This window comes from Pistacia vera, unplaced genomic scaffold, assembly GCF_008641045.1.
Source record: "Pistacia vera cultivar Batoury unplaced genomic scaffold, PisVer_v2 Contig578, whole genome shotgun sequence".
In the NCBI taxonomy this organism is placed as follows: Eukaryota; Viridiplantae; Streptophyta; class Magnoliopsida; order Sapindales; family Anacardiaceae; genus Pistacia; species Pistacia vera.
This window is the reverse complement of record NW_022196421.1, coordinates 263,114-334,768: the sequence shown is the minus strand read 5'-3', so window position 1 is coordinate 334,768 and position 71,655 is coordinate 263,114. Positions and strand designations below refer to the sequence as shown.

The 71,655-nt window shown below is 35.6% G+C and overlaps 2 protein-coding genes and 1 non-coding gene across 3 annotated transcripts; all 3 read right to left on the bottom strand.

Annotated features, from left to right (window-relative positions):
• Positions 1 to 24,970: 24,970 nt before the first annotated feature.
• LOC116109306 (glucan endo-1,3-beta-glucosidase 13-like) lies at positions 24,971 to 27,974 on the bottom strand. The gene is made up of 4 exons (XM_031395544.1): positions 27,686 to 27,974; positions 25,716 to 26,039; positions 25,258 to 25,288; positions 24,971 to 25,146 (listed from the first exon to the last, which is right to left on the bottom strand). The coding sequence occupies exons 1-4, from the start codon at positions 27,735 to 27,737 to the stop codon at positions 25,047 to 25,049; spliced, it is 507 nt and encodes a 168-aa protein (XP_031251404.1). The 5' UTR covers positions 27,738 to 27,974; the 3' UTR covers positions 24,971 to 25,046.
• Positions 27,975 to 31,198: 3,224 nt separating this feature from the next.
• On the bottom strand, positions 31,199 to 32,714 carry LOC116109356 (small nuclear ribonucleoprotein-associated protein B-like). The gene is made up of 2 exons (XM_031395580.1): positions 31,702 to 32,714; positions 31,199 to 31,484 (listed from the first exon to the last, which is right to left on the bottom strand). The coding sequence occupies exon 1, from the start codon at positions 32,556 to 32,558 to the stop codon at positions 31,719 to 31,721; it is 840 nt and encodes a 279-aa protein (XP_031251440.1). The 5' UTR covers positions 32,559 to 32,714; the 3' UTR covers positions 31,199 to 31,484; positions 31,702 to 31,718.
• Positions 32,715 to 47,989: 15,275 nt separating this feature from the next.
• LOC116109375 lies at positions 47,990 to 48,095 on the bottom strand. The gene has a single exon (XR_004124759.1). It is a non-coding gene; the product is annotated as a small nucleolar RNA R71 (small nucleolar RNA).
• Positions 48,096 to 71,655: the final 23,560 nt, after the last annotated feature.

Here is a 71,655-nt window from a genome sequence, read left to right as displayed (position 1 = left end):
AACTGAATACATAATATCGAGTGTAACCGAAGGTTGAAACTATTTCTATGCCTTCGTCTCGTCGAGATAACGTATGATGAAAGGATCAAATTGTACGGTAACTATATCGTTGACAGTTAGCTACATTGCTGAATCCGAATCTATCGGGTGGCCATGATGCCTTGCTAGGGGCCAATCTTGGTCTGTGCATTAGTGAGACGATTAATTGGTGTTAATCGCGATACTATACACTACCGGTATGATGAGGAGCCTATGGGTCACACACATAGAAGAAACGGAATGGTGAAGATTTCGTTGACTGGTATAGAAGTATAAACAATTTACTTCAGTCAAGTGATATATTATACACCATTGAGCAAGCTCTATCACCAGAGCCTGCTGATAGTTCTATCATGAGACTGGGTATGTATATATAAAGCATACACATGATGCAAAAGTAAAAATGACTAGATACATTGTGCTTGCATCAATGGCACCATTACTGCGATAGTAGTGCCAAAAAATGGATTTAGCTTCTATTCTTCATTTTCTTCATAGAAATGAGAAGCATGTGGTTTCTCAGTCGTTATTCAGATGTAGGATGGAAGAGGGTGCCAAAATTGGTGATCATATACTTAAGTTGACCGAGTATATGAACAAGCTTGAGATTTTAGGATGTGGACTTAATGAAGGTTTAGTGATAAACCTGATATTACAGTCTTTGCTAGATTTTTATTCTCAATTTGTCTATGACTTCATTGAGGAAAATAAGAAGAATACCCTTTTCGAGCTTCTGGATTTGTTACTGAGTCAGGTAAGAAAATGTCAGAAACATTGACATTGGTTAAAGCCAACTCAAGTGAAAAGGAAAGGGCTCAAAAGACACTGGAAAGAACTGTTGTAGAAAGAAAAAGCGTTTGTCCTCACTATGGGAATCCCAGCCAATGGAGGAAACATTGCAAGGCCTTACTAGCAAAAGGGAAGAAGAATGTTACTTCTTCGTTAGGTACATTTTTTAGATTAACTTCTCCCATAAACATCTAGTTGGCACAAGATGTGGTTCTCACATTTGATTGATGTACAGGAACTACGGTAGAGTAGATTGCTCGCCGAGGGAGAGGTGGACCTACTAGTTGGAAATGAAGCATGTGCTACTGCATTTGCTGTAGGATCTTATCGTCTGATTTAGCCGATGGGCTTGTTTCTTAGAACTCGTGGATTATTATGATTTTTCTTCAGTTTCTAGAAATTATATTTCTGTGTCCACTTAGGAAAAATGAGAGTATTAGTTTACTAATGGATTATTGTCCTTGAGTGTAAATAATATTCTTTATGGAACTATTTCATAATAATATGTTCTTAAGAAAGACAATAAGGATAGTCTCAAAATGACAACTATGCCAACTTTGGCAAGTTGAGTTAAACATACCTGAAGAAATGTGGGATAGTATCACAACTCACCCCTCCTTAGACACCCCAACACAATGGAGTATTAGAAAGGAGGAATAGGACCTTACTTGACATGGTTAGGTCCATGATGAGTTTTAGTGATTTACTTGCATCGTTTTGGGGTTATGCCCTAGAGACTACGACTCACGTTTTGAACCGTGTGTCATCAAAGTCTGTAGATAAGACTCCATATGAGCTATGGAGTGGGCAAAAGCCCAACTTGTCTTATCTAAGGATTTGGGGTTGCGAAGCTTATGTTAAGAAATTGACTTCGAACAAGTTGTGCCCAAAATCCTATAAATGTATATTTGTGGGGTATCCAAAGGAGACCAAAGGATACTATTTCTACCACCCAGAAGAGCGCAAAATTTTTGTTGCTTGTTCTGGTGTCTTCGTAGAAAATGAATATTTTCTAAGAAGTACTAGTGGGAGAAAAGTAACACTCGATGAAGTTCTAGAACCACAAAGTATACTAGATGAAGGACAAGATGATGTGCCATAGGAAAGTGGTTGAACATCATGAGGAGGTTACACCACAACTTGCGGATCAAAGTGAACCACCTCAGGTAGCACAGGAGCTACATAGATCTGGGAGAGTATGCCATGAGCCCGAGAGATACGGTTATCTTGTGACTCAACATGGTGACGTACTAGTCTACCAAGACGATGAACCCAGATCGGATCCAGATTCCATTAAATGGCTTGAAGCCATGAAATCTGAGATGGACTCTATGTACCAGAACCAATTGTGGTCTCTGGTGGAACCACCTGAAAGGGTAAAACCCATAGGGTGTAAATGGGTCTTCAAGAAGAAGACTGACATGGATGGCAATGTGCATACTTATAAAGCGTGACTGGTTGCCAAAGGTTTCAAACAAATTCATGGCATTGACTATGAAAAAACCTTTTCGCCAATTGCCATGATTAAATCCATCCGGATTATGCTTGCGATTGCTACATATCATGACTATGAGATTTGGCAAATGGATGTCAAAACTGCTTTCCTGAACGGAAACCTTGAGCAGGATGTTTATATGACACAATCTAATGGTTTCATTCTTGATTGTCAAGCTAATAAGGTATACAAGTTACAGAGATCCATTTATGGACTCAAGCAAGCTTCAAGGAGCTGGAACATTCATTTTGATGAGGCTGTAAAAGAATTCGGTTTTATCAAGAATAAAGATGAGCCCTGTGTTTACAAGAAAGTGAGTGGGAGCGCAGTAGTATTCCTAGTGTTGTATGTCGATGACATACTTCTGATTGGGAATGATATACCGAACTTGCAGTCGGTAAAGACTTGGTTATCCAAGTGCTTCTCCATGAAGGACTTAGGGGAAGCAGCCTACATCCTTGGTATAAAGATCTATCGTGATAGATCGCGTAGGTTGCTTGGCCTAAGTCAGAGTGCATATATTGACAAAGTACTGAAACGATTCAGTATGGAAGAATCCAAGAAAGGATTTCTTCCGATGTCACATGGTGTTTATCTCTCTAAGGAATTGTGTCCTAAAACACAAGATGAGAGAGATAGGATGAAGAGGATCCCATATGCATCAGCAATTGGATCCATCATGTATGCCATGCTATGTACTCGGATTGATGTCTCATGTGCTTTGAGCACTTGTAGTAGATATCAATCGGATCCAGGTGAGCGTCACTGGATGGCTGTCAAGAATATTCTTAAGTACTTGAAGAGGACTAAGGATATGTTCTTGGTTTATGGAGGGGAAGATGAGCTCACTGTAAGAGGATACAGTGATGCTAGTTTCCAAACGGACAAAGACGATTATCGATCGCAATCAGGGTTTGTATTTTGTCTCAATGGCGGTGCAGTGAGCTGGAAGAGCTCCAAGCAAAGCACTGTAGCGGACTCTACAATGGAGGCTGAGTATATTGCATTGTCAGATGCGGCCAAGGAGGCAGTCTGGATTAAGAAGTTCGTCATTGAACTTGGTGTGGTTTCTACGATTGTTGATCCTATAGACATCTATTGTGACAACAATGGAGCAATTGCTCAAGCTAGGGAACCACGGTCTCATCAGAAGTCCAGACACATACTCAGACGATTCCATCTCATCAGAGAGATAGTTGAGAGGAAAGACGTGCAGATTAGTAAAGTGCATACTGACGACAATCTCGCAGATCCACTTACAAAGCCTCTGTCGCAGCAGAAGCATGAAAGGCACTTGAAATCATTTGGTATTAAATACATGAATGATTGGCTATAGTGCAAGTGGGAGATTGTTAGAGTAGATGCCCTAGAGCCAATCAATTATTGTGGAATTGACTCTTTGTAATAATGTTCATTAATCAATAATAAAAGGCATTTTATTCTATATCGCGTAAATCATTATTATTGCAATATGTATTGATATATGTCCTTAGAATGGTAGAACCGTGACGAGGGTATCAAGTGTTTCAAATCTTGATAGTGAGAACCCTATGAGCACATATGGTGGCCATTCTAGAAACGTCCGTAGCCCCAGTATTATTCTGAAGTAAGGGCACAGATAATACGGTAAGGCTATCATAGTGTTGAACGACCCTGTCGAAAGGCAGTGACTGATCTCACTTGTCAAGGTTGTTTGGTGACAACCTGGTGCAACACATGGGTGCTTGTTGTAGGCGGATATACCGCAGCAAGTTCACTGGACTGACCCACCAGAGGATTCCATATGGATGGTAACCCCAGTGTCTATGGAACAAATCCTCTAACGAATGGTGGTGCATGTGATCCTTAGACTTGAGATCACCGGAGCACCTTGTGCACCGATTGGTGCAGTTTGACACTAGCCTAACGGAGTTCTATTCAGAGCTGTCAATACGGTGGTGATTGGCTACATCAATAAGTGTATCAAGACTATGGTGGATAGACAGAGGATTCATCACTCCCGGGTACAGGAGAAGTTATCTTATGGCACAATTCAGTATATGGCAATGACACTAAAACTGTGGCCACAGTGGGATTGGGTTGTTGCTCTATCCAGTTTATAATACAGGTCATTGGTCTAAAAACTGAATACATAATATCGAGAGTAACCGAAGGTTGACACTATTTCTACGCTTTCGTCTCGTCGAGATAACGTATGATGAAAGGATCGAATTGTACGGTAACCATATCATTGACAGGTAGCTACATTGCTGAATCCGAATCTATCGGGTGGCCAATCTTGGTCTATGTATTAGTGAGACGATTAATTGGTGTTAATCACGATACTATACACTATCGGTATGATGAGGAGCCTATAGATCATACACATAGAAGATAATTTAAGACTAAAGAAGAAAGAATGGCGTTTTCGTCTTTTTAGGCAAAAAGGTATTTTGGTAATTTCACAGTGCAATTAAATTTGCTGAGGTCGTAGCCTTTATTTAATTTGTTAGAAAAAATTAAACAAGTGAGATTACGTTTAAATATGTGTTCGCATATATTTAAATAAATTATCATTATTGTTAAATGTTAATATATATATTAAATATATATTAATTGATTTTTATTAAAGATAATGATGAAATAAAATAAATATCTAATTGGGAGTGTTTGGTAACATGGGGTGTTTGGGTTGGAGCCCAAGCCTATTCCCTATGGGAACAAGGCAATTGAAATTTGACTATAAAAGAAAAGGTTTTAATTGGAAAATGTGAGAGACTTTTCATTCATTCTTTCTTTCATTGAAAAAGAGAATACACAGCCCCAAAACACTCTCACTCCCACGCCAGTTTTGCTTTTGCAAAGAATCAAAGCTTTCTTTGATTTTCTTCTTTGTTCTTAAGGCTAAGGAGGATCTAGCAAATCCCTCCTTAGTTCTTTGCGATTGTCTTCGTGTGGACTATGTCGGTTCGATCCTACACTTGGGTCAGTAGCAAAACACGTTTACAGACAAAGTTGGAGGAGCCTCCAAACATGCGTATGGTTCCTGAACTTTTAACAGATTTTTCTGCAGATTTGATTATTGTGTATAAATTGTAATTTATGTGCCCTGATCTTGGTTCTAAGGAACGATCCATGTTGATAAAAAATTTTGTTTTCCGCTGCGTAAATGGGTCATTCACTAACAATCAATACATAGGAACAAGAGGTCTAGTCATCTTGCATTAAAACCAAAGATTTAGTTAGTTGTTTTCTTTTCAGTTTTTTTATTTAATTTCAATTGTTTACTTTAATTTAGATTTTTCTTGATAAAAATTGTGATTAATCAACTAGTAATTAGATAGTAAATTTTGGTCATTGATAGTAATAATTCCCTTGGGTTCGACATCCATATGCGCACACTTTATTACTTGCACGATTTCGTACACTTGCGAAAATCACAACATGAACTACCAAAATATCTTGCCTATGCTTTTTTGTAAACAAGGTAGTATCCACCTTTCCTTTTGAAAAACCATTTTGAACAAGAAAACTAATCAATCTATCATACCAAGCTCTAGGAGCTTGTTTTAAACCATAAAGAGCTTTCGAGAGTTTAAAAACATTTATTTGAAAACGTTTGAAATCTAAATGGCATGCATAAGGAAGTAACACTTTAATAGCTTCTAATCTAGCAAAGGAGGTATAGGTTTCATTGAAATCAATACCTTCCTTTTCAGAGTAGCCTTGGGCAGCTAACCTTGCCTTGTTTCTTACCACAATACCTTGCTCATCCATCTTTTTCCATAATACCTATTTGGTATCAGTGATTGGATGATCTTTAGTCTCAATGCAAGCTGTCACACTTTGATTCTCTCAAATTGATTTAGCTCCTCTTGCATTACATGAACCCAACTTTCATCATTAAGTGTTTCATCGACTTTCTTAGGTTCCACTTGAGACAAAAATTCTATGTAATGGCAAGTATTCCTCATTGATGCTCTTGTTCTTGTTGGATTCTTATTGAAATATATGCAATGGAATTTAAAATTTTTATTTGATTATTAAACCCTAAACCCATTGATTCTTATACTGATTGCATTATTGTCATGTTAAATTAATAGAATAAATCAAAGTTAATTTATTATACCTGCGTTGGGTGGCTCCTTCTCTAAATTGTTCAATTTCGCTTCACTCCAAGTGTAGGAATGAAATTACGGTATCCACACGAAGACAAAAATTCACACAATTGATTTGCTAGAACAAATTGGGAAATTCAAGGAACATTTGGGGCTAAAATTTTTTGAAGAAAAATCACTCGCACTTAATAAGGGGGACGACTAGGGTTTTGGAATTCACTTATAATAAAACTAATTTTAGATGCCTTTTTACAGTGCAACTAAAACCCCATTCCTTTTAGGAATAGTTTTATTCCTATTCCGTAAATGCAATAGATATTTCCTTATTCCCAAATGAGTAATAAAAGTATTTAATAATAATTATTGTTTATTAATTATATATATAATTAATTCTAATAATAATTTATTTATAAATATATTTACACCAAAAAAGATATAAATAAATATGCAATCTTACAAATTAAATTCCAATATAAAATTGGACATGGGCAACAACATTTCAGCAAATTTAATTGCACTATAAGATTACCAAAATACCTTTTCATAATAAAATGATGAAACTGCCCTTTTACTTAATCATCCTTAAATTATCTTTTAAGTGTGTGACCCGTAGGCTCCTTATCATATTGACAGTGGGTAGTATTGTGATTAACACCCTATTAATCATGTCATTGCACACAAACTAAGATTAGCCTCTGGCAAGGCATCATGGCCACCCAATAGATTCAGATTCAGCGAAATAACTACCTATCAACAGTATGGTTATTGTGTTTCAATCTCTTCATCATCTATTATCTCATCAAGGTTTGAAGCATGGTAATAGTGTCAACTTCAAATATAAATTACCTTGACATATTCATATTCAGTTATTGAACCAATGACTAAACGAAATTGGATTCGAGCAACAACTCAATTCCACCATGGCCATAGTTTAAGGTTGTTGCCTTTTACCGAATAACTAAATGAGATGATTTCTCCTATACCCAAGAGTGACGAATCCTTTGTCGACCAACCATAGCCATAATGTACTTTTCAATGCAGCAAATCATTACCATATTGATAACTCTAAATAAGATTACGTTAGGTTAGTGTCAAACTACACCAATATTTACACACAACACTCTAGTGATCTCAAGTTTAAGTATCATGTGCACCACCATCCATTAGAGAATGTAATCCTCTATGGGCCAGTCTAGTGAACTTGTAAATAACAAGCACCCATGTGCCATACCAAGTTGTCACCAAACAACTTTGACATGCAAGATTTATCACTGCCTTTCGATAGAGTTGTTCAACGCTATGATAGTCTTACCGTATCACATGTATCCTTGGTTAGGATAATACTAAGGCTACAAATAATTCTAGAATGACCACTATGTGTGTTCATAGGGTCCCCACAATCAAGATTTATAACACTGGATACCTTCATCATAGTTCTATCATTCTAAGGACATATATCAATACATATATAATGATTTACATGATACAATAAAATGACTTTTATTAATGGAATAACATGATACATAGAGTGAATTTAAAAAAATGTGATTAGCTCTAGGGCACTTACTTTAACAGTTCTCACTCCTTGTGTTAGATTACTGATGATTTGAGCATCTTTCACTTCATCTCTTACTCTTGGAAAGAGATCTCCCTTGATGGCTCTTGAGGTTCCATAAATGTGTCATCTTCATCATTGATCTCTTCTTGATGTTCTTATTCCTTATTGTTGGTTAATGGTGAGGCTTCATCTTTCATTTCAAATTTTTTCATCAACTTCTTCTTCATTGTCATTTTCTACTATATACACTTTCGAATGAGAAGAATAACAAAGGAAAATTTCTTCATCCAATTTGGCATCGAATATTCCAAGGTTGTCCTTACCATTGTTAAGCACAAAGCATTTGCAATCAACTGGATGAAAATATGCAATATTTGGCTTTTTCCCTTTGAATAACTCATAGGGAGTTTTCTTGAGGATTGGCCTAATCATAGCTCTATTAATGATATAGCATGAAGTATTGACCGCTTCGGCCCAAAATTATTTAGGCTTGTTATGGTCACACAACATGGTCCTACCCATTTCTACTAAAACTCTATTTCTCCTCTCAACAACTTCATTTTGTTAAGGAGTCCTAGGTGTAGAAAAAGTATGCTTAATGTCATGCTCATTGCAATATGATTCAAAGAACGTGTTTTCAAATTCTTTTCCATGATCCCTCCTAATGCATGCAATTGCATAACCTACCTGGTTTTGCAATTCCCTAATCAAACGCAAGAATGATTCAAATGCATCATTTTTATGCACAAGAAATAACACCCATGTAAAATGTGAATAATCATCAACAATCATAAAACAATAATGCTTAGCTCCTAGACTAGTTGTCCTTGTAGGACCACACAAATCCATATGCAACAATTGTAAAGTTCTAGAGGTTGATACAACATTCTTTTGTTTAAAACAAACAGGAGTTTGTTTGCCTTTTGCACGTGCCTCACAAACATGATCCTTTTTTAAAACAAGCTTAGGCAAACCATGCACTAAATCTCTTTTTGAAAGTTTTGCAATAACATCCATGCTTTCATGACTTAGTCTTCTATGCCAAAGCCAACTATCTTCATCTTTTGTGGACAAAAGACAAATATCTTTAGATGCAATGTCACACAAATCAACAATATAAACATTTGAATGTCTATACCTATAAATGCAATCTTATTAGTCCTAGACTCAATTACTTCACAACACACGGATTGAAAAACAACTTCAAAGCCCTGTCACTTAATTGACTATTGCTTAACAACTTATGCTTCAATCCCTTATAAAGTAACATATCACGAATGTTTAGAGACTTGTTACTGATAGAGCCAATGCCAATGACTCTTCCTTTTGAGTTGTCACCAAAGTGGACATTTCCTTCATTCTTTGGCTTCAATAAGGTGAACAAGCTCTTCTCTCCTGTCATATGTCTTGAGCATCCACTATCAAGATACCACTTGTTTGCTCATAGCTTCTTTGCTTCAAGACACACCCACACAGTGAAAACATTTATGTAATTTTAGTACCCAAATGGTCTTGGGTCCAAGGGAATTGGTTTCAACCATTCCCTTAGGAATCCAAACCCTTTTTATCACAAAAGGCTTGCCTTTCCTAATAGGACAATTGTGTGTGCTATGACCAACATATTTGGAAAAACCACATTTTCTATAAGATGTTTTTGGTTTAATGGATGGTTTATGCATTTTGTTAAAACGTTTTTCATTTGAAAACATGTCATAGCCCAAACTTTCTTTATTAAAAACACATCTTTGTGAAGCAAGCATTTCATCAAGTCGCTTGCTCCCTAAAGTGAATTGACTCAAAATTTCTTTGGTATTTTCAAGCTCATTTTTTTAAACTAATGTTTTCATTTTGGAAATCCTCACAAGATAGTTTCAAAACATCAATTTCTTTACTCAAAAGAATTTTATCAAATGCAACACAATCAAAATCATCCTTGAGTTGCACATGTTCACTTAAAAGCTATTCATGATCACTCAAAAGTTTCTCATGCTCATTTTTCAAATTACTTTCTTGTTTCTTTAAAACATGGTTCCTTAAAGAAAATTTTTTATATTCTTTCATTAATGACTCAAATGCACATTGTTATTCATTGAAAGAATAGTGCTCGGAGTCATTTACCCCAAATTCAAAGTCTCTTTTTGGATTACACTCGTTGGCCATGAAGCAAAGGTTGGCTTGCTCTTCATTTGATTCATCTTCATCACTTGAGTCATCACTTCCATTCCATTTGGTTGCAAGAACCTTTTTGTTGTAGAATTTTTCCTTCTTCTTGCATTTGGCTTGAGGACAATCTTGACGAATATGGCCTGGATTCTTACACTCATGGCAAATGATGTTCGGTTTGCCCTTTTCATCTTCATTTCTTGGTTTGAACCTTTGGAAGTTTCTTCATTTGAATCTTTTGTTCCTTCCAAGAAATTTGTGAATCTTCTTGCCAAGAAGTTGATCTCATCTGCTTCCATAGAGGAATCACCTTCCTTTTCTTCATTTATCTTTTTAAGGGCAATCTCCCTCCTTGGTTTGCTTTCTTCTTCTTTTAACTTTCTCTTCATTTCAAAATTCAATAAGCTACCAATGAGCTCATCCATTTTCATTTTGGTGAGATCCTTGGTTTTTTTCAATAGCAGTGACTTTCATTGTCTAACTTTCTAGCAATGAAAGATGGATTTTCTTTACAAGCTCAAGAGTTTCAAACTATTTCCAAGACCCTTGAGGACATTTATCAAGTTTGAAAATCTTTTGTACATGTCGGTGATGCTTTCTCCAATTTTCATCTCAAACAGATCATAGTCACGGAATAGCATCTCGATCTTTGATTCTTTCACTTGACTTGTTCCTTCATGAGTTGTTTGAAGAATCTCTCATGCATCTTTAACCATTTCACATGTCAAAACTCTCCCGAAATCTATAGCATCCAGAGAACAAAATAAAATGTTAAAAGCTTTGTCATTTAAGCTTAATTTCTTTTCATCATCTACGATGTAGTCATCTTCCCTTTCTGGAAGACTTGTATTAGGGTCCACGGGAACGAAGTTCCCTTGTTCTACTGTTTTCCATAAATTGTAATCTATAGATCTAATATGAAGTCTCATTCTAATTCTCCATTGTGTGAAGTTTACACCACAAAACAATGGGGGTCTCGTAGTACAGTAACCTTCATTAAAGAGAGGTGTTGATGTACTAGTCATATCTAGATCGATTAACTCTTGAAACCGTTAGGTTTTCTACACAAGAGCCCAAGGTGTTATACCAATTGTAAAACCCTATATGGAAAATATTCCTATAGGGGGTAAATAAGAATTAATGAAAATAATCGCGGAATAAAAACTTTCACCAACCACACAAGTTAAGAACTTAAATCAACAACAATGATAAGCAACAAATGAGAACGATACTAATCAATAAAAATGAACAATGGTGAGCAATAAATGAGAAAGCAATAAATATGAGCTAGTGATAATGATGAGCTAGTGATAAATATCAACAATGAGGAGTTATAATGATGACTAACAATGGTGAGAAAGCAATAAATATGCAAGAAATAATAAATGAGTTGAGGGAAGAGAAATGCTCAGAGATTTATAGTTGTTCGGAACTTTAATCAAGAGCCTCCTACATCCACTTCTTCAAGGCAACCTCTTTGTAAGTCCCACTAGACTCGGATTTCGCCAATACAATATTTTGATAGGATTTCACCTCTAGTTCTATAGGATTTCGCCTCTCTCTCTCTTTCTAGTTTTATAGGATTTTGCCAATCTCTCTAGATTTACAAGATTGCACCTAGTTTTACAAGATTTTTCCTATAGAAAGGTTGATACAAAGGTTTGTGAAAGATTACTTCTAAGCTAGACTGATACTCTCAATTTTTTACAAGGTTTCTCTCTCTAAAGTTAGAAGATTGAGTACAAAAAGAGTGAAGGAAGATCAATGTTGAACCATGAGTATTGCAGTAGATTTTTCTTGTTCTTCTCCCATACTTCTTGCAATAACTCTCTCTATTTATATCTTCAATTGTCCTTGATTTAAAATAGAGTCGTTGCTTCATTAAATGCACCTCTACAACTTTCTGAAAAGCTGCAGTACTTAGAGGAACAGTTATTCCACCATCGCAAATGGTCATTCCTAACACCAAAGATCGTTTTTCTCAGCTCTAGGGTATATGGAACAGTCGTTCCACCATCGCGAATGGTCATTCCATCATTACGCACAATTGGTCCATTGGCTCCTTAAAAATCCATAAAATTCCAGAAGCATGCACAGTTTCCTAGAACTATGACATTTTGCAAAGAACAATCTTTGAGTGTGAAAGGTCGTGCGACATGCTTGTTCCACTTGAAATACTTGAACTTCAACTTGATCTTCTTGGCTTGTCCTTCAAAATTTGTCATAGGCGTAGAATCGTTTGAATTTTGAGTACTTTAACTTTTGACTTGATTGGAACGGGCATGCAGCTTGGTCGTGCTAATGCGAGTAACTTGAATTCATTTTGGGCAAAAGTGTGCACGATCATATAGTTAGTGGTCATGCTATGAGGAACGTGCATCTGGGCAACTCTATGAAACTAGGAACGGTCGTTCCTTCGTCCTTCACGGTCATACCAACTAGGAAAACTACATTTTGTATTTGGTTATGAATTCTTGCCATACCTTTGCATGTTTGTTAAATACCAATAAACTTTTTGATTAATTTTGGCACATCAAAATACATGAGGGCTCAACAGGTTTGCTGGGACAGCCAGATTCATTGGCAGTGGAGTTTGCACCTCCTTATTGATGGTTCCCAGATTGTCAACACCTGATAATCCTACTTTATACTATTATTTTATACTAAGTTTCATTATAATTCATATTAATCTCCCTTTTCTTTGGCTGTGAGATGCATGTAATTGGAAGTTTTGTTCTCTGTAGGGTGAAACGTTAGCTTTGATTAAAATTGGCATAACTTGATTTCTACAACTCGAAATGACCTGATTCTAGAAGATATGAAAAGCTACAAAGCAGATCTACAACTTTCACTTTTTTCTCTTGGCCTAATTCTGAACAGCCGTCGTGGAAAAACTTTTGTTCACCGCGGCGTGTGTGAATTTTATGATTGGTAATTTTTTTGCCAGAACATGCTTCACTAAAATGGGCATAGCATGAGTGAAAAAACTTTGATTGTTCTGATTCTTATGTCGTTTGAAATATAAGAGACAAGGCTACAACTTTCATGTTTTGGTCATGATCCATTTCAACTTGGAAAATGGTTAAAAGTGAGGCAAAAATTACGTCAGTGCATGTAACGACTCCATTCTCATAAAAATATGCATAGTAAAAGTACATGTAAAATAACATAAAAAGTTGGGCCCAAAATTTTCTTTTATTAAACATATGTATTCTTTATACAAATATATACAAGATTTGTATCATATGCAAAACTATCAAAATAGGGTGGACAGTGTAGCCATTTCTCTTTGTGTGCCGATGTCCATCCGACCGTGTCCTCATCTAGAACCTGTAAAAACATAGGGAACAACGGGATGAGCACAAAACAATGCTCAGTAAGTAAACCCTCTACTCAATTATCCTCGTAACTCTCTCTCTAATTCTTTCCCTATAATTTTTATTGACTCTTTCTCTTATACAACTCTCTATTTTCTCTTTCTCATAACTCTTTTCTACTAGCTCTCTTTCTAGTAAGTCACGGCCCCATCTGACCGGAGGCACGGCTGGGACTCGCTCCCACTCCCTATGACTTCTACTCATTCTAACCGGTCGGACTTGGTTATGCATGGATTCGGAACCTTTGGCCATGTGAGTGCATAGAATCTCTCGGGTAAACTTGGGTATAGCCCTCATCCGCATGTACTCTACGGGCTACACCACTTCTCTCTCTGATACTCATGTCGCTCTCTCTATGCGGCGTACATGCGGGAATACTCTACCCGTACTCACAGGTTCCCCATCGCACAACCTACTCTATTCTCTTGTTTAGCACTACTCTAGCTTTTACTCTAAAGTGCTTATTCTCTCTTTCTCTTTACTCTTAGAGTAGCTTAAACTCAAAAGTCTCTACTCTTTCTCTACTCTCTTCTCTAGTGCATAAATAATGCATAGTTAATGCACATAAATGACTCATACTCATTAATGCATTTATGAAATGCAATTATGCCATGTAGCAAAAATTAAGGCTTTCTACTCTTACTTATGCTTCTCTTGAGCATTTCATCATACAACTCATGTGCATATAAAACTCTACTCTAACTCTAACTTTTCTCTTTTCTTTAATCATCCAAATGGGAGGAAACTCCCTCATAAACTCTAAATTTCCTGTCAAAAGAAAAGACACTTCCATAAGCTTGCTCAAAACTTCCTCCAACTTCAATCAAACTCAACCCAACATCAAGCAAATAAAACACTTCTCATAACTCAATTTATGTGTATTACTCATTCATAACTACTAATCTCATTCATCTCATTTCAACAAACCTAATGAATACACATATATATATATAACTCTACTCAAAAGAGTTCTTAAATCTCAACTTAGGTTGAATTTACTTACCTTATGAGGAAATAGCTTCTTTAACACTTCTCCTTTCCTTTGGGAGCTAGCCTTCTCTCTACAAATTTAACCAACAACAACATGAGACTCTAATCAAAACATAATAAAACTCTCATCTAAAGCAAGAATCCTTACCTTAGGATGCTTTAGATTAAAACCCTACTAAAAGTTACTCAAAAAGCTCTTGGAAATCCTTGGAAGATTGAAGGAATTTGAGAGAACTTTGGAGAATGGAGGAGGCGGTGGAATGGGAAAATGAAAAGTTCTCAAAGACTAAACCCCTTAAATATCTCCTAACAAACTCATTCTTCCCATTTTGCCCTTGCTCTTTCTTAGAAATTCCATCCATATCCTTTAGTTCCTTACAAACACACCCCCATACTAACATATTCTCTATGAAATTTCTTTATATTTTACTCCCACTTTTCTTGCTAATTAGGGGTAAAATGGTCAAATAGTCCCCAAGGGAAAAAAATATCTAAAACTCAATAAACTTTTCAACCAGCACGTCACCGGCGAAACTGTCCAGCAGCTTCCCCGTGGCTTCAACACCTCTTCGCCGCGGCGAAGATTATTCTTCACCCCGGCAAACCCTGTAACAACAAAAACCTTCTATTTTTGACTCAATTCAAGGCAAATACTCAACATATCAATACGACCAAAGACCAACCCACCACTATTCATAAAAACCGACTCAAAAAAGAGCGAAATAAGAAACATTAGCAACGTACCTCAAGTGGGGCGTTACAGTGCATGGAAGATAAGCAGATTTGCTATTATGTTTTTTTTTTTATTGAAGTGTGGCTTTTTACCATAATACCCTCACGACCTTATTTCTAAAAATAGAGGTCCTTAGCAATATTTTGTGAGGCTAGGTTTCTTGAAACAAAACACATCGAAGAAGAGGAGGAGATCAAAGGAGGGAGTCCACTATTCATTTGGGAGAAGTTGGTGCGAAACCTTTCCAAAGATCAATTCTTCAAGATTTTAGTTTTAGTTTTCTCTTACTCTACTTTTATGTATCAGTTTGGAATTGTTATGAAGATGAGTTCAAAACTGATGTTGATTGTTATCACTTTGATTATGGAGTATATATTCATTGTTAAGGGGTAGATTATACCAAACCATATTGACTTGATTTTTGAAATAAGGAGAAAACAAATCCTGATAATCTTTTATTTCAAGCAGGGGTGGGCAAAAAAATAGGGTAGAATTGGAACTGTTGGGTGGCCGAGTTTCGATTTTGGTTCCAACCCAGAACCGACTCTTATAGGGTAGGTTTCGGTTCTAGAAATTAGGAACCGACACTGTACAGGTCCGATTCTAGTTCCTCCACCTCAAGAACTAGAATCGGACCTTGGAATCGGGACTAAATTGAAATTTTAAAAAATATAGGAACCATTTTAATTTTGCGATTCAATTGAAATTTTACCTGATTTCTTCTGGAATTTTTTCTTGTTTTAAAACTATTTGAATCAAGTACTAGCACTGGAATGATTTCCAAAATAATTCAATTATCAAATGAATTGTCAGTTTGTTGTGATGAGGAAGGAAAATAAACTTTCTCATTTCATATATATGGGAATGGGTTAGATTATTCAAGGTTTCATTAACCTATTACATTAATATTCAACAGCAGTAATTGGTTATTGATTACCCATCTACATTGAAATACAAAGAACCACAACCTCAGTCCCCATCAATATCTTCAAAAACAGATGAGGCTTAAAAGTTGTTCCTCTTCTAGGAGTTCAATACAAAAAATCAACAAAGCATAAAAAATTAATTTGTTATTTTTTTTAATTAAAAAATCAATGAAGCATTAAAAAAAAAAAAAATGGGGCATGGATCCTGTTTTGATAAATGCAGAAAATGAGAAGGAGAAGATAGGAGAAGAAAAGAGATCTACAATAGGTTGTTCTTCGTTTTCTCTTGGCTAGGTTTTGTGTCGCGAAGGAGGAGATAAGAGAAGAAAGAAGAGAACTTGGCTTGTTTGTTTGAAGATGAAGGACCTTGGTTAGGATTTTGTGTGGAGAAGAAGAAGAAGAGAAGAGAACAGAAGAGAAGAGAGAACTTGACTAGTTTTTGTTTGTAGGCGAGGCCTAGGGTTTTGGCTTATAATAAAAGCTTTTCAAAGTGATTGGTACATGAGATGTAATCCAACAGTCAAGATTCATTGTGAAATGGGGGTGTATTTGTAATATTGCAAGGGTTTATTTGTGATTTTTGAAACAAATAGAGACCATTTTGTAATTTTTAAAACAGGTTTCGGTTCCAGCTAACAAGGAACCGGAACTGGCCGGTTCCATTTTTCAAGAACCGGTTGGTTCTGGTTCCTGTTCCTTCAAAAAAAGGCCGGTACCCAGACCCGCCCACCCCTAATTTCAAGCATATCTAATTATATTACAAACTCTCCATTTATATAATTGAACTAAGACCTAGGTAGATAACTCTTAGACTAGGATTAAAACTCTAGACTAATATTATCTCTTTTTATTTCAATCTCTTAAACTAGAAAAGACTTAGATAACTCCTAAATTGATCCTGTTCTAATATAGAAATCCTACACTCCCCCTCAAGCTGGTGAATAGATATTTATCATTCCTAGCTTGGAAACTAGATTATCAAACAACTGTCTAGGCAGTCCTTTGGTAAGAATATCTTCTATTTGTTGATTTGTAGGCAAGTAGGTAACACACAATAGCTTATCTTTTATCTTCTCCTTGATGAAATGTCTATCTATTTCAACGTGGTTAGTCCTATCATGATGCACTGGATTGTGTACTATCTCAAACGCAACCTTGTTGTCACTGTACAACCTCATAGGCTCCTCACTTTTGATTCCAAGCTCTCCCAAGAGCCTTCTTAGCCATATTAGTTCACAAATCCCATGAGCCATAGCATGAAACTCAGCCTTAGCACTACTTTTAACTACCACGTTTTGGTTCTTACTTCTCCAGGTTATTAAATTTCCCCAAACAAAAGTGCAATAACTTGAGGTCGATCTTTTATCATCCATGGAACCAGCCCAGTCTGCATCCTTGAATGCTTCTACTTTCCTTTCATTCTCTTTACCAAAAAACAGCCCCTTCCTAGGGGTTATTTTAAGGTACCTCAAAATGCTTCTCCCATGGATTATGCATATGTTGACTCACTACACTCACCAGAAAGGCTATGTCAGGTCTAGTATGAGATAGGTATATCAACTTTCCAACTGGCCTTTGATACCTACCTTTATCAACCAAAGCATCACCACTTATTTTCTCAAATTTCAGATTTGGTTCAATGGGAGTCTCAGCTGACTTGCAACCTAGCATACCTGTCTCCTTTAGTAAATCCAACACATATTTTCTTTGTGAAACTGAAATTCCCTTTTTACTCCTACCAATCTCTATACAAAGAAAATACATGAACTGCCCTATGTCTTTCAATTAAAAATCCTGAGCAAGAACCTTCTTAACAACCTCCATTTCTTCAAAATTATCTCTGGTAATAATAATCGTCTACATAAACAATTAGAATACTAATCTTACCTCCAAAGGTTTTAAAGAATAATGTATGATCAGTCTGCCCTTAAGTAAAACCATACCTTTTAATAGCCTTTGTGAATTTTTCAAACTAGGCCCTTGGAGATTGTTTTAGGCCATATAATGATTTCTTCAATTTGCACACTTTTCCATCCTTTCCACTCCTTTCAAACCCTGGTGGCATTTCCATGTATACCTTTTCTGCAAGTTCACCATTCAAAAATGCGTTTTCACATCTAGTTGTTGTAGAGGCCAATCTAGATTTGTTGTAAGAGATAAGAGCACCCTGATAGTGTTCAACTTAGCCATCGAAGCAAAGATCTCCTCATAGTCTACTCCATAGGTTTTCATAAATCCCCTTGCCACCAGCCTTGCCTTATACCTTTCAATTATTGTGTCTGCCTTATACTTAATAGTAAACACCCACTTGTAGCTCACAGTTGTTTTCCCTTCAAGTAAACTCACCAGCTCCCAAGTCTTATTTTTTTCAAGAGCTTTCATCCCCTTTATCACAACCTTCCTCCACTTTTCATCCTCTAATACCTCATGTATTGTTTTTGGAACCTTCACAACTGAGAGATTAGTGGTGAATGCCAAAAAATCATCTACCAACTTATCATAAGCCATATACTTAGCAATAGAATGCAATGTACAGGACCTAACACCCGTCCTTAGTGTAATAGGTAAATGTAAATCATCATGCCGTAACTTAGACTAATCAGAAGATAGTTCTTCCTTGCCTTGTGACTGTGAATCACTAGTTTCTTCCGGTTGGGATGATTGCTCATTTATAACATTAGGTTTCCTTCAACTTTGATAGTCAGTTCTTCGAGAATAACGTTGGAGACCCAGCTGATTTAATCTCTCCAAACCCCCCCTAGTTCCAATCTTTCTTGAGAGTTTGGTTTATCAAGAGTGGGCTGGGTAGTTAGAGTAGGACCTAAATTGGTAGGCTAACTAGGAGACTGACTCATCCTTATAGGACTAGGCTGTCCTATAGGAACCTGGCCTGAATTAGGTTGACCTACAAGAACCTGAATTAGGCTGACCTACAAGAACCTGGCCTGAACTAGGCTGACTAGGAGACTAACTCATTCTTATAAGACTAGGCTGACCTATAGGAACCTGACCTAAACTAGTTGACTTTGAACTTTGACCTGGACTAGGAGACTGTTGAGATTGACTCAAGCGCAGTTGTAAGGGTAACACTACTTCCCACGAATGACCTTCACAATCTCTCAAATTATCCCCCTGAAGGGAAGTGGGAAAGAATGGATGGGACTAAAAAAATGTAACATCACTAGAGACATATAATTTTCTCTTTACATGATAGTAGCACTGATAGCCTTTCTATGTGGGAGAATATCCAAGGAAGATACATTTAATGGCCTTACGGTCTAGCTTTTCTCTATTAGGAGACATAACATCTACAAAAATAGTATATCCAAACACCTTTAAGGGTAAAGTATTTAGGATCCTACAACTAGGAAAGGTCTTTAGCAAAGTGTCAAGGTGTATGAAAATCCAGAATTCTAGTAAGTAACCTCTTTATCAAATATGCAGCTGTTAAAATCGCTTGACTCCAAAAATACTTAGGTACATTCATGGTAAACATTAAGGCTCTAGCTACCTCTAATAGGTGCTTATTCTTTCTTTCAGCTATCCCTTTTTGTTGTGGGGTATTAACATAAGAGCTTTGATGTACAATCCTGTGATGTAACAGGTAGTTTCCTAGGATAGAGTGAAAATATTCCTTATCATTATCAATCCATAAAACCTGGATTTTTTTCTTGAAATTGAGTTTCAACCATTGAATAAAAGTTTTTTAACAATTGACCTACTTCAAACTTGTTTTTCATCAGGTATACCCAACATACGCTCGTGTGATCATCAATACACGTAACAAACCACTTAGACCCTACAATATTTGTAACTCTAGATAGCTCTCAAATATCATTATGAATTATTGAAAAAGGCCTAGAACTCTTATAGTTATGAGCTAGATAAATAGACCTGGTGCGTTTTTCAAGTTGACAAGTTTCACACTTAAAAGAAAATGAACTTTTATTTCTGAATAACAATGAGTACAATTTTTGTAAATAAGGAAAGCTAGGTTGTCCTAGTCTACGATGCAATAGCATAATTTCCAAATCAGTTGAACTAGAGATAGAATTACACCTAGAAACTACGTCTTTATTCCCACCATTATTCTCAATTCTGCTTTATCAAAGTAGTTGAGTCCCCATCCTGCTTTAGCATTGCCAATCATCCTTCCCGAGAGAAAATCCTGAAATTCACAAGAAGTAAAGGAAAACTTAGCTACACAATTTAGTACTTTAGTTAATTTGCTAATAGACAATAAGTTACAAGTTAACTCTGGCACATGGACAACTGAATTTAAAGTTAGATTTCTTGAAAGCTTCACTATGCCTTTACCAGCCACCTTTGCCATTAAGCCATCACACTCAAATTCCCATAACATGGGGGTATAAGATATAAAAACATTTGAATTACCTGACATATGATCAGAGGCTCCAGAATCTATTACCCATAGCTTATCTGTTTCAAGATCTACACGTAAGGTTGTATGGGAGTTATCTGTCTCAGCAAAAGAACATGAGTGTCCAGCCAGATTAGATTGATTGAGAAGTTCCTGCAGATGCTCCAATTGTTCTCTATTGAATGGTATAGACTCTTTTCCTTCTGAATTCCGGACAATATTTCCTTCAACTTCAACAATAAAACCTTTCCCTCTAGTCTTATTAGCCTTCCAATTTGTAAACTTTTTTGGCCTGCCATGTAATTTCCAACAGGTCTCCTTAGAGTGCCTTGGTTTACGGCAATGCTCACACTATGGTTTCTCTCCTTTCCTCCACAATTTTCGATCTCCTGTTGAATTCTTCCAACCCTTAGATGCTAGGGCTAAACCTTCTGACCTAGGTTACAGATTTGACATACCAGAAGAAGTAGATTCACCCATTATTACTTTTTTCCTACTCTCCTCTCTTCTGATCTCTACAAACACCTCTCAAATAGAGGGTAAAGGATCTTTGCCCAGAACTCAACCTTGTACTTCATCAAGCTCTTTATTCAGTCCAGCCAAGAACTCAAAAATTCTTTCTTTTTCTAACATCTTTCTATATTTAACGTTGTCTAGAGTACAACTCCAATCAGACTCCACAAACATGTCCAGTTCTTGCCATAATTGAGCTAAAATACTGTAGTACTGAGTGACCGACATACCATCCTAGTTGGTCTCCCTCAAGTGCGTTTTCAACTCATAAACTTGTGCTGAGTTTCCTAGGTCTGAATATGTCTCTTTTGCCATCTCCCAAATGTCCTTCGCAGTGGGAAGAAATAAGAACAGCCATCCAAACTCCTCTTCCATCAAGTTGATCAACCAATTCACAACAGTGCTATTCTCGGCATCCCATTTATCATATGTCGGATCATCTTCTTTTTGAGCTTTAACATTTCCAGTCAAGTAGCCCAACTTTCCTTTCCCTCTTATCATTAATTTCATAGCCTGAGAACATGGTACATAATTTCTACCATTTAGTTTATGAATGCTAACTTGAATGGAGTTCTGGTCCACATTATTATGACCAGTTAGATGAAGCTGATCCTTGCTGCTTGAGGAGGATCCTGGCCTTGAATCCCTTGGAGGACTCCTGCTCCCTGGGGGATTTGGACTTCTCTCATGTTTTCTAACAGTCATAGCAGTCTTCACCATTATTAAAATACCAGAGGAACCTGGCTCTATACCATGAAATCTAGAGAAAACAAATCCTGATAATCTTTTATTTCGAGCATATCTAATTGTTTTACAAACTCTCCATTTATATAATCGAACCAAGACCTACGTAGATAACTCTTAGACTAAGATTAGGTCTCTAGACTAATATTATCTCTTTTTATTTCAATCTCTTAAACTGGATAAGACTTAGATAACTTCTGAATTGATCATATTCTAATCTAGAAATCCTACAATTTTCAATTCTATCAAAGTATTCAGGAATTTATTGTTCAAAAAGAATCTATGTGATTTGCTTAATACTTTTGGATTTTATGTTTCTTTAATTATTTAGGGTTCTTATTGTATGATGAATCGAGTGGTGAAGATTAGAAATCTTTCTATTAGGGTTTCATTGTGTTCAACTGTTTTATTGATGTGATGATAAATCGGTTAGTGAAATCACTTTAGATCATTAAAATGGCATAGACCATAGATTGAATAGGATAATTGGGAAAGTCTTAGAGATTTATGTGGCCAGTTTAGGTTTTAAGTGAGGGCGGAACCTAACCGTTAATGAATTTCACAATTGTGTTAAATTGAGGGATTTAGTCATCTTTAGATCAATAAATTTCTTGAATCTGATTTTTATATAGCATGTCTGTCAACATTGATTTAGGTAGAATCGAACCCTTAACATTTTTATCATTCTCTGTTATTTAATTGTTTAATTTCTAGCAATTCTTGTTTTTAATTTAAATTCACATCACCAATTTCATTATCTCAATTAACAATTAAGATTAGTCAATTTATTTTTTTATTTAGCATTCGGTCCTCGTGGGAATCGATACTTTATGCATCACTTTATTACTTGTCGACTGGTGCGCTTGCTAGCCTACGAAATAGTCACAGCAACACCAACGTTGCCGACACGACTGGTTGCAGTTCTACTTTTTGATCTGCTTGTACGAGCCATGATTGATATTGAACAAATCTAGAAAGTTGAGCAATATCTACTAGAAATTTCGAAGAGCTCTATAGGGCCCCTCATTCTAGCGTCAAAATTATAATACGGAAATCCGCAACAATCAGAGGTACGCAATTGACAATGATAGAACCATGTAAGATGTATACGTGATCCCGATGGATCAACGAAGGGGATAATGTGATGATGGATGTGGGATAATAACCTTAGAATAACACAGAAACAAGAAAGAATTTTTAAAGTGGTTCGGTTGCTTATCGTGCAAAACCTATGTCCACTGTTATGTTAGTAAGTGTATTGATAAACTGAGTTACAAAGAGTTTTTATGTGCTAGTTACCAAGAGTTATCTCAACAAGTAAACTTTCTCGAGCTCTCTCTTCTCTCAGTCTCCATCTCAAATTCTCTCTCCGGAGGGGGAATCCCTAAAACAGGTTATAGATGGGTTTATATAGCACCCATTACAAGATTGAATCGGAAATAAACTCAAATAAAAAATAACGAGATCTTCAGCTTTAATCGTGGAATCCATATTGCAAGATATCTCCAGGCCAAATAAGAATTATTCTTTCCGGATTTACCGCACAGTGTTATTTTTTGAAACTTATATTTTTATATAAATTAGCAGTTGATATTTCTTAAAAAAGTAATAAATTACAATAGAATATCTATATGAATATATATATATATTTTTTCATATTCTATAAGTTCCTTTTTTATTTTTTTTTTTAAAGTACCTTAGAAAAAAGAATGTAAAGTTTAAAAATATAAAAAAAGTTTTTAGGAAAATTTATACTGATGTATTTATGTGAAATTGAAAAGCTTTAAGGAGCATTTCAGATATTTCTCAAGTAAAACATAATCAATATAAAAAAGTCTGTAGTTAAAAATTTTCAAGGACAATACAAACATTTCAACAAGTAATGCTAGATCCATAATTCAATCTTACAACTTCCGATATGATAACTCGTCTTTGGTCGGTTCGCAAAATGATCGCCTATTTGTATGGGTATGGGTCATATCTGTCCATTTACAAGCTAAACCTATGATGAATTGTCAAATAAAAAATTGTAAGGGAATATTATGAACTTAACATTATTAAATTTTTAATAATTGAGGGTTTCAAACAGCATTTGAGTATGAGGTAGGGAGTGTCACCGGCATTAGCCCATATTATTAATGTCCGAAGGGAGTATAATTGGCATTAGCCCATATAATTAATATCCGAAGGGAGTATAATTGGCATTAGCCCATTTAATTAAATATCCAATTGAGTTATTACCTGGTGTTTATTGTATGTCAAGAAGTGCAAAGGGAGTTTGGACGATTATCCCGGTGTTCCAACTTTTTGCTTCGAAATGATAGGTAAGATACAACGAAGAAAATATATAATAATAATAATGTTAGTAAAAACCGCGTGCCTAAAAGAGAAGAAAAGCTGATATGAGCTTAAAGGGCTGCCCGCTGCCGTATTACTGAGCCTTTGACGAACTGACATGCAATAGTTCAGACTTCAGATAACACTGCCCTAGGCTTTCATTTCGTTCACGAAAACACAATTCATATCACCATCGTCATCTATATATATTTTACGCAAACTTTACTTGCTTTGTTTCTTTTATTTATAAGACAACTTGGGTAAAGTTCAGAGGCATCGTACCAGGTTCTTTATTGTCTCTTGATTTTCTCGAAAACTTTCAAAGGATAAAACTCTATTTAAAGCAGTCTACTCTGCACAAAGCAAAATTCCAGCTTATGGATTTGTTCCTGTTCATTACATTTCAAACCCAACATTGTAATGATCCGAATTTACACTCATTAAATTTATAATATTCTTCAGATAAAACTTGTGCAGCTTTCTATTTTTTTTTTTTTTTTTCTTTTTCCTCTATATTTGAAATGAGATATGATGAGATATCACAGTTTCACATTAGATGATTAGATTTAGATTTAAAGAATACTACTTAATCAAAATGCGTAACTTGATCTCAGTGGTAAGTTTGACGATAAGTTTAAACCGAAGGTGTAAAATTAAAGTAGGCTCAGGAACAAAGATACATACGTTTAAAAAAAGTATAAGGGGACCAAAAAGAAATATATAAAGGAAAGATAGAATTTGCATAATAATAAGATTCCCAGCCTAAGAACCAAGATTGGAATAACTTAAGCTAATCACAACTACAAAACGCTAATCTAAACACCTTTTTTTGCCTTCAAATTTCCGTTGCAACAAAACGAATATAGCTTGGCATAAGCGTGCAAAGACCATCCTGCTTTGTTGGTCAGCTTGTCAAGTACAAAAGTAGTAGAACCCCGACAGTCTTCCACCAAATAAAGCTTGGTTTTTGCTTGTACAACGAAGGTGCTGAAGAGCCTACAGATCTGAAAATAAAAGTAGTAATAATAATTATTTATACATAAAAAAACAAACAAACAAAAATGTATACCTAGAGGTATTTTATACAAACAAACTTTTGTGCTCACAACACATACCCCGGGGCGGCATAGACACATTTGTTGTAACCTGTAATCAGCGGCATATATAGTTGTTAGTTCTGAAGTTCTCTCATCAAATTTGAATAACTCATGTGCATGTCATTGATTTCATTTTCTTAAAGCTTATAATAAATAGAAACTTCATGAATAAGGAACTTATGCTTAGTGATACAGGTGACCTTTTGAAGCACTTACTAGAAGCAGCATAAAGGAGATTCAAAGATTCCTAAGATCCAAGTTACATCAATTATATAGTTTAACTAAATGTATTCAGATAAACTAAAGGTGTTAAAGATTTAATACTTTAAAAAATGCATCACAGCCACATTAATGTTTAATAACAGTAAGTTATCTAATGTTTGAAACGTTGTGTGCCTAAAAATCTTGCTCGTTATTTAAAATTCCTGTCCACTTATATATAGACAAAGAAAGCAGAAAGCAAAATGATCACTCACTGGGGTTATGTTTAGTTACAGTGGCAGTTCCTCCAAAATTACAAGCGATATCGGAATTGCCATTCTGCTGATAATAGCTATTGAATGCATAGGAGGCGTGAGAAACAAGCGTGTCTGGTTCGAAACATGATCCGCCTTCTTGGATAGCTTTGCAGTTGGTCATTCCCAACCCACAGGCCCAGTCTAATGCATTTTGTAAATCAATCTGTGAAACCCCATTAAGGGCCACACACCATGTTGTTCCATCAAGGAAAGTTGTGTTTCCTTCTGGAGGTGACAGAACTGTAACTGGAACTGCTGCATCTGCTGCCTCCATTGTTGAAGCTAATATTTTATAAACCAAGGTAACAAAAACATATACATTAAGGTCATATAAGTTCTGTAGAAATAGTTACCAAAAAGCTATTGAAGCAAACCATAGATATTACAATAAGGTCATAAAACTGAAAAGTAGCTTCAACATAAACAACCACCAGATTAATTAAATTTTCTTTTCTTTGCTAAATGTTAAAATATCTCAATATTCTTAATTTGAGTATCTAAACTTTGATATGTTTATAATATATATAGAAAAGTTGTCTCTTAATTGCATTGTTTTATAAGAATGTTATGAAGTCATATCAGTAATCACATAATTGGCACCAAAAAGTTAAAGAAATTATAAAGGATTATATAAAAATGATGAAGTATTCGTAATAGCCAACAATGTATAGACAATCAAAACAATATAATATGAAATTAAGATGTATAAACTACTCTAAACCATGCAGCATCAATCGTTTAACCGTCATAATAGTCCTTGGTAAAGCTATGAATAGTCTTAATTAAAAATCCAATTTAATGTCCTCACATAGAACAACACAAGATGCATTGGGGAAGCAAAGTATGTCTGCCTCTGCTCTGCCTCCGCCTCCATTCTTTTTCTTTATTGTCTTTTCATCAATATGCAATATTTTATCATCTCGATTATTTATCTCTCTCACCCAATTTAATAAAATAAAATAAAAATCTATAAACTTAAATATTTCTCCCACTACTTATCAAAGCAATAATGTTCTGCTTAAAGTCATAAAAACAAATAAAAATTGCATAAAATTGATGTAAAATAACTGTTTTATTCTTTGTTTTTGTCTATTTATATGACTATAATTCAGTTGTAAGCTCTTATCAAAGAGCGTTTTATAGGCAATATTAACATTAGGTCATGAACTATAAAGTGCATTAAAGAAATTAAAAATATCATTGAAATTACCATAAATGAGAAATCAAGCTAAACAAGAAAAACTGAACTACCAAATTTATTTTGTCAGTTATGATTACACCCTCTAATTATTAAAATCATTAAACAGAGAGGAATAACGAAAATTAAGACATTAATTACAAAAGAAGATATGCAAATTATCTAAGGATTTTTGAGCTGTTGCATATTATTTACCTCAATTTTTGTCAATTATGGGGTTTCTTCTACCTCTAATAACTAGATTTTTGATGATTAAATGGAACAAATAATATACTTAATTGGAGATATAATGCTTTTCTTGTTCCTTTTCACTCCTTTAAAGTCAAAAATATCTACCATTTCAATGCTAGCTAAAAGTAACAACGGTTTATCAATGTACACATAATAGAAGGAAAATAAAAAGACACAGAGAGAAATATGAAGGCAACTTTTGTACAAGGCTTAACTTTCATAATGATAAACAGACTGTAGACTGTTCACTGTTGCCTCTAAAATAAAGCAATTTTTTTTCTTAAGACTTTAAAATAATCTCGAAAATAAAAGTGTTGTTATGGACAAAGGAAACAGTTTCTGAACCTTCACTGAAGAGATGATAAGCAAAGCAAGGAAAACCAACTGAACCACAACGTAAAACAAAATAAAAAAATGACCCAGAAAAGCAAGACCAAGGAAAAGAAACTAGAACTAATAATAAAAGGAAATTAAGGTTATAACAAGAGAAAGAACATACCCAGATAGCATTCCAGAAGTAAAAGACACTGAAGAATTATGTTTTTTCTCATGGTAAAAACACCAAAAAGCCTCCTTCACCTGGACAGAAATTTTAGCTCTCCAGTAGTTATCCTTAAAGATAAAGAAGCTGAAACTCTCTCTTCTCTCTCTAGTTACTCTTCGTCCACGATCTTTGGATATGAAACTTAAAGAGTGATAATGAGGGGGGTATAAATGGCGGAGAGTTATGAGGAATCATCGGTTTCTTCTAAGGAAATTATCTTCTTTTTTTCTTTTTGCTGTATGAATGTGTGCTAGCTCAGAGAGTCTGTGTGATCAGTGAATTCTTCAGAAGCTAAAGTATTGGTACTGTGCTAACTTTGTCAAACTTTTTATTTTTTATTTTTTAATTAATTAATTGTTCGTACAATAAAATATAGTATCTAGGTTAGCCAGAAGGTTTTGTATGATTCGTGACAAATTGGTTAATTGACTCCGACATGCGAAACTTCTCTTGCAATTTAGACACTTGTTAAGGCTACTTTCGTCAAATTGACCAAGGCCTCGAGGCCTTAAATTTAAAGCTATCGGTTTCAGTTCGGATGGGATTATAATCCCTTAATTAAAATTTTCCGAAATTTTCGTAAACCCACCATGCGTTTGAGGAACTATGAAAGAACCCGTTGGTCCAGGAAATAAGACCTTAGCCCCCATTCCGTCCAGTTTCGCTAATGAAAGTCTATTAAGAAGTGCAAAGACGATTTTACCCTTCAACAAAATAACAAAAGACCCAGACCCCCTAATCGCCAACTACCTTTTGTCGTTAGTGTCGTCATCTGAAACAACCTTGAGACACAATTGGAGGGTAGCCACTGAGAGGCCTTGGGGGCCTCTGATATGCAACTTAAGGCCACCAGAGGCCTCACAATTGCCGTGAAAGGCTTGAAAGCCTTAACGGCAACGACGATAGACTTGAATTCCGCTTCAATATTAAAAAAGTATTCAATTTTATTTATTGAATTTCGCTTAGTTGAATTATGGTTAAACTGTATTTGTGGGTTGGTATGTGGCGTGAATGGACTATGGAGGATGCGATTTGGGTGTCGCCGACTTCGCGTGGTGGTTTCACGCGAAGTAGCAATAGTAGAAAGGTGATTAAGCGGGAAGTCATGCAGTTAGTCAGCTACCTCCCTCAGTTAATCATAATTCATAGGGTGCTTATGTGTAGGAATAGACGTATACATCATTACATAAGTAGTTAGATAAACGATATGTCAAAGTCAAACACCTGGAGTGAGTAGGATTGAATAAGAAGGGATATGTGCCGTATGGCTTGATAAATACCTCTTAATACTCATTATTTGTTGATTTTATTTATAAGTGGCTAGGTAACATTAATCATATGTTTCGATATATACAGATTTGGCTATGTTCGTTCTGTGGAATCAGATACGGTTCCTCCATTCTCTGGATAACAAAATGGGCTACTTACAACATTTCGGGTTGGGTCCCGATTGAACCGGATGACCAGGTCAGGTTTTAAAACATTGAATGTGACATTATAATATCATGTGTGGCTTATTAGGACAAAACTGGCTATCGACTTGGACATCAATTCATACACACAGAAAGCACAAGTTATAGTCAACATTGATAAGACATTGATTTCAAATCAAGAAAAACCGCCAACACATGTTCTAAATATTCAATCGTGTTTATAACATAATTGTATAAATTGTATAATGTACACTGATTTAAAACCCAAACCGGACCGATCAGTCTGATCAAGACCCGATAGCTTCTCCGATCCGATTCAGGTTTTAGAGGTATGCCAAAAGTTTAAGGATTAATTAGTAATTTTTGGGGCCTTTTTTTAAATAAATAAAAATTTTAGGGACTGAATTTAATTTTTTAGGGATATTTTGTAATATACTAAAATTTCAAAGATTAATTTATAATTTTTTTAAAAATAAAATTATTGCTGACGTCACCAATCTAACCGGTTGAACCAATCGACCCATGACCCGATCACCTTACCGAGTCTCACAAAGGGTCGGTTTTTAAATCAATGATAATGTACATAATTTTCCGCACATTTCATAGAACAAAAACAATAACAAATTAAGTCCGAAACATATAATGCAACAAGATAAATAATGAAAATCTACATTTTGTACAACCTCGACTATTATGCAATAAGAGAGAATTGATATCAGAAGTTGACCATGTGAAATCTGGGCAATCAAGGCCCATGGTGGCCAAGTAATCAACATTATGGTTGTGTTCATAATAAGTATAAGAACGTTGGACTTGCATATTAGAAAAAATAAAAAATAAAAATAAGCATGTGGGGATAAACATGGCCAGCATCAAACCAGAGCAAAACAGTCTTAAGAGACGATGCATTTATAGCTCTGTAACAAACAAGGCGGCGATAACACAGTGATATTCACCGGAAAAACATAAGAGAAAAACTAACACTTCAACCATACAGAGGCCAAAGTTTAAGTTTTGAAGCTCCTCTATCAATTTTCTATATCTACACTTACAATTTCGAGATATGATCCTATATACTAACATTTTCAAGATATAATCCTACATCTACACTAACATTTTCGGGATATGATCCTATAACCACACTTAACATCTTCAAAATATGAACAGAAATTAGTCCAAGCATAGGTACCATTGTACCAACAACTAACCTGTCAAGATAAATAATCCAAACATTACAAGGGAAAAATAAAATCAATCCATGAAAATAAAAATGCTCTTAAAGGCTCCTAAAATTGCACTTTTAGTTATAGCATGTCTCTAGGATGGATGACAACTGACGCAAAAATGCGTAGAAGAAAGTTTGAAATATCTACATAAACCATAAAATAGGTTTTTCCTTCTAGAAGAAACTCCAACTTTCTAAAAATGCTTAGAAGAAAGTTTGAAATATCTACATAAACCATAAAATAGGTTTTTCCTTCTAGAAGAAACTCCAACTTTCTAAAAATGCTTAGAAGAAAGTTTGAAATATCTACATAAACCATAAAATAGGTTTTTCCTTCTAGAAGAAACTCCAACTTTCTGCTTTAAAAAATACGAACTGTAAAGTTCAATCTAGAGAAACAGTAGAACACAAGTTAAATTTCAGCCTTATCCTGCAATGTTTGTAACATATCAATAGCAAGCCAGAGCATAGTTATAAAAGTTTGGTAACACTCAGGAAAACTAAATGCCAATATCAAACAAATGCACAAGCACCAACATAATTACAGGTCAAATGATGACAGAGAAATGCAATGAGACTCATATTAAAACAATAAAAGCATGGCAGTATAGAACAGTTACGGAAAAGAAAAAGACATTTATACCCAAATGAATGGTAATGCAATTAGAAGACATGAATTACTTTAACCTAACTACTGTTGAGGTAAACTATAAAAGATATTACTGTCACAACATGGCAACACAAGGACAAGTGTAGTCTCCACCCCAGTGAATGAAGCGTATTTCTTACATTATGCAACAAGTCAAACCATGAGAGAGACAGAGAGAACACCTACCATAAACAAAATAATAGGATAACAATAAGTCGCTCAAAACACCTACACAGCAAGAATATTTGATCGACAACCCTTTTTGTTTCCATTGGCCATACACTACGAAAACAAACATATTGTTCTATTATAATACCATCAACAAAACCCTCAACTAGTGAAGTAAGAAGATCCATACGATTCTAAATCAATACCAAACTCAAAGCAAGCTTATGCATGACAAGAACATTCCAATCGAGAACCTTCGCTACAAAAGTTTCACAACTCCTGCCACAATGAAGAAATGGAAGTCAATCAGGAGTAAGCCCAACATCGTATAGCTAAATGCATAGTTTAGCTGTAGTTATAAAAAACAATACTGAATCTACAATCCTTCAAACAATAGTTTCCTACCAACAACACAAACCTAAGATCATAAACATAAATTAACAGCATAATTCAATCAATTAATCCAATATGATTGAAAATCAAGAAGCAGGCATACCCCATCAATGTTGCTGCTCACTGTTGCTGCTGCGAAGGGTTTCCTGGGGGAGGTGGCATCCCAGGACGAGGAGGTGCGAAACCAGGAATCGAAGCACCAGGCGGTGGAGGCATCCCAGGACGCGGCGGAGGTGCATTGGGCATTCCCGGTCGAGCTTGCGGAGGAGCAGGAGGTCCTCTCATCATCGGCCCAGGTGGAGGCGGCACCATTGGTCTCTGACCCCCAAACTGCTGTGGAGGCATAGAGAACTGCTGGGGCGGCGGCCTAACCCCAAAAGGCGGGGGAACCTGCTGCGGTGGGCCCCGCATGGGTGGTGGAGCCTGTCCCTGAAACATACCAGCTGGAGGCATCTGACCAGGCGGACGAATCACGGGCGGGGCAGCAGGGGGGTAACTGACAGGTGGCCTAGCGATCTGTGGCTGCATCATGGCAGGAGCAGGGCCACCAACACCACGAACGGGTCCGGCCAGACCCGGCTGGGCTTGGACAAGCGGAGCAGTGGGGACTCCACGGCCAGCGGCACGGCCAATACCGGGACCAGCAGCGGCGGAAGCGGAGACGGCCTTGGCACGTGACTCTTCAGGAGGAGGAGGGCCTTCAACGGTCATGGAAATGACTTCTTCACCCCTGAGAAGGACGAGACCTAAAGTGCGACGGTCCTCGCGTTCCTCATTGTTATTATTTTTCTTGCCCTTAGCTGGGGGAAGCTTACGAAACTCTTCAGTGTCTCCGAGAACGAGGTTCATGTGACGGTCAAAGGCCATGAATTTTCCGATCAGCTGGCGACCGTCTTGGATGGTCACGCGCATCCGGTAGTTTATGAATTGAAGCATCTTCGAACTCTTAGACATCGACATTGTAAAGTTGTTGGTAGTTGCTGTTGATTTTAGGGTTTTGGCTTTCAGGTCTTCTCCTTCTTCAAATCGAAGACCTGAGAAGAGTAGAGGTTTTGGTTTTAGGGTTTTGTAATTCTGGTGTTCTTCTTCGGTAAAAGAGGTTCTATTCCAATTGAATTATTTGAGGGTTTTGGGTTTCAGTAAAGTAGCTAACCCGGGTTTATTGGCGGGCTTGGGCTTACTAGGATTCCTTAAAATGGCCCAGATTTAAAGACCAGTGGCCATGTATTAATAAAATATATTATATAATAAGACACAAAATATAATAGAATGTTTAGTGCATTATAACACACTATTAATTTATATTTAATTTCAAAAAATGAATCAAGAAATTTAATATAATAAATATTTATTTGAATTTACTAATTCATTTAAAATATTAATTTTTATTTTATTTTAAAAGTTAAATCAATTATTAAAAAAATTAAAAAACGGTTGGAGATTATTACATTTCAACCTAGGAAAAGTTTCTTTTGTCCACCATTGTGATCAGATTTCGCCGATCTATCATTAGTTCCACTGGTTTAGTCTAAATTATCACCCTATGCAACAGTTTTCAGAAACCCTAAAATTTTAAATGCAAATTCCACCTAATTGAAACCTCCGAAAATTATGAAACTTAGACAAATGTGTTTAAAATTGTGTTCTCTTTTATTTGATTTTTGTTATGACCGAAGTGTCCGAGTCAGTTTGTCTATTGAGCACCCTATAAGTCTAATGTTTCAAAATAAGTCACAAATGTGATAGATGACTTCAAAGAGTGACTCCAAAATGAAAAAAATAAACATTCTTGACCGTCAAGTCAAACCCTTGATATTCTTTTTCATTTGATGTTAAAAAAATATTAAATACTTTTCGGAAGCTCATCAAGACAAATAAATCTGGTGGACATTGTCTATTTTTATCATTATTAGTTATTACTACATTTGACGGGTGGGTTTGCAAATTACAGCCACATCGACAAAAATAGTTGTTGTGTTTGCTAGTGGGAGCTGGGTTTTGCTTGATCGGTTAGGGTAATTAGGGTTAAATGTAAGATTTTGTTGAAAATAAAATTAAAGGAGTTATTTTATGTTTCAAATAAATATTTTTATTATTTTAATATTTTATTTAGGGAGGAAAAGTCAAATATGCCCTTCTCCCATTGGTATTAAAATAATGTCTGTTTAGTTAGAGAACAATTTTAATAGTGCAAAATAAATTTGTCCTTGTAATCGACCTAAATTATAGGGTCTAAACTGTATCCTAGTAAACTTATAATTACTCTACTAGTATAAGAATAAATAATAAAATACATGTATAAAAAAAATTTTTTAGACATGATCAATTTGGAAAGGTAAATGGTTTTAGTCTAGTAGCCTCCATTAGTGACACAGCCATGAATTCAAGTGCGGAGCATGGTTGTTAGTATCCTACGATACCCGATACGTATCATACGATACAATTTGATACAGGTCGTCAACGATATGTATCAGAGAGTGTATCCTAAACCATTCAATACGTTGATATGTATCCTACGATACGATACGTATCCGTTCGTATCCTTAAAAATATCGATATAAATCGATATGACTTTATTAATTTGGGCCAAAGGTCCAAAAAAAATTTCGGGTCAAAACCGGGTCACCCAACCCGATTTACTAAAACCTGTCCAAATTTACCTATTTTGCATGAAGAAAGTGAAGAGGAATATGTATTGCCCATTTTACATGATAATAATAATATAAGTGGAGATATAGATATTGACATTGATCTTGGAATTTTGTGATTAATTTTGATTATGTAATACCATAATTTAAAGTCAATAATACCACAAAATTCTTTTATTAATCTTGGAGATTATATTAATTTTTAGAAAATTTTGATTATTTTATTAATTTTTTTTAAAAATGCGTATCTTACGATATGATACGATACGCGATACACGATTCAAAAAATTAGGTTTTTGATACACGATACGATACACGATTTGATAACCATGGTGCGGAGGACAAAATCAAAAAATAATATAGCTCAATTTTTTTTTTTTTTAATAATGATAAATATAGAATTTTAATAGTTATTGTTAACACTCTTTGTTTACAATTACAAGTTTCCTAATATATGGTAAAGCAAATAGAGAAAATCATGGTGTGTTTGTTTGATTATCTTGAGTAGTATTTTTAAAAAAGTTGAGTTGGGTTATTATTCTGAGAATATGATTTGAATTTGAAAATGTGTTTGATAAGATTATTTTATAATCCCATATATTTGTTAATTTAGTTAAACACCTCATATAATAAAAATTTTAAAATTGAAAAAAAAACACCTCCACCCACCCATTAAATGTTGACGGTGGTGGCCAACTATCGGGAATATGTGGGTACCCAGGGGTGTTTTTGTCAATTTATAAACTTTTATTGTTATAGGTGTTTAGTTAAATTAACAAATCTAAAGAGTTAAAAAAATATAAATATTTTGAGTTAAATAGAATATAATTAAATTTTGAAAATAGTGAAACAAACATGTATTTTGAATATGATAAAATAAGAATAAGGAAACAAACACAGCTGAATCCAGATTTTTTTTTTTTTTAAAGCCCAGGGAGGGCGTTGAGCCACCCTCAACCTAAATTGGCTCCACCAGGACCACCATTGGCCTCCATCTTCTATTCTGAGGTGAAAATTTTATTTTATATTTAATTTAAAGGCAATTTTATGTTTTAAAACCATCTTTATTTTTATTAATTGAATGTTTATGAAGAGAGAATAATAAAATGTTTGAGCACACCAATCAAAAGAAAGTAAAAAAAAATATTCATTTACTGGCAACATAAAAATAAAGAAGAAGCTAATATAATAGATTTTGAGATAAACTAGAACATGATTGATTGGTGAAATTAGTAGACTTAATCAATTTGAGATATGTCAATAAATTGAAATGCAGACTAAATAGAAACTATTATGTATTTTCATACAAATTTTGCGTTTAAATGGGGACAATTAATAAAATGAGTGGGGTTAAAAAATCACTTCCCGCTTGATAAACAATCAAATTTCACGACATTTTAAGTGCTAAGTGATATATATATATATATATATATTTTACCAGCGTGCTAAATGATATTAAAGTCTAATAAGTATTAAGTAAGTGAGTAAAAAGTAAAAACCAAAGAATGTTGGATACACTCATCGGCCCAACTGCTATTTTCCAGTGTTTCGAAACCATTTTCTTTCAAATGGACCATAACGGGGCCCATATTTACTTTCTTTCATATTTGGTAAAGGCCTTCGGCCACGTCAAATCTTAAAAGCCTCGGGCCTTTAATGTATTGTGATTATTTAAATTTTAAATTTTTTCAAAATAGAAAAATACATCTTAAACTTAAAGAAGGGATATTTATAGATGTAAACAATTATTTGAATATAACTAAAAAATTATAAAACTTAGTTCCTTATCTCTTACCATTTATATTTTAATCTCAACATTAAATTCATATGTATAAGTGCTTTAATTATGTCCCATGATTCCAAATAGGCTTGTTATCATTACTTTGGTAGTCGCAATGCCGTTGGACTAAGAGTTGCAAAATTAACTTGGGCAACTTAACGCTGAAATTAACTAAAAATATTATATCTAATAACGTTATTCTAAATTTACTTTTTTTTTTTTTTAGGTTGGATTGAGGGATTCTAAATGAATGATTTCATTAAATCCATGGATTTGGTAAAATCCTTCGCTTGGTTTAGGAAAAAAAAAAAAAAAATTTGAAATCTATGGATTTTTTTATTTTTATTTTTATAATATTGGGTTTGATGATCATGTCTTTATATATATATATATATATTTTTTTTTTTTTACTTATGTATTAGGGATTTGAGATGGCTCGTCTACCAAATAATAGGAGAAGAATTGACATTGCAATAGCTGCCATCTATATTGAAATGCTTTCGAACCTTTGTACTTTTATGATTCAAAAATTTACATTGCTTGGTATGAGATTACCTAGAACCATTAACTACTTGAATGATGAATAAGTTGAATAGAGAGTTGCTGCTAGGTTGAGCAATATTAAATATGCCATAAGAGAAAGTGATGTTCAAACAATAAACTTACTAAGAATGAATAGAAAAACATTTTGGAAGTTATGTGAGATGATTAGAGATGTTCGTAAGTTATAACCAACCAAGGGTTTGGATCTTGAATAGATGATTGCCATTTTTTTTATATACAATAGGCCATCATGAGAAGAATAGACAATTGCAATCATTATACAATAGGCCATCATGAGAAGAATAGACAATTGCAATCATTCTTTCGTAGATCTGGAGAAACTGTTACAAGGCAATTTAATGCAGTTTTAGGTTCCATTCTTCGGCTTCATCATTTATTATTCGAAAAGCCAGTACCTGTCCTTGAAAACAGCGCGGATGAGAGATGAAAGTATTTCAAGGTTTACTCCTACACCTTGTTTATTTCACTTGTAATAAATTAAAAATTTATCTAACATTGAAATTTATAATGTAGAATTGTTTAGGTGCTCTGGATGGAACATACATTAAAGTTCGAGAATCGGGAGAAGAAAAGTCTGGATACTGTACAAGAAAGAATGAGATAGCTATGAATGTCTTAAGAGTATGTTTTTGGATATGGTGTTAGTAAATTATATTGACACTAATCTTCTATGTAGATATGTGATAAGTTGCATAATTTGAGTGTTTTTAGGGTTATTTTTCTAGCAGTTTGGTTAATTTCTCATTTGTTTTCTTTGTTTTAATGTTAGTTTTTGTTAAGTTTGAGATATGAATAGTCAGCTATTGATTTGAATAGTTTTTGTGTTTTTTAGGTTTTAATTGAGTAGATGGGAGCATTGGAATGAAATTGAGACTTAAAACTTGAAGAAATTGAGATTATCCAACATTTTTTAAGGCACGACCATGCCTTGGTAGTTCACCACAGCCATGGTGGTGGTGTTAGTAATTGACCGGTTTCGCATAGCGGAAAAACGTAATATTTAAAACGAATCGATCAATTACATGAACCAAGATCCAAGTACGGATTATAACATTTTCATGCATAAACTGAAACGTAAAATAAAACTATATAAAAACAAATCCATACAAGGATTTAGTTCATACTGACGTTTGGAGGCTCCTCCGAATATCTCTGACTTCGGACACGAACACTGTTCACCGACTGTTCACTGAATGTTCACCAAATACTGTTCACCGACACTGTTCATGTGATTCTTCGCTAATCGATCCAATGTAGAATCGCACTCACGGAAGTCCACACGAAGATAATCTGCAGAACCCTTGATTATTTTGCTAGAACAATCAAGGGCTTCAAGAATCAAGAAAGAAGAACAAGAAAAATTTTCTTCTTCACACAAGAGTGTAATGTGCGTGAGAGAGAGAGAGAGAGAGAGAGAGAGAGAGAGAGAGAGAGAGAGAGATAGGGTGGCTAGGGTATTTTATTATTGAATAATCCTCTTTTGTTTTAATTTAAGTTGCACTTATATAGTGCACCAATTAAAACTCTATTCCACTTAGGAATAGACATGAGCTCCAACCCTAATTCACCCTTGCAACCAAACACGCGATTTATGGTATTTTAATTAATTAATTATTATTATAATTAAAATCAATTAATATATAATAATATATTAACATTTAATTAATAATAATAATTCATTTAAATATATACATAGATATATTTAAATATTATCTCACTAATTTAATTTTAATATTAAAATTAGATACAGGCAACAACCTTAGCAAATTCAATTGCATTGTGAGATTACCAAAATACCCTTTTATTCTGAAAGACGAAAATACCCTTCTCACAAATTGATTATTAAAGTATCTTCTAAGTGTGTGACCCGTAGGCTCCTCATCATATCAGCAGTGTGTAGCATCATGATTAACATCAATTAATCGTCTCACTACATGCAAACCAAGATTGGCCCCTAGCAAGGCATCATGGTCACCCGATAGATTCGGATTCAGCGAAACCGTAGCCTGTCAACGGTATGGTTACCGTGCAATCAAATCATTTCATCAACTGTTATCTCAGCGAGACTAAGGTACATAAATAGTGTCAACCTCAGATATCTTCGACATGTTTGTATTCAGTTACTGAACCAATGACAAGAATATTAAATTGGATTGAGCATAAACTCAATCCCACTGTGGCCACAGATTTAGTGTCATTGCCATTTACTGAATTACCAAGTGAGATAACTTCTTCCATGCCCAGGAGTGATGAACCCTTTGTCGATCAACCATAGTCTCGATACATTTCTCAATGTAGCCAATCACTACCGTATTGATAGCTCTGAATAGAACTATGTTGGGCTAGTGTCAAACTACACCAATTGGTGCATAAGGCGCTCCGGTGATCTTAAGTCTAAGGATCACATGCACCACCATCTGTTAGAAGATTTATTCCATAGACACTAGGGTTACCATCCATATGGAATCCTCTGGTGGGTCTGTCCAGTGAACTTGCCTCTAGCAAGCACCCATGTGTCGCACCAGGCTGTTGGCAAACAACCTTGATAAGTGAGATCAATCACTACCTTTCGACAGGGTCGTTCAACACTATGATAGCTTTACCGTATTATCTGTGTCCTTGGTTAGAATAATACTAGGGTTACAGAAGTTTCTAGAAGGGCCACCATATGTGATTATAGGGTTCTCACTATCAAGATTTGAAACAGTTGATAACCTTGTCACGGTTCTACCATCCTAAGGACATATATCATTACATACACGATATAGAAGAATATGCCTTTTATTGATAAATAAACATTTATTATAATGTCAATTTTACAATAATTGGTTAGCTCTAGGGCACCTACTCTAACAATCTCCCACTTGCACTATAGCCAATCATTCATGTATTTAATACCGAATGACCTTAAGTGTTTTTCATGCTTCTGCTACGACAGAGGCTTCGTCAATGGATTGGCGAGATTGTCATCAGTATGCACTTTACTGATCTATACATCTTTCGTTTCAACCATTTCTCTAATGAGATGAAAATGTCTGAGTATGTGTCTGGACTTCTAGTGAGACCGTGGTTCCTTTGCTTGAGCTATTGTTCCATTGTTGTCGCAAAAGACATCTATTGGATCAACAATCATAGAAACCACACCAAGTTCGGTGACGAATTTCTTAATCTAGACTGTCTCCTTGGCCTCATCGGATAATGCAATATACTCAGCCTCCATTGTAGAGTCCGCTATAGTGCTTTGCTTAGAGCTCTTCCAGCTCACTACACCCTCATTGAGACAAAATACAAACCCTGATTGCGATCAATAATCATCTTTATCCTTTTGGAAACTAGCATCACTATATCCTCCTACAGTGAGCTCATCTTCCCCTCCATAAACCAAGAACATGTCCTTAGTCCTCTTCAGGTACTTAATGATGTTCTTGACAACTATCCAGTGACGTTCACTTGGATCCGATTGATATCTACTATAAGTGTTTAACGCACATGAGACATCAATCCGAGTATATAACATGACATACATGATGGATCCAATTGCTGACGCATATGGAATCCACTTCATTCTATCTCTCTCATCGTGTATTTTAGGACACATATCCTTAGAGAGACATACACCATGTGACATCAGAAGAAATCCCTTCTTGGATTCTTTCATACTAAATCTCTCCGGTACCTTGTCAAAGTATATACTCTAACTTAGGCCGTGATCTATCTCGGTAAATCTTTATTCCAAGGATGTGTCCTGCTTCTCCTGAGTCCTTCATGGAGAAGCACTTGGATAACCAAGTCTTTACTGATAGTAAGTTTGGTATATCATTCCCGATCAGAAGTATGTCGTCTATATACAAACTAGGAATGCCACTGCGCTCCCACTCACTTTCTTGTAAACACAAGGCTCATCTTCGTTCTTGATAAAACCGAATTCTTTTACGGCTTTATCAAAATGAATGTTTCAACTCCTTGAAGCTTGCTTGAGTCCATAAATGGATCTTTGCAACTTGCATACCTTCTCAGCTTGCCCATCAAGAACGAAACCATTGGGTTGTGTCATATACACATCATCTTCAAGGTTTCCGTTCAGGAAGGCCGTTTTGACAGCCATTTGCCAAATCTTATAATCATGATATGCTGCAGTCGCAAGCATAATCTGAATGGATTTAATCATGGCAACCAGCGAAAAAGTTTATTCATAGTCAATACCATGAATTTGTTTGAAACCTTTGGCAACCAGTCGTGCCTTATAAGTGTGCACCTTGCCATCCATGTCAATCTTCTTCTTGGAGACCCATTTGCACCCTATGGGTTTTACCCCTTCAGGTGGTTCCACCAAAGACCATACTTGGTTCTGGTACATGGAGTCCATCTCAAATTTCATGGCCTCAAGCCATTTAACAGAATCTGGGTCTGATATATTGTCTTCGTAGGTTATGGGTTCATCATCTCGATAGACTAGTACGTCACCATGTTGAATCACGAGATAACCGTATCTCTCTGGCTCATGGCATACTCTCACAGACCTACGTAGCTCTTGTGATACTTGAGGTGGTTCACTTTGATCCATGGATTGTGGAGTGACCTCCTCACGATGTTCAACCACTTCCTGTTGCACATCTTTCTGTCCTACGTCTAATGTACCTTGCGGTTCTAGAAATTCAATGAGTTCTACTTTTCTCCCACTAGTACTTCTTAAGAAAAAAAATCATTTTCTAAGAAGACACCAGTACGAGCGACAAAAATTTTGCGCTCTTTTGGGTGGTAGAAATAGTACCCTTTGGTTTTCCTAGGATACCCCACAAAAATGCATCTCTCAGATTTTGGGCTCAGCTTGTTTGTAGTCAATTTCTTGACATAAGCTTCACAATCCAAAATCCTTAGATAAGACAAGTTGGGCTTTCGGCCACTCCATAGTTCATATAGAGTCTTATCTACAGACTTTGACAGCACATGGTTCAATACCCTAGAATGATGTAGGTAGATCCCCAAAATGATGTAGGTAGATCACTAAAACTCATCATGACTTAACCATGTCAAGTAAGGTCCTATTCCTCCTCTCAGACACTCCATTGTGTTGTGTATATAGAAGGGTGAGTTGTGATACTATCCCACATTCCTTCAGGTATTCAGAAAACCCTAAGCTCAAGTATTCACCTCATCGATCCAATCGAAGAGTCTTAATACTTTTGCCCAACATATTCTGTATTTCATTCCTGAATTCTTTGAACTTATCAAAGGCTTTAGACTTATGTCTCACGAGGTAGACATAACCATATCTACTGAAATCATCAGTAAATGTGATGAAGTAGGAATATCCACCTCTGGCTTCAACTGTTAGTGGACCACATACATCACTATGGATGATATCTAACAGTTCAATAGCCTATTTACTTTGTCTTGTGAAAGGTGACTTGGTCATCTTGCCCAAAGGCATGACTCGCATACCTTAAATGACTAGAAGTCAAAAGGGTCCAAAACTCCATCCCTTTGAAGTTTTGCAATGCGGGTCTAATTAACATGACCCAATCTACAATGCTAAAGGTATGTATGGTTTTGATTGCTATGTTTAGCTTTCTTAGTTTTAATGTTGAGAATATCCTTACTGTTTAAATCAAGAACATATAATCTGTTATATAACCTTGCAATTCCAAATAGAATACCATTTAAACTAAAGGACAACAATCCATTAGAAATTTCAAAACGATATCCTGTATTATCCAAAACGGATACTGAAATAATGTTTCTAGAAATTGCAGGTACAAAATAATAGTCTTTGAGTTCTAATAATAAGCTCGAAGGCAAAGACAAACAATAAGTCCCTACAGCTAATACAACCACATGTGCTCCATTTCCAACTCGTAGGTCCACTTCTCCCTTGGCGAGCAATCTATTCTGCCTTAGTCCTTGCACATCAGTGCAAATGTGAGTACCACATCCTGTGTCAATGACCCAAGATGTTGAAGGAGAGAAGTTAATCTCAATCATAAACATACCTGAAGTCGAAGTGTCTGACTTCTTCTTTTTCGCGAGGAAAGCTTTGTAGTGTTTCCTCCAGTGGCCAGGCTTGCCACAATAGAAATAGACTACCTTCCCACCTTTCCCAATGCCACCCGCAGGCTTGAGAACATACTATCCTTTAGGCTTGGGCATGGGATTAGCCTTGGCCTTTCCCTTGGCCTTACCATTTCCTTTACTGGCATCTACTAGTAAACAGGCTTGGACTTCTTCAAGTCCTGCTCTGCAGTCCTTAGCATGTTCAAAAGCTCCGATAGGGTTTTCACCATAGCGTTCATATTGAAGTTCATTATGAACGGTGCATAAGAGTAAGGCAAGGATTGCAGAATTAAATCCACTTGTAATTCTGCTTCTAACTCAAACCCCAAAGTCTCAAGCCTCTCCATGTGCTCGATCATTTTGAGCATATGAGGGCCAACTTGGGCTCCTTCGGTTAGGGGACTTCCAAACAGTGCTTTTGACACCTTGTACCTCTCATGTCTAGCATTCCCTTTGTAAAGCTCCTTGAGGTGTAGAATAATGGCAACAACGTCCACATTCTCATGCTGCTTTTGCAGCACTGGTGTCATCGATGCTAACATCAAGTATTGAATGCCATCAACATCATCAAGGAACTTTTGATAAGTATCTTTTACTTCTTGAGTGGCATCAGGATCAAGCTCAGTCATATATGGTTTATCAAGGATATACAATTTCTTTTTGGACTTTAGTATAATCCGAAGATTACGATAACAGTCCGAGAAATTGGATCCATCCAACCTGTTTTCTTTCTCGATTATCGGTCCCAGGTTCATAATGCTCATTTTTAAGTGAATCTACAATTCAGAAAAGTAAAGTCAATATAATGTTTATTATTCCTTAATATGGTCTTTTATTAAAAATGCTCCCACTATTTTCCTCAAGCCAATAGCCCTCACTATTAACTCGGGAAAGCCCGTTGGCTTTCTTAGTGGACTGAGATCCCATCTAGCCCATTGCAAACCTTCGCTTTGGCGAACAAGCCAAAATGGGTTGATTAGGTAGGCCAACAAACTTAATCCACACCAGTTGATAGCTCCCACTACCAACCTCAAATGTGAAGCAAGCCAACAAGCCAATCACACAATCTAACGGCCTAGCCGTCGACCTCAAGTGTGATTCTCAGTATCAGTAGAGTGAACACTACATGTTGCCACATACACATAATGAGTGTACTTCTCTACTATGCCTATACGTGTTTATCAACCTTCACATTGGCGAACAAGCAAAACTGTCATTTTAAGTTGACCATTCATCATTAAGGAAAACTCCAATGAATTTTAACCTCCCACTGGTAGAAGTCTACTCTTCGCTTTGGCGAACAAGGTTCTGACGAACAATGGTTTGATTAAAACCATGGTGATGGAAGGCATACGTGACTTAATATACTTAAGTTGAGGGTTTTTATTTAATGTCTCACCATATTATTATCTTTGTTAGAATGTCATTGTTTGGCATGTTATTGAACATTCAACCTTAGCATGCATTCTAAACAAAATAAAACGTGTCGGTACATGGCCCACTAAAACCGATTTCCTCGAGCCTAGATGAATCGGTGGGTCAACCTAGGGGTTTAAAATTAAATCTTGGGTCTTCAAGTTTTTCCTCTTCATAGCTCCTTCATTTCTTTTTCACAATCATTACAAAATATTTTTATAATAAAAAAACATATTCTAATTTACATCGATAAAATAGAAACCTCGCATTACATACGAGTAGAGTGAGATGAGAAGAAGAAATACATGGAGATATAAGAGAGAGAGAGGCAGGACACACATGTCCTATTTCTTTATAAAATTACAAAAACATACCAAAGGTCTAAAGCTCATGTACTGGACACCATGCAATTTCAAACAAGAACATGACATACATCTAAAATTAACATTTTGAATTTGGGTGGGTGGAATTATTAAATTACCCTTCTTATATGTGAAGAATTATTATTGGCTTTATAGGTTCAAAAACTACAATTTGGCCCCTGTGCGAAAAACAGAAAAGCAAAACGGAACAGTAGCTTTCTTGCTACGGCGAAGAAATTTATTTGTCGCGGCGAAGTTCATACACACATGGTTGTTGCAGCAAAGTTATATTTCACTGCGGCAAATGCCATAAACTTCCAGAAAACACAAAACGTTCTAGAAAGATTCATGCTGCAGCGAAGTTTTATTTCGCCGCGACTAGATCTACTTTTCAGGCAGGTCGCCGACGTGAAGTTTATTTCACCGCGGCCAGATTCACTTTTTGCATCTCGTCGCAGTGAAGTGTTATTTCGTCGCAGCTAACACCACAAAACAGTGAATCTCACAGTAACCCTTTTTGCAGTCTTTTCACGTAACGATATAGATCCAAATCAAATCAAATACACAAGCATTCGACCAGGACATCAATCAACCAATAATTCACTCATCAACACATCATTAGTCAATTGATCAATTAAACAAAAGTTTATACAGATTTTGTTTATAAACATGTAAACGGTATAATCTATACTCGGATCTTGGCAAAAAGGTAATTGATTTGGCCACAGTGGGATTGAGTTAATGCTCAATCCAATTTAATATTCCTGTCATTGGTCCAATAACTGAATACAAACATGTCGAAAATATCTGAGGTTGACACTATTTATGTACCTTAGTCTCGATGAGATAACAGTTGATGAAAGGATTTGATTGCATGGAAACCATACCATTGACAGGCTATGGTTTCGCTAAATCCGAATCTATCGGGTGGCCATGATGCCTTGCTAGGGGCCAATCTTGGTCTGTGTGTAGTGAGACGATTAATTGGTGTTAATCGCAATACTACACACTACTGATATGATGAGGAGTCTACGGGTCACACACTTAGAAGATAATTTAAGAATCAATTTGTGAGAAGGGTATTTTCGTCTTTTAAGGTGAAAAATGTATTTTGGTAATCTCACAATGCAATTAAATTTGCTGAGGTTGTTGCCTGTATTTAATTTTAATATTAAAATTAAATTAGTGAGATTATATTTAAATATATCTATGTATATATTTAAATGAATTATTATTATTAATTAAATGTTAAATATATTATTATCTATTAATTGATTTTAATTATAGTAATAATTAATTCATTAAAATACCATAAAGGGTGTGTTTGGTTGCAAGGGTGAATTAGGGTTAGAGCCCATGTCTATTCCTAAGTGGAATAGGGTTTTAATTGTTGCACTATATAAGTGCAACTTAAAATTAAAACAAAAGAGGATTATTCAATAATCAAAAACCCTAGCCACCCTCTCTCTCTCTCTCTCTCTCACGTTATACTCTTGTGTGAAGAAGAAAATTTTTCTTGTTCTTCTTTCTTGATTCTTGAAGCCCTTGATTGTTCTAGCAAAATAATCAAGGGTTCTGCGGATTATCTTCGTGTGGACTTCCGTGAGTGCGATCCTACATTGGATCGATTAGCGAAGAATCACGTAAATAGTGTCAGTGAATAGTATCTGGTGAACAGTAACTAGTGAACAGTGTTCGTGTCCAAAGTCAGAATAATACTAGGGCTACGGACGTTTCTAGAATGGCCACCATATGTGATCATAGGGTTCTTACTATCAAGATTTGAAACACTTGATACCCTCGTCACGGAAGGACATATATCATTACATGCACTATATAGAAGAATATGCCATTTATTGATAAATAAACATTTATTACAGAGTCAATTTTACAATAATTGATGACTCTAGGGCACCTACTCTAACAGGTGGAATGAAGATAAAACTAAGAGGACAGAGAGAATTTGGCCACGGCCAGAGCCGTGTCAGAAACTATTAGGGCATTTTTTTTTCTTTTTCTTTCCTTTTTCACTTAAGACTCTTTTGGGTATATAAGTATGGTTGAGATTAACTGAAAGGTGTCGAATTTTGCATATTTTGGAGAAGAGAAGAAACATTCTTGGAGTTTGAAGACTAAAGATCAGGTTTAAGAGTTTGATTTTTGTTTCTTTTCAAGTCTAAATATGTTTTCTTTCTTCTCTGTTTATTTATTTGTTCTTAGGATGGAGTAAATTTCTTTTGTTAGTGGAGTAAACCTTAATTATGTTTTGAACAATTTTTATTCTTAATACCAGATTTATGTTTATGAATTTGTGCAAGAGTTTATGTTTAATGCTTTATGAATTTTGGATTGATTCAATTACCTTGATGATGTTTCGAATAGAGAAGTTGGGGGTTTACTACTTAATTCGTATTCATAATTATTTTTTTGGAATAACATTGCACAACATATTAAAACTAGAAGTAATCGAATAGAGATTCTAGGATTAATTTGTGGTCCACCTAATTCATAACCGAATATGATAGATTAGTCGTAAGGGATGAATGAATTTATGCTTCTTAATTTCAGAGTAACCAAATTGGGATCTGTATTAAGTTGAATATTATGCCTGAAAAAGGATAATTGACCTTAGAAGAATCCTACCAATTCATAGCACAAATGGGTATTAAGAGTAGTTGTCGAGCATAATTAGGGGGAAATCTATACCCTAACTTCATTAATATTGCAAAGTTTTTCACATTGTTTATTTGTTTAATTTAGTTCTTTTTAATCCATTAGTTTTACACTCTAAAATTTCATTTTCTCAAATAACGTGTAGGTAGTTTTAGGCAATTATGAATAATTGCTTTGATCTCTGTGGGACGATACTTAACTTATCACTTTATTACTTGAACATGACTCGTGCACTTGCTAGGGTTGATTTAGTCGCATCAAGTGTTTGGTGCCGTTGTTGAGGATCATTAGATTGCTTTTATTATTATGAGATTATCTGTTACTTTGAGTTTTTTTTTTTTTTAATTTTTTTGTTTGTTTTCATTGGAAACCTATGGGTGTTTCTACTAGTGTATGACCAGTGCTTCTGGAAAGATTCCACCAGAATTTGATCCTGAGATAGAGTGCACTTTTCACACAAGAAAGAGAGCAATCAAAAGTGAGATCATGGGTGATCGCGATAATCGAAATGATGGAACACAACCAACAACTCGTACATTGAACGAGTACTCTACCCCATCTCTAAATGGAGCGGCGTTGAGCATTCGACGACCAGTGGTCAACTCCAACAACTTTGAGATAAAGCTAGCAATCATCAAATGATTCAGCAGTCGGTGCAGTTTGGTGGTTTGGCACATGAGGATCCCAACTTACATATTGCAAATTTCTTGGAGATTTGCGATACTTTCAAGCACAATGGAGTTTCTGATGAAGTTATATGACTAAGATTGTTCCCCTTTTCATTAAGAGACAAAACTAAGAGTTGGTTGACCTCATTACCAGTAGGCTCGATTGCAACCTGGGAGTAGATGACACAAAAATTCTTGAGTAGGTATTTTTTTCTTGCAAAGACTGCACAATTGCGTAATGATATTACTATGTTTGTGCAGGTGGATATAGAGTCATTATATGAAGCATGGGAAAGGTTCAAGGACATGCTTCGGAGATGTCCCCACCATGAATTACCGATTTGGCTGCAAGTCTAGATGTTTTATAATGATCTTAATAGTGAAGTCTAGAATATAATCAATGTTGTTGTTGATGGTACTTTAGGTAATAAGACACCAGACCAAGCTTATGAATTGCTGGAGGAAATGGCTTCAAATTCTTATCAATGGCCATCAGAGAGGTTTCCTGTGAGAAGAACGTAGGTGTTCATAACATGGATGCTATCATAGCTTTGGCAACACAAATGCAGGCATTGAATAAGAAGATTGATGGACTTCAAATACAAAAACCTGCAATAATTGCTTCTATGTGTGATTTTTGTGGGAAGATCACCCTAACCATGATTATCATTCAGGTAACATATTTGTTATTAATTCTATGCTTGATCAAGCTAATTATGTTTGAAATTTTTGCAGGCCTAATAACAATCCATATAGTGAAACATATAATCCGGGGTGGAGGAATCACCCAAATTTCTCTTGGAGCAACAACAATCACATGAAACCTCTATCACCAGGTTTTCAATCTCAAGAGAAGAAATCAAATTTAGAGGAGATGATGGCGAAGTTCCTGAGTACTATAGAGACACGAATTCATAATCAAGGGGCTTCCATCAAGAATTTAAAGGCTCAAATTGGCCAATTGGCCAATATCGTTTTGGGTAGGCAACAAGGGCATTTACCGAGTGACACAGAAAAGAACCCGAAGGAGCAATGTAAGGCCATAACCTTGTGGGATGGAAAGGTTATTGGTGAAGAAGAATCACAAAAAAAGGTGGAAAGTGAAGCTGAGTTACTGGTCTCTATTGAAGAAAAAAAAGTGAATCTAGAAAAAGAGACGGAGACTAAGGTAAAGGAAATTGCAAGAGGTAAAGGAAAAGGTACGTCAAATTCTGATTATGTTGTTGTTGAAAAAGATGCATCTAAATTTCCTTATCCCAAAATAGTTAGAAAGGATAAACTAGATTTCAAAGTTTTTAGAGGTCTTTAAGAAATTGCAAATAAATATTCCATTTGCTGAAGCCTTAGCACAAATGCCTAGCTATGCGAAGTTCTTAAAATACATCCTTTCTAACAAGCGGAAGATCGAGGAGCATGGGACAATTATGCTAACTAAAGAATGCAATGCCATACTACAAAATAAATTACCTCCTAAACTAAGAGATCTAAGGAGTTTTACTATACCTTGTGCACTAGGCAATTCATTCTTTGATAAAGTAGTGTGTGATTTAGGTGCTAGTATTAATTTGATGCCTTTATTAATTTTCAGGAAGCTAGGACTTGGAGAAGTGATAGAGACAAACATGTCACTCCAGCTTGCTAATAGATCAATCAAGCAAACCTAAAGGAATTGTTGAAGACATTTTGTTAAACGTCGACAAGTTTATCTTTCCGGTGGACTTCGTAGTTCTTGATATGGAGGAGGACCAAGAGTTGCCTCTAATTTTCAGTTATGTTATATGTTTTAATATGAAATTATTCAACTATTGAAGTTATCATGAATGAAGATAGTTGATAATATATTATATTAACTTGGAATTCTTTTTTTTTTTTTTTACCAAATCACAAAAAATCATTTATTATAATTGGACTTCTCTATCAAATATAATTTAACTTGTATTTAATTAGATGAAAGTTGAATTTTTGTTGGTTTTGGATACTGAGGGTAAAGTTGGAAATTATTTATCAAATCCATGAAGTGTATTCATCTAACCAAAAATGAGTGCATGGAAATTTGAATAAAAAATCCATGGATTTTATATTTTAAACCAAACAATGGAATTTATTAAATATATGGATTTTGAATCCATGGATTTTAAAATCCCTCAAAACAAACAAGGCCTTAAAGTAATGTATAGCATTTATAATGTGACCCTACTATAATCTGAACCCAATTTGACTTAAATTCATACCAATCGAAACTAATTAATTAGCTTTCTTTACCAATCTAAACTCAAATTTAAGCAACGGAAAAACACCAAGGACCTAATTAAGTGTCTTGAAAAACAATTAACCACAAAACAAAGAGAAATTCTAAGTGAGGAATTTAATCAAACACAAGATATACATGGTTCTCCCAATTGGGTTATGTCCATGGAGGTGGTAAGGTATGTTAGGATTTAATCAAAGAAATAGGCAGTGGAAAACAAAAATTTACCGATTAAAACCCGAGAAACTCTAAAATCCATATATGAGTATTACGGTGTTTACATGCTTTGAATCAACCAAAACCCATGAAAGTTTCAGATTCTTACCTACGTTTGGAGGCTCCACCTCTTTTCGATTTGATGAAAACGCTCACACTCCAAGAATAGGAGTGAACTGACGATATCCACACAAAGGCAAGAATCAACACAAACCAATTTACTAGATTAATTTGTGAAGTCTAAAGAAGATGGGCGAGTGAGAAGGTTGAGATAAATTTTTCTCTCAATGAACTTCTCCTTGGGCGGCCAAAATGGAATGATATTGAATTTTCGGGAAAAGTGCCCTTTTATAGGCTCACCCTAAAATCTCTTGAATGATATATTACTAATATACCCTTCCACTAATTATTTAACTGGTATCCATGATTTCCAAACAAAATCATATCCCGGGTATTGAGCCATTATTATTTTAATCCTTTAATAATGATCTTTCAATATTTAAAACATATATACACTGGTATATACATTTAAATGTTGATGGTTTATTTATTTACAATATATATACGACAATATACATATTTAAATAAATAACCAATCTTACATATTAAATCCAACACGGGATTGGATCCAGGCAACGACCTTTCCAGCAAATTTAATTGCTCCGTAAGATTTACCAAAATACCCCTTCGTCAACAAATTACAACTTGCCTCTCACTTATTATCTTCTTTAAATTGCATTCTATGTGCATGACCCCAAGGCTCCTCATCATGTCGATAGTGAGTAATATCACAACCAACATCCAATTAATTGTCTCATTACACGCAAACCAAGATTCACCTCCAGCAAGGCATCATGGCCACCCGAGAGATTCAAATTCAGCGTATTCGCTACCTATCAACATTATGGCTACCATGCAATCAAATCTTTCATCATCTATTATATCATTAAGGTTTAAAGCATAGAAGTAATGTTGGCTTCAAGTATAAACCACCTTGACATGTTAAGATTCGATTATCAGACCAATCGACCAATAGAGCTTCAACTTAATTCCACTGTGGCCACAGATTCCAAGGTCGTTGTCTTTTACCGGAATCTCACCGAGGTAATATCTTTTGTGCATAGAAGTGATGAATCCCTTGTTAATCCACCATAGTCATGATGTACTTCTTGATGTAGCCAATCACACCATACTGATAACTCTATTAAGATTATGTTTGGTAAGTGTCAAACAACACCAATAGGTGCACACGACCCTCCGGTGATCTCAAATCTAAGAACCACATGCACCACCATCTGTTAAAGGATGTATTCCATGGACATTGGTGTTACCATCTATATAGAATCCTCTAATAGGCTAGTCCGATGAACTTATGAATAACAAGCATCCATGCATCACACTAAGTTGCCACCAAACAACCTTGACATGTGAGATTTGTCACTACCTTCTAGTAGGGTTGTTTAACATTATGATAGTCTTACCATATTATCTGTGCCCTAGGTTAGGATAATAGTACGGCTACGGACGTTTCTAAAATGGCCACCATAAGTGATCATAGGGATCTCACAATCAAAACTTATCATTGCTTGATTCCCTCATCGTGGTTCAACCACTCTAAGGGCATATATTAACACATACATATGAAATATGCTTTACATAATATAAACAATGTCTTTCATAGATTGAATAATCATGATCCATAAAGTCAACATACAACAATATGATTGGCTCAAGGGGACCTACTCTAACAAGGTAAAGGTTTCGATTATGAAATCAAAAAAGTACAATATTTACAACCACTAAACTCTATTTACAGGTCTCTCTCCCTCAAGCAATCAGTGGAGTATACTAGAGTTCTTCCTAATGGTGGCACTCTCTTGAGAACGGATTACTTGAGCCTCACACTCTAACACCAATGTCACTCTTGTGTTGGACTTTAGGGCTAAAAATTACATTTATATAGTTGTTGGGACATTCCATTTTGCCCTTGTCTTTTGGCCTTTAAAAAACCTTAAAAACATGGACATTTTCGTCACTTTATAGATTCTCACTTGCTACAGCAAACTCTAATACATATTTAGCTTCTAGAATTTGGTAGCGAAGATCTTCGCTATAGCAAGTGGATTCATTATAGCAAATCTGGAAATAAGCTAAAACTTCTCGACTCCATCTTTCAAACTCTATGGCAACCAACTTGCTTCCCAAATGCAATTTAATTCCTCCACTTTCCCAATTGCTATCAAGTGGCATATGAACCACATATGTCACAAATCTCCACCTTGGTGAATCATGACACTTGAACCTTTCTGGAACACTACACCTTACCACCATTTGCACCTAAACGCCTCATCAACAATGTAGGATGTTACTCAAGTTTGAGCACTACTCAAACTTGACCAGAGCTACAACCTTCGATAACATATCAGTCAGATTGTATTTGGTGCTCACTTTCTTCAAAGAAACTTCACCTTTGTTGACAATCTCCCTCACAAAGTGATATTACATACCTATGTGCTTTGTCCTAGCATGGTGCACTTGATTCTTTGCCAAATGAATTATGTTGAGCCCTCCTGTGTTTTGATTTTCCAAAACTAATCAAAAGGTTGATTGAAATCTAACACACATGCAAAGGTGTGAAAAGAGTCAAAACTAAAACAAAAATGCAGTTTTTCCAGATGGTATGTCGTTCAAGAAGCTACCCAGATGAACGTTCCACACAGAACGACCTCGTTCCAGAAGGTCGTTCATGCCTCTACCAAAATCATGTCAAGTCGCTCACAATGGCATGACCAAACTACACGATCGTTCCAACTAAGTCAAAAGTCAAGATGTTCAAATTCAAATGATTTTGCGCTTTTGACAAGTTTTGAAGAATAGTCTTGAAGATTAGTCTTGGAAATCAAATTTAAAGTACAAGTGTTACAATAGGAACGACCATGTCGTATGACCATTCGTAACCAAAGATCGTTCCTTGGTAGAATGACAACACTCCAAGAAGCCATTCATGCTTTTGAAATTTTTATGGATTTTGAGGAGCCAATGGAACGATCGTTCTATATGGTGGAATGACCATTCACGATGGTGGAACGCTCATTCAAGATGGTGGATCAATCATCCCATAAACCCTAGAGCTGAGCAAAAGTATCCATTATGTGAGAAATGACTGTTCGTGATGGTAGAACGGTCGTTTCTCTAGGTACTACAACTTTTTAAAAGTGTATTAAATGCAACAACGACTCTTTATTTCAAAAGGAAAAGACAAGCAATAAATAGAGCTATTTATTGCAAGAAAGATAGAGAATATCAGAAAAAGAAAAGTCTTATCATCAAGAACATTCGCAAATAATCCCTTGAGCTAAAAACCCAAATATTAACTCTCACTTGTACTCACATTGAAAACCTTTGAGAGCACTACCGTTCTTATTGTGTGTATAAGCCTAGTTTCAAAGGCAATCAGTCACAAACTATTTCTCATACATCTTGTGGGTGTAATCTTGTAAATCTAGAGACGAAATCCTATCAAACTATTGTAAAGGGCAAAATCTTGTAAATCTAGTGTTAAGGGCACAATCTGATTTTAGTGGAACTTCAAGGAGGTTGCCTTGAAGAAGTTGATGTAGGAGGCTTGTGGATATAGCTTCAAACCACTATAAATTCTTCTCCCTCAACTCATTTAATACTTCCCTCACATTTATTGCTTATCTTTATTGTTGATACTTGATTATAACTTGTGTGGTAGGAGAAAGTTTTTATTCCGCATTTTTTTGTTTCATTGATTCCTATTCACCCATCCTCTATGAATATTTGCCATATTTGGGTGTCACAAAATGCATTTTCATTAACACAATGCACATCCAAAACCTTTCGCGAGAAGCCTAAATCACCAAGCAACCCTTTAAGTCCTAATGCTTCCTTCGATGCCTCTGTTAGAGTCATATATTCTGCCTCAATCATAGACAAAACAACTTTCTCCTGTAACATAGACCTCTGACTAACTGGAACCTCCCCTAATGTGAAAACATAACCCTTAGTGATTTACATTTGTCCAAGTCCCTTGCGTAGTCTTAATTAGGCCTGCAAACGAGCCAAGCCAAGTCGAACACCACTGGGTTCGAGTTCATTTTGTGAAATATTGACCAAGCTTGTCGAGCTTGGGAAAACCAGGTTCAAGCTCAATTCAAGCTTGGCTTGTTTGTTAGCCGATCCTTATTCGAGCTTGAGGTCAGGCTCGAATTCAAGTTAAGCTCGAACACAGACTCATATTCGAGCTCGAATAGGAGCTTCCCTTCTAGTTCTAAATTGAATTAGTTCATTCACACTCAAATTTAAAATTAAATTTCCAGAGCCTCAAAGAAAATGCATCATCAAACAAAACAAAACAATGTTAATCAAGTACATCAAGTTGCATTGCTGCTGTAAGATGCACATTCACTTTCAAAGTTTCAAACCAAACTAAACAATGTATGTTTTTATACACAAGCAACACAAACACAACCATAAGGCTTGCTCACAAAAGTAAGCTCCTGCATCATGTGAAACTTCAGTTGTATTTCCCTCCTCCATGCGTATATGAACATCAAACGACCCACAAAGGATTCACCAGAGCATGAAATTCAAGGAGAAGCAATATTTGGTGAAGCCATCAACTACTAAGGTGTGTATAATCAAAATACAATCTTAAGATTCTCAACAAAAGATCTATATCAAAAAACTACATTACATTAAATACATCACAACGAATGGCTTCACTATATCACAAAAACATACAACGATCCATGTGCCAAGAATTAATCTCCACTCAATGAATTGGAAGATATCTTATATGGCAACTGAATAAGTTTCCCCTCATCAGCATGATACTTCAACACAAACACCAAACCATGTCCATCTCCAATATACCTGTGTGAAATGATAAAAATAGTTTACAATCACTTCCATTTTTCAACCGACTAGCAGATAATTTAACAACTTTAGCATGTAGCCAATATATACATGAAATGTGAACCACTTATTATAGAGAAACAGTTATATTGGATTCCCATTGTAAACAACTTGCATAGAATCTAATCTGATTTTCCAATGAACACATGATTGATTAATCTCAAAGCACATAATCTTAAAAGCATAAAAAACAAAGTAAAAACATTGAAGATTCAAGAATAAATGGAACTTTCCGCACTCAAATGGAACAATGAGTAAGTTAACTTCAACAACAACAACAAAAATAAGAGGAAAGTCGTGGTGTTGATGAGAATAAAATCACATAACCAAAACTGAAAAATCAAATCAATTAAAAAAAAAAAAAAACAAAACAAAACAAAAACAAATGGAAGGAAAGTCGTGGTGTTGAATTACAAAGAACCAACCTATAATCTTAAGAAATTAGTTGTTGGACACCTAAATTTAAGTTTCAATCTGACTTAGTAGCAAGTAACCTGGTGAGAAGACGCCAAAAAAGAAATCTGGAAGAGGAAAGAGTAACAACAATTATAAGAGACAGTTTAGCCATGAAGAGATCGCCAGATTCAAGGAAAAAGACGAACTTAATACCTCTTAGTTTTGCGATTACTTCTTAAGAGAGAAAGGTGAATCAAATAATGGTTTTCATTCATGATTTGGGGGGTTGGATGAAGAATGGTGATGGTAGTGATTGACTGGTGATAGCGGTGATTAACTGGAAGTTGAACGGGAGGTGAGTGGTGACGACAACCTAGGGTAGAAATAGAATAATATTTGGGGGGAAAGGTTTATGCTTTATGCAAGCCAACTTACGCTCACAAACATCATTCGAGCTCAAAAGCTTGTGTGAGCTCACAAGCCCTAAAAGGTCACGAGCTCACGAGCCCTAAAAAGCTCTTGAGCACGAGCCGAGTACCAATAGGCTCGTCACTCAACTCGTTGACATTTTGAACGGTTTGAGTTTGAGCTCACCTCGAATTCAGCCAAGTTGAATTCGAGCACCACCGAGTCGAGCCTGAACTATTCTCAAACAGCTCGGCTTAGATACAGCCCTAGTCTGAATCAACATAACTGTTGACATGTAAACTATCCTCAGCAACACCTTTGTTGAGTACCAATCCTACATCTAAGGTATCTCGCAAATACCTTAATAACCACTTCATCACCTACCAATGCTCCTTACTAGGATTGGCCATATATCTACTAATACATTCACCATATAGGCATTGTTTGGACATGTGCACAGCATTGCATACATCAACCTACCCACTACACTTGCATATGGAACTTGTGACATATACTCCCTCTCTTCATCATTGCTTGGAGACATTAATGCCAAAAGCTTGAAATAAGCAACCAACACAATACTAACCTCCTTAGAATTTTCCATCCCAAACCTTGAGATTGCCTTCTTAAGACACCGTTTTTGTGTTAAACACAATTTCCCACTCTCTTGCTTTCTCATAATCGCCATGCCTAGAATTTTTCTAGTTACACCTATGTCTTTTATCTCAAACTCTTGACTGAGTTAAGACTTGAACTTGTTGATATGGTCATGTTCTTAGCAGCAATCAACACATCATCTATAGGGGTTTGATAACGAATCAAAGGCAGTGGAAAACAAAAAATTTCATTATAAATCCTTAACCCACAAATCCGGGAGTTAAATATTTTATTTACATAGTACAAAACTTTAAACTAAAACCATACAACGATTTAATTATAATACCTTCGTTTGGAGGCTCCTTCAAAATCTTTGAATTTCGCTTTCGATTCAAGAATAGAATTGTGCACCCAATATCCACACAAAAGCAGAAAAACAATTACAAGAAATTAAATTTGCTAGAATCAATATCTTGTTTCAAGGAAGAATTTTAAGAAAAATTGAGAGAATTTTTCTTCTCCTTTTGGTGAGTGACGGCTAGGTTAGGTGAAAAATAAAAAAACCTAATTTTAATTATGCTTTTATAGCATAATTAAAATATCTTTTCAACCCCTTTAGTTTAGTTAAATCCAAACTTAGGTAGAATTGCATATTGACCCAATTTAATTATTAGATTTAAACATTAATATTAATTTCTAATAAATAAAATTATAATTTTGCTAAATTATTCGAATACTAAAATTTGACACTAGCTACAACCTCAGCAAATTTAATTGCACAACAAAATTACCAATATGCCCATTCAACTTAAAGACGAATATACCTTCCAAAAATTAATTCTCCTTAAACTGCTTTCTAAGTGAGCGACCCATAGGCTCCTTATCATATCGACGGTGAATAGCATCATGATTAACACTCAATTAATCGGCTTACTACACATGGACCAAGATTGGCCCCCTAGCAAGGCATCATGGCCACCTAATAGATTCAGATTCAACGAAGTAGCTTCCTATCAATGATATGGTTACTGTGCAATACAATTCTTTCATCATCTATTATCTCATCAAGGTTTGAAGTTAGAAATAGTGTCAACTTCAAATAAACTACCTTGACATATCTGTATTTGATCATTGTACCAATGACCAAACAAAATTGGATTTGAGAAACAACTCGATTCCATTATGGCCACAGATTTACAGTCGTTGCCATTCATCAAATTACACTACGAGATAATTTCTGTTGTACCTATGAGTGATGAATCCTATGTCAATCTACCATAGCCATATTGTACTTCTCAATATAGCCAATCACTATTGTACTGATAACCCTAAAAAGGATTACGTTAGGCTAGTATCATACTATATCGATGTACCACCCTCCGTTAGGTTTACACATAACACTCTGGTGATCTCAAGTCTAAGGATCACATGCACCACCATCCGTTAGAGGATATATATTCCATAGACACTGGGTTACCATCTATATAGAATTCTCTGGTGAGTCAGTCCAGTGAACTTGCCAAATACAACCACCCATGCGTTGCCCCAAGTTGTCACCAAACAACTTTGATATGCAAGATATCACTATCTTTTGATAGGGTCGTTCAATGCTATGATAATCTTACCGTATTATTTATGTCGTAGTTCAAAATAATACTGAGGCTACGGACGATTCTAGAATGGCCATCATATGTGATCATAGGGTCCTCACAATCAAGATTGAAAACACTTGATACCCTCATCATGATTCTACCATTCTAAGGGCATATATCAATATATTGAATAATATAAGCATACTGATATAGAGAATTTTCCTTTATTACTATTAACATGTGTTTTTTTTTTTTTTTCTACAAAGAGTCAATAGCTACAATTCAATTGGCTCTAAGGAACCTACACTAACAATCTCCCACTTGCACTATAGCCAATCATTCATGTATTTAATACCAAATGACGCTAAGTGTTTGTCATGCTTATGTTGTGACAGAGTTGTCATCAGTGGATCTGCTACATTGTCATCAGTAGGTACTTTGCATATATGCACATCGCCTTTCTGAACAATCTCCCTGATCAAATGGTAACGTCTGAGTACGTGTTTGGATCGCTAGTGAGACGGTGGTTCCTTAGCCTGAGCAATGGCACCATTGTTGTCACAGTAAAGCTCTACTGGATCAACAATGCTCGGGACCACTCAAGTTCAATGATGACCTCCTTGATCCAAATCGTCTTTTTGGTCGTATCGGATAATGCAATGTACTCAGCTTTCATTGTAGAATCTGCTACAGTTCCAACTCACTACAGCCATGTTGTGACAAAACACATACCCTGACTGTGATTGAAAATCATCTTTGTCAGTTTGAAAACTAGCATCACTGTATCGTCTAACAATGAGCTCTTCTTCCCCTCCATAAACCAAGAATGCATCCTTAGTTCTCTTCAAGTACTTGAGGATATTCTTGACAGTAGTCCAGTGTCGCTTGTTTGGATCTGATTGATATCTGCTATAAATGCTTAAGGCAAATGAGACATCAATCTGAGTACATAACATGGCGTATAGGATTGATCCAATAGTAAATGCATATGGGATTCTACTCATATTATCTCTCTCTTCTTGTGTTTTAGGACACATATCCTTAGAGAGAGATATGCCATGTGACATAGGAAGAAATCCTTTCTTGGATTCTTTCATGCTGAATCTCTTCAGAACCTTGTCAATATACGTACTCTAACTTATGCCCAGTAGTCTATTCGATCTATCATTATAGATCTTTATATCGAGGATATAGGCTGCTTCCCTTAAGTTCTTTATGGAGAAGCACTTGGATAACCAAGTCTTTACTGACTGCAAGTTCGGTACGTCATTCCCAATAAGAAGTATGTCATCAACATACAACACCAGGAACACAATTTCACTCCCACTAATCTTCTTGTATACACAGGGCTCGTCTTCGTTTTTTTATGAATATGAATTCTCTAACAACTTTATCAAAATGAATATTCTAGCTTATCGAAGCTTGCTTAAGTCCATAAATGGATCTTTGTAGCTTGCATACCTTCTCTGCTTGTTTGTCAAGAACGAAACCATTGGGTCGTGTCATATAGACATCCTCTACAAGGTTTTGTTCAGGAAAGCGATTTTGACATCAATTTGCCAAATTTCTTAATCGTTATATGCAACTATAACAAGCATAATTCGAATGGACTTCAGCATCACAACAAGTGAAAAGGTTTCATCATAGTCAATGCCATGGCCGATGCTTTTGTTTGAAACATTTTAGCAACTGATAATCCGAGAATTATACTATTTTACTTAGGCTTTTTGGCCAGATTTTAAATACTTCTTAGTCCGTTTATGCCTTAATTGCTACTTAATTGTATATATTTTATGTTTCAGGCCAAAACGGGCATTTTGAGCAAATTGGAGTTTCTGGACTCAGAAGTCAGTGAATCTCAGATGTTGGGAAAGTTCTAAAGTAGAGTTAAAGCACTATGAAGCTTGTTCCAATGGGAACGCATCAAGGATTGAAGATTCATGCAAGGAAGCAAGTGGAGGGCAATTTGGTAAATGTAGAATTTTCCAGGAAGGTTCGGTGCGGCGAAGGTTATTCTTCACTGTGGCGAAAGTAACTAAGAACGAGATTCAGCTTTAGTTCGTTGCCGCAGCGAACCTCTTTCTTCGCCGCAGCGAAGTCTGCGAATTTTTGTTTTCTCCAAAACGCACAGTTTTATTTTAGGAAAGTTTTAGATCTTTTTGGGCGAGCTATATAAGAAAAACCTTGCCATTTTGAGAGGGGTCATCTGGTTTTCATCTGGATTAGAGTAGTTTTTACATTTGGAAGGAGATTTGAGCTTTAATCTTGTGGATTCTTTAACTAGGGGAGATCTCTACTCTTTTCTTTGTATTTCAATATGCTGATTTCTGGGTTTATAGTTTATCTTGCTGTTTGTGTTAATTTAGTTATGAACTAACTCATTTTGGGTTAGGGTTTTGATGTAATTCTGATTTCTATGGATTAATCAATTGATGATTGTTGCTTTTATATTCTATTGTGTAGATTGTGTAATTATTCCGATTTTTATTGATTTTTCTTGTTGAACATGATAAGATTGAGAAATGAATCATGTTGAGCTTCTTGGATAATTACCATTGTTATTTTGAATGCTAGAGATAGATTTGAGAAACAATGAAATCAATCTAGGATTCCATTAGCTTAATGAACTTGGATTTGTTAATCTTTAATTTGTTGGGTGCGGAAGATTAATAGGGAAAAGTAGGAATTCATAGCTTGAGAAGGTATGTTTTACAACTTAGGGAATTCGGTTTACAATCTGTGCATGTGAATGTAAGAGTAGCATAATCCACAGAATTAATCCATAGACTCCGAATGAAGTCAAACGCTAACCGTTTGTTTTAATTGATATTACACTTATGTTAAACCTTGCGTTCATAATTTAGTTGTTTTCACATTTAGTAAATTTTGCTTTCAGTTTAGTTTTATATTCTCCCATAAATCCAAACAATATTCGATTTCTCCAACTTGAAAACTAATAGGAAATTCGGTGCTTAGCAAACAATCCTCGTGGGAACGATACTCACTCATTACTTTATTACTTTGTGCGACTAGTGCACTTGCTATATTTGCATGTTGTAGTAACAACGCATCAGCAACCAATCATGCTTTATAGGTTTTCACGTTACCGTCCATGTCAATCTTCTTCTTGAAGACCCATTTACACCCTATGTGTTTTACCCCTTCAGGTGGATCCATTAGAGTTTAGACTTGGTTCTAGTACATGGAGTCTATTTTAGATTTCATAGCCTCGAGCCATTGAACAAAATCTAGATTCGATGTTGCCTCATTGTAGGTTTTGGGTTCGTCTCTTCATATTTACATCGCCATGCCAAGTCACGAGAAAACAATATCTCTCGGGCTCGCGACGTATTCTCTCAGATCTACACAATTCATGTGATACGTGAGGTGGTTCACTTTGTTGCACAATTTGTGGAGTAACCTCTTCATGATGTTCAACCACCTCAAATGGAACATCATCTTGTCCTTCATCTGTTGTATCTTGTGGAATCATAGCTTTATCGAGTTCTACCTTTCCCCCACTATCTTCTTTGAGAAGAAATTCCTTCTCTAGGAACACCCTAGTTTGTGCAACAAATACCTTTTGTTCTTCTGAGTGATAGAAGTAGTATCCTTTAGTTTCCTTAGGATACCCCATGAAGATACACTTATCAGATTTTGAGGCAAACTTATTCAATGTCAATTTCTTGACATAAGCTTCACAACCCCAAACTCTTAGATAAGACAATATGGGTTTTCATGCATTCCATAGTTTATAAGGCGTCTTATCCACAGATTTCGACGGCACACAATTCAGTGCGTGAGTTACAGCTTTTAGGGTATATCCCCAGAATAATGTGGGCAGACTCGTAAATCTCATCATAGATCAAACCATATCAAGCAAGGTTTGATTTCTCCTTTTAGATACACCATTGCGCTGAGGTGTCTAACGTCGAGTGAGCTAAGGTACTGTCCCACATTCTTTTAGGTATTCACCAAACTTTAAGCTTAAGTATTCTCTTCCAACAAAGAATCTTAATATTCTTGTCCAACTGGTTCTATACTTCCTTTCTGAATTCTTTGAACTTATCAAAGCATTTAGATTTATGTCTCATCAAATAGACATAACGATATCTATTAAAATCATTAGTAAATGTGATGAAGTACAAGTACCCACCTCTGGCCTAAACTGTTAGCGATCCACATACATCACTATGGATGATGCCTAACAGTTCAGTAGCCCCTTCACTGTGTCCAAAGAAAGGTGATTTAGTCATTTTTCCTAATAGGCACGACTCTCATACCTCATAAGACTAGAAGTCAAATGGGTCCAAAACTTCGTCCTTGTGGAGTTTTGCTATGCGAATCTGGTTCACATGACCAAGTCTGCAATGCCAAAGATAAGTTTGGTACATCGCCATGCTTGGCTTGCTTATTTTCAAGATTAAGTATTTCCTTATTATTTAAACCAAGAACATAGAGACCATTATGTAATTTAACAGTTCCATAATGAATACCATTCAAACTAATAGACATCGATCCATTAGCAATCACAAAATGATATCCATAATCATCCAAAGTGTACACATGAATAATATTCTTGGAAACTGTTGGAACATAATAACAATTCTCAAGTTCTAAAACAAGGCCCGAAGGCAAAGATAAATAGTAAACACCTATAGCTAATGCAGCAACTCTCGCTCCATTTCTATCGCGTAGGTCTACCTCCCCTCGGTTGAGCACTCTACTCTGCCGCAGTCCCTATACATTAGTATAAATGTGAGAACCACATCTTGTGTCAATAACCCAATATGTAATAGGAGATAAATTTATCTCAATCATATACATAACTGAAGAAGAAGAAGAGGCATTCTTCTTCTTGCTTGCTAGGAAGGCCTTGCAATAGAAGCAAACTACCTTCTCGTTGTTGCTAACGCCTCTAGCAGGCTTTATCGCATCCTTGGGCTTAGGCTTAGGCTTAGACTTGGGTTTTGCCTTAGCCTTCGTCTTGCCTTTACCTTTACCCCTTCCAGATCTAGTAGCAACTAACAGCACTGGTTTGGATTTCCTCATATCCTACTTAGCTGTCTTAAGCATGTTCAAGAGTTTGGAGAGGGTTTTCTCCATTGCGTTCATATTAAAGTTCAATATGAACTTATAGAATGAATCAGGCAAGGATTACAAAATGAGATCTATTAACAGTTCTCCATCCATGACAAATCCCAAAGTTTCAAGCCTTTGAATGTACCCAATCATCTTAAGCACATGTGGGCCAACTTGGGCACCTCACCATGCGGCATCTTTGTAATACCTTCAATACCTCATACTTTTTCATGTCTAGCACAATCCTAAAAAAGCTCCTTGAGATGTGTAATTATAGATATAACATCCAAGTGTTCATTCTTCTTTTGCAGGTCAAACGTCATTGATGCCAATATGATGCATTGTACACTATGTCATTATCGGCACCATCAAGATATCTTTGCTTGGTATCTCTCTCCTCCTGAGTAGCTTCAGTACCAAGTGCAGCCGGAATAGGCTCATCAAGGATGTACAACTTCTTCTCGTATTTAAGTACAATCTGTAAATTTCTATACCAATCCGTGAAGTTTGATGCATCCAACCTGTTCTCTTTCTCGATGATTGGTCCCAAAGATAGCGTGTTCATTTTTTAGAATCTACAAGTGCAGAATAAACAAAATTAAAACCATGTTAATTAATTATTTAATAAGGTCTTTAATTAAACAATTACTCCCACTCTTTTTCTTAAGCTTTGTAATACTTTCTTTCTAGCTAGTATACTCGTAAAATAATCAATAAAACTCATTAAAAATATATACATGAAAATATACATATAAACGAGTAACAAAGTATGGGCCCATATTAAATTTTTCTTTATATACAAATATTTACAAAATATTCTCAAAATAGCAACTTAACAATGTAGCCCAACCTTCCCACTGCGTGACGTTCTGAGTAACTGCAACTCATCGATTACCTGCAAAAACATTAAAAACAACGGGGTAATTGCTCAGTAAGTAAATCCGCTATGCTACCCTTCTCTCTCCGTTGCTTAAATCCTGAATTTTCTTTCCTTACAACTCATTTCCCGAGTATTCTCTATTATTTCTCTGTTCTTTCTCATTCTTTCTCTGTTTTGCTCACTGTTTTTCTCTCAATTTTCCAATTGTTCACTACTCACGATAATGACCATGGTATTATGCATATTCATGATGCAAATGCACAAATGCATAAATTATGCATTTTCTTTTCTATTTTTCTTATTCTGTTTTCGGATTCTTTTTCTTTATTTATTTCTTTCTTTTCTAGTCTTTCTTTCTATTCTTTCTTTTCTTTCTTTCTTTCTTTTCTTGCCAATCGGACTCGATTGAGGCATGGATTTAGCGCCTTGGTTGTGTAAGTGAATACTCTAATTCTAGGTATAGTCCTTATCCACACGCACTTCTAACGGACTGTACAATTCTTCTTTCTGAATTCTGAGGCCGCTCACTAAAGGCGGCGTGCATGTGGGACTATGTCACTCACGGGCTCCCCATCGCAATAACCTTCTCTTCTTTTTATCTTTTTACACTTCTTTAACTAAAATTTCAGATTCGAATATCTTTAATATTCTCATTTCTTTCTATTTTCTCTTTAACATACTTTAGTGCTTTTTAATGTTCTTATGAATATGTATGCATGTAGATGGTTTCATGCTTATAATTCTTTCTAAATGCAAATGTTTAAATGCAAGGATGCCATGTAGCATAAAAATAAATTTCTCTCTACCATCTACAAACTCATATCAATTCATAAATGAATAAAACTCATGCATACACTTCTCTTGGACATTTCATCAAACATATTGCATGCATAATCAAACTCTAATTTGACCACAATTCTATCTCTTTCTCAAGCCACCAATATTTGGAGTAAAACTCCCTTAAACAATTACTAAACCTGTCCAAAACAATACACTCCCAAAAATTCTACTCAACTCTTTGTAACTTCAACCAAACTTCAATTAATCATCATACAACCAAAACCACTTCATGGCTAAATTCTACTCATCAATAATCATCAAATTCATCAATAATTCATCAATTTCATCAACAATTTTCAAAATCATAAGCATATACATATATGTAAAATCTCTACACACTTGATTTCTCAAATCATAACTTGGGTGGGATTTACTTACCTTTGATATGAGCAATCCAACCCCCTTTAGAATCTTCTTTGATCAAACTCTCTTCTTCTTAAATCCTATGAGCACAAACCATCAAAATTCAACACTTTAAAAATGAAAAATCACTTCTTAGTGCAAGGATCTTACCTAAAGTTGCTTGGGATTAAAAATCCACTCAAAAATACCCCAAATCTATGAATTTCTTTTGAAAAAGAAGTGAAGAAATTGAGAGGATTTGGAGGAGAAGTGGCGTGAAAATGGGTTGAAGAGTGGCTAGGGTTTCACTCTTCAATCCTTGATATAACATAAAATTATATATTAGTTTCTCATTTTGCCCTTGCACTTTCTTTAAAATTTCATCTATGTCCCTTAGTCAATTACCATAATACCCTCATTTTTATTGCATTCTCCATGAAAATCTATCTCTTTTCACTCCCCCTTTTTTCAACTAATTTTGAGTGAAAATACCATTTTACCCTTAATGTAAGTTTAAGGCATTTTCTTCACATTTTCTCAAAATAACTTTAGCAAAAATCAACTAAAGGTATAAGAGCATAAATTAAATTACGTACCTCCATGTGGGCGTTACAAGCTTAATAGCCCTCATTATTAAACTCGGGAAGGCTCATTGGACTTCCTAGTGGGCTGAGATCCCATTAATTCCATTTTAAACCTTTACTGATGCAAACAAGCTAGAATGGGTTAATTGGTAGGCCAACAAACTTAATTTACATCAATCATTGGCACCCACCAATGGCCTCAAATGTAAATTTAGTCAAAAAACCAAATACACAATTTGATGGCACCAACCATCATCCGCAAGTGTAATTCTCAGGTCAATAGAGTGGAACTACATGCCACACGTACACTTTTGCAAGTGCACTTCTCTATCCTGCCTCTAGTGTACTTATCAACTTTCGCTGAGGCAAACAAGCAAAGCACACTAGTTAAGTCAGACCCATCACCATTAAGGAAAACTCCAATGATATTTTAACCTTCCACTGGTAGAGTATACCATTCGTTGATTCAAACAAAACAATGACGAATAATGGTTTGATTAAATTCATGGTCATGGAAGGCGTCGGGTTATTAGGTTTGACTTAATATCATTTACGAGGGTTTTTTTATTACGTCTCACCATACATTGTTGTTTTGACATGTTTTTCAAAATGTAAAACATCATAGCAGGCATTCTATAACAACAATCAAACGTCCCGGTACATGGCCTATCTAGAACCAATTTCCTTGAGCTAAGAAGAATCGGTTGGTCCGCCTAAGGGTCTTGTCAAAACTATCTTCATAGCTCCACCTTGACAAACAATTTTACAACCTATAGTGTCCAATCTGCCCAAGGAAATAAGATTCCTCTTAACTCTAAGACATGTCTTACATTTCCTTAATATACCATCAAACATCTTGACATTAATGGTTTATATTCCAACAACATTGCAAGGATTATCGTTCCTCGTCAAAACGATGCCCCTATCAATCCTTTGATATGATGAAAACAATGTTTCATTAGGACTCATGGGGAAAGAAACTCCAAATCAAGAATCAAGAGCCAACAGTTTTGCTAAATGTTTATAACTATTGTAAACACGCCCTTACTACTATCTGACTCACTTTCCACTACACTAGCTTGTTAGATTGCCTTACCCTTTTGTCTCTTTATATGAGCCTTAAATTCCATACGGTCTACCTTGTAATGCTCCTTCTTGTAACGCCAATAACATTCTGCTTCTTTCTTCCCTTTAGATTTGGACCTAGATCTACCCTTCGTACTCTTCTTTCTATTTTCACTCATTCTTCTCACCACAAAGCCTTCTTTTTGTGTATCACCATCTAAGACCTTGCTCATAATCTCATCTGATAGTAATGCAGTAGTAATATCTTCTAGCTCTATATTCTATTTACCATAAAGCAAAGTTGTAACTAGATGACTATACTTCTTAAGGAGTGAACCTAATAGAATAAATGATTGATCTTCCTCCTCTAAATTGACTCCTATATTCTTCAAGTCTAACATAATGCTATCAAACTCATTCAAGTGACTATTCATAGACATATCTTCCTCCATTTTCAACGTATAAAATTGTTTCTTGAGATATACCCTCTTACTTATCGACTTCAACCAAATGGTTGTCCCTGACTTCTTATATTTAATGGGATGAATAATATCTTTCGTAAGACACAACCGAATCGAGCTACAAGCCTTTCAATCATACCAACTCCACTCATCCTTCTCCATATCATTCGACTTTCCTTCCAAGACAAAATCCAAGCCTTGTTCATGAACAAATAAATCCATCATTTGAACTTGCCATAACCCGAAGCCTATATTTTCATCAAACTTCAACACAACAAACTTCATAGATGAGCTTGATCCTCTCGCTTGTGTTGATGCCATCCTTCCACACGACCTTGAGTTCTAATACCAGTTTGTTATATATTGAACCCAATTTGACATAAACTGATACCAACCGAAACTAATTAATTAGCTTCCGTTACCAATCTAATCTCTAATTGAGGCAACAGAAAAACACCCAAGAACCTAATTAAATGTCTTGAAAAACAATCAACCACATAACAAAGAGAAATTCTAAGTGAGAAATTTATTCTAACACAAGATATACTTGGTTCTCCCAATTAGGCTATGTCCATGGAGGCAGTAAGGTAAAGGTTCCCACTATGAAATTAAAGGAGTACAATGTTTGTAACCACTCAACTATAATTACAAGTCTTTGTCCCTCAAGTAATTAATAGAGTATCCTAGAGCTCTTCCTAGTGGTGGCACTCTCTTGAGAATCGATTACTTGAGCCTCAATTCTCACTCACTTGCCTCACACTCTAACTTTAATGCCACTCTTGTGTTGGACTTTAGGGCTGAAAATTACATTCATATAGTTGTTGGACCATTCCCATCTTGCCCTTGTCTTTTGGCCTTCAAAAATCCTTAAAACATGGACTTTTTCATCACTTCACATAGTCTTGCTCGCTACAGCGAGTTTTAGCTAGCTACAACAAACCCAGATTCGCTATAGCAAGAAAATTCTCACTGTAGTTGTTTAGCTTCTAGAATTTGGTAACGAACACCTTCACTACTGAAAGTGGATTCTTCTTTGCTATAACGAATCTGAAAATAAGCTAAAACTTCATAAATCCATCTTTCCAACTCTATAGTAGACAACTTCCCTCCCAAATGCAATTCAATTCCTCCACTTTGCCAATTGCTATCAAGTGGCATATGACCCACATACGTCACAACTCCACAACGGAAAAGATAATATAAAATGTTATTTGGTTGTTGAATGAAGGCTTGTACTTTGGGATGCAACTAAGGTTTAGCATCCTATAAAGTCTCATTGTCATCTTATGACCTTTGTGTGCGTATTTGTTTGATGTTAGCACAATTGTGAATTCATTTATTGGTTTGCATATGTTGTAATATCCTGTTAAATTTGCACACTTTGTTTTGTTCACTTTGTTTGTGTTGAGCCAAATATGTGGGCACATTTTTTCTTTCTGTGCAAACATTTCATTGAACATCTTTTTCAGTACAAGTGGTACTTTATTTGTTGCTTATCAAGTTTATTTTTATGCATGATATTTGCATTGTTATGTTACTTTATAGGTGTCACTCTCTTCAACAGTGGTCCAAGATAGTTTGTTTAAAAGTGTTGGACACATGTACGGTGGAGATTGGTTCTTGCAATGATATATAAAGTTCATCTCCTTTCTTGCGTTTCCTTAGACCTGATATTCTAAACTTCCATTGATGCTCCAAAATTTTTCAGAGTTCATTTCGTTTGAGGTTCTCTTTATTGTGATTTATTTTATCAATCACCTTTTTTTTTAAGAGTACGGACTTGGCTCCTTGATTGAAGAGCTTAAAGGAAGTTTAAGCCATGGAGTTGAAGGGAAGCTTCAACCATTGAAGCTTGAGGGGAGCTCAAGCTGTCCAAGAGGATTCTTGGAGTAAAACTGATCATGGTAGAACGAAGTTCAACTAGAGAATGAAGTTGAAGTGTTGTGATAACAAAGAGTGTTTTACAACTGATGCTTAACTTTGGCTCTGTAATTAAACTATGAATGTTTACAGTAGTAATTAGCTTCGATCTGGACCAAGTCTCGTGGATATAGGCTAAAAGTGATTTTAGCCAAACCATGTTATCTCCTTGTGTGCTTTACTCTTAGGTTCATGGTTGATTGATTTTATTGTTGTTTTCTGATCATCAAGCAAATTGGCTTAACACCCATCCATAACCATTCCGCTACGTTAAAGAGAGTCCATAAACTCTTTCAATTGGTATCAGAGCTGGATCAAATAATTTGCTTCAGATGATCTATCTTGTGTTTGAGTTTTTGTATGATCTAGGTTTTTGCGTTTACACTATTTTCTCGTGTGCTAACAACTGCTCATTTTTGGTTATTTTCTGTTGATATGATATACACTATTTTCTCGTTGTGCTAACAACTACTTGTTTCTTGTTTTTTTTCTGTTGAACTGTTATTGCTTAGTTTGATCTGATCTGATTGTGCCTTTGTTCTATTGTTCAAATATCTTTCCTTCATTATGAGTTTCTTTAACAAAAGAGGATCTACTCATAGACCTCCCATGCTAGAAGAACCAAATTATCAAAATTGGAAACCTATGATGACAGTATTTTTGAAATATTTAGATGAGAGAGCATGGGTTGTTGTTGTTAAAGGCTGGAAGGAACCCAAGAAGGGACTAAGCCTCAACCTGCTGAGTTGTGGACCAAGGATGAAATAGATCTAGGTAACTTTAACTCCAAGGCCATCCATGCAATTTTCAATGCCATTTTAGAGAGCCAAATGAAAATTATTGGCAATTGTGAAATTGCCAAGGATGCATGGATAAATTACAGGTTAAGAATGAGGGTATTAACAGTGTTAAAAAGACTCAACTTAGGAGACTTTTTACTGAATTTGAAAATTTAACCATGCATGAGGATGAGACCATAATTGAATTCCATGGTAGAATATGTGATGTGTCAAATGAGTGTTATGCTTTGGGAAAAATATATTCTAACTCTGAGCTTGTCAGGAAGGTTCTTTGTTCCTTGCCAAGAAGATTCTTGTCCAAGGCAACTTCAATCGAAGAGTGTAGAGACATGGATGCAATGGACCTTGATGAGCTTGTTGGTTCTCTACAAACATATGAATTGGATCTTAAAAGGTGTGAGACACCCAAGTCAGGTAAAGGCCTAGCCCTTAAATATGATGTTAAGTTAAACGCCTTTGACAATGATGAGTCTATTGAGATGAACGATGAAAGCGTTGCTTTGCTTACTAAGAATTTTCAAATTGAAAAAGGGCTTAAAAAATCCAATGTTTTTCGAAAAGGAAAACAATCTTTTGTGAAAAATGTTTCGGATCAACCTAAGTTAGGAGGATTTTCATTCAAAATAGAATGAGAAGAAGAGTAAAGGCATAAAATGTTTTGAGTGTGAGAGATATGGGCACATCCAAATTGAATGTGCTAACTCTTTAAAGAAAAAGGGAAAAGTGACGGTTGGTTCTTCTAGTGAGAGTGATGAGGAAGAAAATGAAAGTGAGGGAGATGAATATGTTGAAGATGGAAATTTCTTGGCATTTACTGTAAATCAAGATGAGAATGAAAGTGTTTCTTCTGGTGATTTGAGTGTGGATCTCTCTGAGCAGAAAGAAGTTTATAATCAGATGCATGACCAATGGTTGAGAGAAATCAAGAAGATGAGGAAGCTGAAAACTCAAGTCTAGCGTAGGAGAAAAAGATTCTAAATGACAAAATTGTGTCTATAACTTCTGAATTATTTGATAAAGAATTGTTTTTAAATCAAATTGTGTGTGATCTAACTGACGCTGAGGCTATTATTGAGAAGTTTAATGTAGGTTCTAACAAGCTGGATGAACTGCTTGGTAAAGGAAAGATGTTTGGAGACAAATCTGGAGTGGTAGACACTCCAAGTGCTAGCACATCCATGTCTGATGCGTGCACATTTGTCAAAGCCACAGAACCTGCTGTTGATATTGTTGTTGGGAAATAAGATGCAAAGGTAAAGAAATTTGTTTCAATTTGTCATTTTTGTGGTAGGAAATGTCATATAAGACCTACGTGCTTTAAACTCATTGTATATTTTAAAAAATGCCTTGAAAAACATGACATGTTTTCTCACTTGACATCTCATACAAATGATGATTTTTGTACTAAAAGGGTTTGGAAACCAAAGTTTGATGCAACTTGTCTTTTTGCTCATATCTCTCTACTTGCATTTCAAAATGATCAATGGTTTTTTTTTTTTTTTTTTTTTTTTTTTTTTTTTTTG

Coding starts and splice junctions, on each gene's coding strand:
- LOC116109306 (XM_031395544.1), bottom strand. CDS start 27,737: ATGAGAAAAAACATAATTCTTCAGTGTCTTTTACTTCTGGAATGCTAT. Junction 26,040..27,685: donor ACTTCTGGAATGCTATCTGG/GTATGTTCTTTC, acceptor ATAAAATATTAG/CTTCAACAATGGAGGCAGCA. Junction 25,147..25,257: donor TGTGTCTATGCCGCCCCGGG/GTATGTGTTGTG, acceptor TTTTATTTTCAG/ATCTGTAGGCTCTTCAGCAC.
- LOC116109356 (XM_031395580.1), bottom strand. CDS start 32,558: ATGTCGATGTCTAAGAGTTCGAAGATGCTTCAATTCATAAACTACCGG.